General features: G+C 53.8%; 5 protein-coding genes and 1 non-coding gene across 10 annotated transcripts in view; 3 read left to right on the top strand and 3 right to left on the bottom strand.

Annotated features, from left to right (window-relative positions):
* Positions 1 to 5724, top strand: part of PIP4K2B (phosphatidylinositol-5-phosphate 4-kinase type 2 beta) — a 26712-nt gene extending 20988 nt beyond the window's left edge. The window contains exons 8-10 of the mRNA XM_061143879.1: positions 232 to 490; positions 985 to 1088; positions 1606 to 5724. Coding sequence (XP_060999862.1) covers positions 232 to 490; positions 985 to 1088; positions 1606 to 1686 — 444 coding nt within the window. The 3' untranslated portion in view covers positions 1687 to 5724. The remainder of the gene's footprint in view (positions 1 to 231; positions 491 to 984; positions 1089 to 1605) is intronic.
* A 1304-nt stretch (positions 5725 to 7028) lies between these two features.
* On the bottom strand, positions 7029 to 15992 carry PSMB3 (proteasome 20S subunit beta 3). The gene is made up of 6 exons (XM_061143876.1): positions 15835 to 15992; positions 15321 to 15505; positions 12743 to 12850; positions 9820 to 9997; positions 8040 to 8134; positions 7029 to 7128 (listed from the first exon to the last, which is right to left on the bottom strand). The coding sequence occupies exons 1-6, from the start codon at positions 15835 to 15837 to the stop codon at positions 7080 to 7082; spliced, it is 618 nt and encodes a 205-aa protein (XP_060999859.1). The 5' UTR covers positions 15838 to 15992; the 3' UTR covers positions 7029 to 7079.
* A 754-nt stretch (positions 15993 to 16746) lies between these two features.
* TRNAN-GUU (transfer RNA asparagine (anticodon GUU)) lies at positions 16747 to 16820 on the top strand. The gene has a single exon. It is a non-coding gene; the product is annotated as a tRNA-Asn (tRNA).
* A 3096-nt stretch (positions 16821 to 19916) lies between these two features.
* PCGF2 (polycomb group ring finger 2) lies at positions 19917 to 31598 on the top strand. 5 transcript variants are annotated; one of them, XM_061143870.1, is made up of 11 exons: positions 19917 to 20185; positions 20343 to 20455; positions 26502 to 26636; positions 27199 to 27295; positions 27588 to 27643; positions 27725 to 27775; positions 27955 to 28093; positions 28268 to 28322; positions 28411 to 28509; positions 29391 to 29471; positions 29905 to 31598. In XM_061143870.1, the coding sequence occupies exons 3-11, from the start codon at positions 26525 to 26527 to the stop codon at positions 30280 to 30282; spliced, it is 1068 nt and encodes a 355-aa protein (XP_060999853.1). In that variant the 5' UTR covers positions 19917 to 20185; positions 20343 to 20455; positions 26502 to 26524; the 3' UTR covers positions 30283 to 31598. The 5 variants fall into 5 exon arrangements, with proteins under 5 accessions (XP_060999853.1, XP_060999857.1, XP_060999856.1 ...); XM_061143874.1 differs by having other exon boundaries at positions 19924 to 20185; positions 27985 to 28093; XM_061143873.1 differs by having other exon boundaries at positions 19924 to 20185; positions 28414 to 28509.
* Positions 31599 to 32087: 489 nt separating this feature from the next.
* On the bottom strand, positions 32088 to 35154 carry CISD3 (CDGSH iron sulfur domain 3). The gene is made up of 4 exons (XM_061143877.1): positions 34953 to 35154; positions 34587 to 34622; positions 33894 to 34013; positions 32088 to 32421 (listed from the first exon to the last, which is right to left on the bottom strand). The coding sequence occupies exons 1-4, from the start codon at positions 34998 to 35000 to the stop codon at positions 32242 to 32244; spliced, it is 384 nt and encodes a 127-aa protein (XP_060999860.1). The 5' UTR covers positions 35001 to 35154; the 3' UTR covers positions 32088 to 32241.
* A 547-nt stretch (positions 35155 to 35701) lies between these two features.
* MLLT6 (MLLT6, PHD finger containing) lies at positions 35702 to 58403 on the bottom strand. The gene is made up of 20 exons (XM_061143868.1): positions 58066 to 58403; positions 56766 to 56845; positions 56232 to 56286; positions 55869 to 55978; positions 54789 to 54892; positions 54439 to 54532; positions 51739 to 51912; positions 50731 to 50826; positions 48044 to 48263; positions 46888 to 47502; positions 46264 to 46445; positions 45922 to 46030; positions 44666 to 44732; positions 44308 to 44453; positions 43632 to 43829; positions 43440 to 43528; positions 41965 to 42314; positions 41496 to 41586; positions 39974 to 40330; positions 35702 to 39558 (listed from the first exon to the last, which is right to left on the bottom strand). The coding sequence occupies exons 1-20, from the start codon at positions 58172 to 58174 to the stop codon at positions 39517 to 39519; spliced, it is 3288 nt and encodes a 1095-aa protein (XP_060999851.1). The 5' UTR covers positions 58175 to 58403; the 3' UTR covers positions 35702 to 39516.
* Between the last annotated feature and the right edge of the window lie 8460 nt (positions 58404 to 66863).

Here is a 66863-nt window from a genome sequence, read left to right as displayed (position 1 = left end):
CTTCCTACTGCTGGACTCACACAGCTTCTCGCCCTGGTGGAGTGACTGTCTTCACCATTAGACATCGAACTTGTCCAGGGCAGAGACTCTGATGTCTTATTCTCTGCTGTTTCAGAGTGGGAGAATTAAGTTGAAGGAATGCCTTTTCTCCCCTTTCCAGATGCCAGTCTGCAACGCCAGATGTCCCATGTTAACCTCTGCCTTCCGCCTTTCCTTTCTCCACCTCCCTAGTTCCTGGCCCAGCTGAAGATCATGGACTACAGCCTGCTGGTGGGCATCCACGACGTGGACCGGGCAGAGCAGGAGGAGATGGAGGTGGAGGAGCGGGCCGAGGATGAGGAGTGTGAGAACGATGGGATGGGCGGCGGCCTGCTCTGCTCCTACGGCACGCCTCCAGACAGCCCGGGCAACCTCCTCAGCTTTCCCCGGTTCTTTGGACCTGGGGAATTTGACCCCTCTGTTGACGTCTATGCCATGAAGAGCCATGAAAGTAAGTAGGAGCCTGTGCCTGCCAGGCCCCTCCAGCCCTCATCCCACCCCCCACTTCAGGCCTGCTGTTCAGATGTGCTGTGGGTGCCTGGGCCTCCACCTTATTAACTGCTGACTCTGGCCTCTTTTTGCCTTCGGCTGCCATCCAGGGTCACCACCAATAACTCTGTCTTCTGGGGCCCTGGGGTCCTTCTCTGTCAGGCCTTTCTTCACCTCTTTGCATGTCCTGGATAGCTGAGGCCTGGTTTGGCTCAGGTTCGTGGGAGGGACAGAACCTCCTAAGTAGTGTCACATCAACCCTCCAAGGTAGCTGTGAAGATCAAATAAGATAAGAGCTATGAAAGCTTCCAAGAAGGACTCCATGGATCATTTCTTTTCTCAGATTCAAAATGACAGGGATGAATCTGTATGTCGTATCTGAAGGGTTAAGGACCCAGCTGCTGTTTGCCCTCGTCCCTGCCTCTTCCTCCTTCCCTGCTTCCTCTCCCCCTTCAGGTGCCCCCAAGAAGGAGGTGTATTTCATGGCCATCATTGATATCCTCACGCCATATGACGCTAAGAAGAAAGCTGCACACGCTGCCAAAACAGTGAAACATGGGGTGAGTTCTCCCTGTCTCCATCGAGGCCCAGGTGCTGGGCCCTCCGGCCCCCAGGGGGGCTCCTGCTCAGAGGAGACACTCTACTGCCCCCTTGTCCCTGCCCAGTTGCCTTGTGTTCCCTCTTTGCCATCTGCACCCCATCCCCACACTGCTGCTGGCTGAAATGCCCAACTTGTTATTCCCCAAGTTCTCTGGCTCCTTTCCCCAGGGCTGCTGGGCATGTTGTGCATCTTGTTGACTGCCAGTAATAGCTTTGTTTACATGCCATGCTGCTCCCCAGAGGCCTGTTTCCCCATGGGCTTCAAACTACTGTTCTCCAGACTGGCCCCCACAGAGCTCTGGAGCCTCTCTGCCGCCTCCCCACTGCCTTGTTCCTGCTCCAGTGGGTGCAGCCCTGGGATTGTGAATCAGCAAAGCAGGGCCAAGGCACTTCTGAGACGTGGGAATGGTTTCCCCAGGTGGCCCAGCTGGGGGCGGGGCAGTGCCACCTCCTGACTAGGGCCTCTGTGTATTACAGGCGGGGGCCGAGATCTCGACTGTGAACCCTGAGCAGTACTCCAAGCGCTTCAATGAGTTCATGTCCAACATCCTGACGTAGTTATCTTCTACCTTCAGCCAGAGCCAGAGTGCTGGATGTGGGGTCGGGGACTGGAAGAGAGAGACGGTGTTATTTGGGCTAGATGGGAGGGCGGGGAGCAGAGTGGGGGTCAGGGAGGGCTTTAGCAACGTGACTGCAGCCTGTGACTGAGAGAGACTCTAGCAGGAGGGGAGGGGATGTACCATGCATGCGTGTGCTCACAGGATGTAGCCTCATCTGCTTACCCTTGATTTCCCCCCATTTGACCTAGGTTAAAAAGGTGTTTCCTTTTTGTTACCTTGTAACGTTTTAGGATACCTTGGAGCTAGAGATGATTTTCTGGGTTTCTTTGGGTTTTGTTTCTGAAATTTCATTGCTTCAGATTTGCTATTTATAATGATTTATGTCATCACCCTACCCACCATCCCCGTCCCTGCTCTGCTCTCAGTTCCCTCAATTAAAGAAGCACCCACAGGCCCAGCGAAGGGTCCTCTCAGAGCAAAATGCTCTGGTGCCAGAGGAGAAGAGGTTAAACACCTCGGCCCTGCTGCATTTGATCTTGTCTGGTTAACTTTTAATTTCATGGAGTATTGTGCACAGCTTACTCTACCTTTTTGGCCTCAGCTCCAAGTGAAATGTTACATAGTTCCTCCATCTAAATGCTCTCCCTCCCAAAGGCATGCTCCAGGTCAACATCAAGCATCTTGGAGCAGAATCAAAGATCTCAGAGGGGAATGAGTTCATCCTCACGGGATGGTCAGGGGTGGGGGACCACTGGTTCTCAGAGAACCCCATGATCATCATCCAAGCCCCGGGCTTTTCACAGCTCCTGGAGTGTAGACATCATCTCTATGAATGAAGCCTGTCTCCCACTGAGTCAAGAGGAACTAGAAAGCACCTCTGGATATAACAGGACCCTCATGCTTACATGGTTATTTCCCCTTGAGAAAACTCCAGAAAAGCTGATGAGTATCAAATGAGGTCTTGTGCCCTCCATCCATTTACTTTCTTCCTTCAGATCTTCTCCCAGGCATTCTCATTTGTAGGTGAGCTTTTAGCTGGGGACAGGTCTCCATGTGCCTGGGGCGCTCCTTCCAGAGATACCTCTTCAAGCCCCAGGGCTTCCATGCAGTAATGTGTCACCCGGATGGTTGTGGCCAGCAGGAATGGTGTACCCCACCCTCCCCTTTGGAGTGTGCCACCCAAGCCTGAGGTTGCTTCTGAGTCACTTGAGGATCTGGCCTGGGAAATACAATTTGGAGGCCTGATGTGCAATTCAACCTGGCCCAACCTTGGAACTGTTTTTCCTTGATGCACCCTCTAGACTTTTTGCATATCTGCCACCACAGGCCTCAGGAGTGGCATCTGGCTGCTTCCTTTCAGGATCTCTACCACCTTCTGAGCCTGCTACTGAGGCCTCAGAACTGCGTCCTTTTATGAGGCCATCAGAGCAGTCTGGCCTGGTCAGGAGAGAAAACAACCCTGTGCTGGGGGAGGTACATTCCTGAGTCTTCTCACCTCCTCACCAGGAACTGGGGACTTGGGATGAGATGTGGTAAAACTTGTAGATAACTCTGCAAATGGAAAGAAAGTTTGTGGAACCATTTTGAATGGATGGATTGGTTTCTTTGGCTTTCTTCAACCTGGCCAAGCTCAGCTTCTGAAGCAGGAACCAGCAACATCTCTATGCCCGATGCACAGCATTTAGGTCAGGGGGGAATAGAGACCACATTCTTGGACTACTGGGCTATCAGAACCCTTCCAGAGAGGAAAACGAGCCAGACAACTGCCCTGGCCCCCCGAAAGGGGCTGTAGGTATCTCTGGATGTCAGCGGCAAGACTGCGAGGTGACTTGGGGAAGAACTTGTACCAAGTGGCTCATGGAGAAAACAGATTTGACTTAGGGAGAGATTAGTAGGAATAATGTTTGGACTTGATTTCCCCACCTTCTAATCAAGAATGAAAATTTGAATCTGCTCCGGGTCGGGCCCAGCAACTCCTGAGCTTGGCAGGCTGTCCTCTCGGGGCCTCCACAGCCCTGGGTTGTCTCCAGCTTCCTGCCATTTGGTCTGCTGATCATGTCCCCGGTAATGTGTATGAAAAGTGTAACCAATTGTTCCCAGTTAAAGGTGAGCTATGAGATATCTAACTTCTTTAACATTGAGTTTTTGTGGGGTGTGTGGTTTTGTTTTTTTTTTTTTTTTTGTATATTGTTTACATTTTGAGAGGTAGCATTCTGTTTTAAATGCTCTTTTTGTTTTTCTGACAGTATTGTTGACTGGGTCAAAACATTTAAGCTGTGGTTTGGTGGATTTTAAATTTTTTTTAAAGGTCATTCTCTGTGCTATCTTCAAAACCTTGGGTTTGGTCCTTTAATTCCTTTGGCATTCAAATGTTTAAAAGCCGTTTATCTTGGTTTATACAAGGTTTTTCTCTTCTTTTTGTAAGGAAGAAGATGTTAAATTTGGTTTGCAGTTTGAATGTAGAGAAAGTGAAGTGATCCCCAAATTTTTGTCTGCCCCCGCTTTTTTCCCAGTCCTACCATGCCTTGTCTGGGCAGTAGAAGGCATCCAGGGGCAAGTGACTACCCTCATCATCACTCTGGAGCCAAGAAGAAAAGCTGAATGGTCTTATGGCATCCCAGAATAATTTGGGGTCTCCCAGGAACAAAGGCATAAGAATAGGACACAGCTGACTGGATGAGGCCTGGATGGGGATAAGGGAGGATTCCCCTCCATTCTCTCCCTCTACCACTTAACCAGTCACAGCTTCTCCCATCCTGCCCCTCTTCTTCTGAAAGTCTGTGCTGAGAAAACTCTCATCTCCCAGGTCTCCCCACCAAAGCGAGAGTTCCCCTGAAAACTCCACCTCAACCACTAGAAGAAGGCCTCTGGCCCTTGTTCCTGTTAATGAACCACTGAGTCTTCATCCCCCAGTACGAGCTCCTTCCCTGTGCCTTCCAGCGTGGGGGCTGCGGGGCAGGCTAGGAAGCCAGCAGTTCCAGGGGCACAGCCCGAGGCAGTGCTCGATGTCTCATTATTTAGCTCAGGGGTAACTGGTCTGTGGCACGTGCTACAAGTCACCCCTGTGGCTGAGTGGCACTCCCTAGGTCCCCACTACAGGCAGCTTTTCCTCCCTGCTCCCTCTCCTGTTTCTCTTGCCTGTGTTTTAGGCCTCACACAGGTTCCCTGGTAGTGCTCAGGGCTTGGGACTATGCTCCTGCCCTGCTTTCTCTTCACAGTCTGCCAGGGTCTGCCCAGAGAGGTGGACCAAAGACCCAGGACTTTTTCTCAGTAGCCAATCCCACCCTCCTCTGTCTTTTTATCAAGTTGAAGAGAGAAAATTTCAGCAATCCCCAGCATTTGAGCTACTCAAATGTTAGGGTCTAGAAGGGACGGTGTGTTTAAAACCACCCTCAGAAGGCTCTGGCCTTAGACCTGTGGCTCCCCCAGTTCCAGGGACCCCACTTCTTTCTGGCAGAAATGTGGGGAGGGGACTCCAACCTGAGCACAGGAATCAAAGGGAAAACACATTCAAACTGCCCCCAAATCTACCAGCCATCTGCAGGGGCTCTGTGACACAGCCCTGGCACCTTCTGAAACGTGACACTTACAAAGAGTGTCTCCAAAGGGAAGAGGAGACTTGGCTGTCCCTGGCAATCGTTTGGAGGCTGGGGGAGGAAACTTCAGAGGAGTCCCTTCTCCTTGCTCAGAGCTATTTTGGGAGGAAGTGGGGAACCAACAGCCTTTGGGGGTAAGGCCTGGTGCCACTCAGCACACCCAAGCATCAGGTCAGGTCATTGTAGTAAAAAAAATGTGAAGTTTAGATACAGCTTTTGGGGGAGCAGGATAAACTACCACCCCACCACATGTGTGTGACTTCTCAATTTCCCATTGCGGTTTCCATTTTTTTAAATAGGAATTTTCAAACCCCTGTGCTTGTCTAATGTCTGCTCGGAACAATTCGAGACCCTGTTACTGTTTTAAGATGCATGCATGTTAAAAGATGAATCTCCAACCCGAGGGAAAAAATAAAACTCAAAAAAGCTTTGTGTACACACCTGTCATATGTGAGTCCTTTGGAAATAAGCCTTTTATCTTTTTCCTAATTAGGTTTTGGTCTCAGTTTCAGGGACTGCTTGGGCTAAATCTGGGCTTGAGTCTGAGTAAGAGTCAGGACCTTTGGTCACTCAATTTCAGATACCGTTAATAAGCAATGACTAAGGTGGTGCTTAAGAGATGTGGGTTCAGTCCATGGGTTTGGAAGATCCCCTGGAGGTGGCAATGGCAACCACTTCAGTATCCTTGCCTGGAGAATCCCAAGGACAGAGCTTCCAGGCGGGCTACAGTCCGTAGGGTCACAGAATCAGACATGACTGAAGCGACTTAGCATGTACACATGTAGGGGCACAGACCCCAGAGGGTCCACCTGTCTGCTACCTCTACCGTCACCCCTGCCCTCTCAGAGGAATGGACAAACCGCCCACACTTCCCCAGTGCGCAGAACCAGCACTGGTGGAAGCCACACATCTGTCCCAGCTCTCCCTTGACTAGCTATGTTGTTGACATAGCTTTAACAAGTCACTTCTACGTGCCTCCAGTTCTCCACCTAGTTTTAGCTTATAATCTAGTGGTTCTCAAGAGTGTGGTCCAGGACCACACCTAGGAACTTATAAATCCTCAGGACCCTCTGCAGCTTGGGACTAGAAACTGCTTTATCAAGCCCTCCTGATGATTATAATGGAGGCTAGAGTTTAGGAACTACTTGCTTATTAGGGGATCTGAAACAGGTTGCAAGCTGGAATCATTTGGGGAACTTTTGGGGTAAAGAGGTGTCCAGGCCCCTTTAAAAGGCCAAATAAATCAGGGATCAAAATAGCTTGTGTTTTGGAAGCACCCTAGGTGACTTAACGTGTAGCCAAGATTAAGAAACACTAATGTGTAAGGATATTACTTACGGATACATGGCCAAATTTCTACCTGAAACAGAGAATATTTAAGGGTTTTCCAAGAGTTGAGTATGAAGGATTCTAGGCTTCGGAGTCAAATGGAACATTGGCTTACACCTTTGCTCTACCACAAAGTGGCCTTGAGCAAGGTACTTAACTGTCATTAAACAAGGAAAAAAACTATTACCTTGTCAATACGATGATTAAATTCTAGAACATATAAAGCACCTTGTGCAGGGTCCAGCACATAGCAGGTGCCCCAAAAGGGATCTGTAGATACCATTCCCACTGGTGGACCAGTGGAGCACGCTGCAAGTCAAGAAAACCTGAGGGCTGAGCTGTGCCCCAAGTAGCTGTTTGTAACTGCCCAGCTGGGGGACAGAGATCTGTGGTAAAATACTCAGAGAAGCAGGAGTGAAAGAAAATCTTTTATTAAAAAAAAAAACAAAGTGGGCTCTGAGAAGAGTTAGTCCATGCGGGCCTTCAGTGTCCTCGTGGTGATTTTGTCTTTCTCACTGCAACGGGAGAAAGTCACAGAACATTTAAATCCATGAGACTGCAGAACAAACTACAGCAAACAGCTGTCCTAACTCTGGGGTTAACTGTTGCCCATGTTACACTAACGTCAACTTGTTTCCCTGGCCTGTGGTGAGGAAGGGGAAAATGGAGACATTTCTGGAGGTGAAGCCATCAGGAGCTGGGATGACTCAGGCTGGAGTGTGAAGCACTCCGGAGCAGGGCGAGAGCTCCCCAGGCCGAGAACAAGCAATTGAGGAAGCAGGTGGGAGGGGGAGGTGTTTCACTCCAGTGACTAAATTCTCAGTATCAGCCCCAATCTGTTTTTCACAGTAATTAAGCAGGTCATCCCGTAACAAAAGGGTCCAAATGGGACCCTTATTCTGGGACAGTTTCCAAGGAAAGTTGCCGGGAGGGTACCTTTGACTTTAGCCAGTCAGATTCCCAGTGACAGCCCCAAACAAGAGGGAAAGGGTGGCAGTTAGGAATCTGGCTAGGGGGTTGGAAGGTGTTCACAGAGCTCAGTACGCCACACAGGTGTGGCTTCCATGCTGGTGTGACCTGGGAGAGGAGAGGAGGGACCCAGGATTTATTCTGATCAATCTGCAGGAGCTCTGCACCGGTCCCTGAGATTCTGGGAACATTGTTTAGGAAGGAAAGAAATGTCTACTGTGAGCAAGAGGAGGTGACTCGGGGCCAGGGAGCCTCACTGGACACAGGTTGGGGAAATCCAGGTAGGCTCCCAGCTACCACCCTTAGGAAGAATGGATTATTTCTGCTATCTGGTGCCTACTGCAAGAATCTTTCTTATTTCACACCTGACTCAGGGGCTAGGAAGATGGGCTATTTGTGCAGGAGGGGAGAGGCACGTGTCTGCAAAGCTCCTAGACTTCTCCCAACGCATACTCACATGATGTGGACAATGACTCCCATGCCTGACACTGCATCCCTGTCCACAGCATTCAGCATGGCTTGTGAGATGGTTTCAAACAGGTGTTCTGGATCCTGCCAACAGAGCAGCAGCCTTTCAATCCCCAGAACCTCAGACCTTCACTTGGTCTGGCTCCTTAATTCTTTTCTTTAGGCTCAAGGTACCCAGCTCTGACACCTCCTGTGTCTGGAGGGATAGTTTCCTGGGTGCGAGAAACCCCCTCAGCTCCTTCTCAGAAGGAAGCAGGGTTATGTAAAATAAAGTTGAACCCTGAACTCCTTTATTTATTTTGAAATAAAGCCCTGAACCTCCTCCATTAATCAGCAGCGTGACTTTGAGCAAGTCAGTGTCCCTTCACAAAGCCTCAGTCTCTCTTCTGTGAAATGGGGAGAACAGTCCGCACCGCTTCTCTTGTGCCTCACCAGCTGTCTGATGATCTCTCCTCCCACATGGCTCAGAAGTGCCGCAGAACCTAGCCTGTCCAACCGTGGAACCATTTCCCGCCAAACCTCTTCCGTCCTCTACATCCTTTATCTTGGTTGGCTTAGCTAGGAAAGTCAAGTATCCTCAGCATCTCCACCATTCTCATTTCTGTTTTAAGGAACCAAGTCCTCTAGACTCTGGCTGCCCTGCTCCCTCAATGCCACTTTCTTGCTCAGGACCTTAGCACCTCCTGCAGCTGACAACAGCCCACCACACCAACCTGCAGGCCTCCAGTTCCTAGGGTCTCTTACTATCTTAGACACCATGTCAAAGGAAAAAAGTGCCAGTTCCTTGACATGGCATCCAAGGCATTCGCAAGTCTCATTCTGACCCCAGGCTCCACCTTTCTCTAGCCCACATTCTGCCCACACTCCAGCAACCACAGCAAGCTCTCTCCAGTCACTCAACTCCCCAGGCCCCTCCTGAACCTCTGACCTTTGTACAGGCTGTTCCTTCTACCAACCAGGCCCTTTCTTTCCTCCTCTTTCCAGTCAACTTCATTTTAACAGATAACTGGGTGTCTGTCTGGCTTCACTGGCTGCAATGGGCCCTTGAGGATGGACTACCTGGTTTCCCTAGAGCCTGGCAGAACTGGCACACCAGTTAACCCTCCCTGGCAGGCACTGTTCCCGTCTTTCCAGGCCATTTTCTCACACCACCACTCGTAAGACAGGTTCTACTATCATCCCTGCTTCACCGCTGAGGAAGTGGAGGCACAGAGGAGTAAAGGGACTTAGCAAAGAACATAACTAATTGAGACGGGAGGTGGATCTGGGTTCCCAGCCCAGACAACCTGGCTCCACAGCCCATTCTGCTGAGCTGCCCCTAAATAATCCTACACCCTGTTAAATGTTTATTCAACGAATGGATGTGAGAACCCCATAAACCCCACATGAGCAATTATTTGTCACTGTAGCAAATATCTGACTGAGGTCTCCTCACAGAAGGTGCCCTAACTAGGAGCCAAGGCTCTGGCAGATGAAGTTCCTGGACACCCTTCCAAGGCTCAACAGCTGTGGCTTTCTCTCCTACCCACACCATTCTCCCCATTATTGTTGTTTACTTGCTAAGTCGTGTCCGACTCTTTTGCGACCCCATGGACTGTAGCCCGTCAGGCTGATCTGTCCACGAGATTTCAAAGGCAAGAATGCTGGAGTGGGTTACCATTTCCTTCTCCAGGGATTCTCCTCATTACCAGTCAGGTAAACACATTTTCCCCTGATGGTCATGGAGTGGGCACCTCAGAACTCAGCCCCGCTCCATGCCAACAACTCACCATGTTGGGCTCCCAGAGGGACTCGCACATCCCGTACATTTGTTCAGTGCAGGTACCACTGACTACAAAGTCATCGGTCACCATGGGGCAGCCAATAAGGTCTAGAGAGCAAATGAAAGGCTTAAAGGTCTTCGGGTCCAATCCGGCAATGACCGGCTCCGTGTAGTAGGGCCCAAACCTGTGGGACCAGGAGCAGAGAGAGAAAATGGCACTCAAAAACATTTCCTTTCCTGTTTAGTCTATCCAGACAAGGCCCTGGCCCAGATCCAAATCCCCTTTCCCCTCTTCTCCTGGCATCTATAAATGCCCTAAGACTTTTTCTTCTTTTCTCTGACTCTTACCTTCATATTCCCTCACCACTGACCCTCTCTTCCTCTTTCTTTCTTTGGGAATTCTGTTTTTTTTTTTTTTTTACCTACTCTTCCCTATCCTCATCCAGGTCCTGTCACCATTCAGTCTTCTATTTATACAGCTATACCTTTACTCCTTTCAAAAAAGATTTCAAGCAGTTTGTAGAAAAACACTGAAAATAAAACTGAGCCACTAAAACATAAGCCATTTGCAATAACATGGATGGACCTAGAGATTATCATACTAAGCGAAGTAAGAAATACCATATGGTATCACTTATGTGGAACCTAAAATATGACACAAATTTATTTATGAGACAGAACCAGACTCATAGACAGAAAATAAACTTAAGAGTTACCAAAGGGGAGAGGGAGTGGAGAGGGATAAATTAAGAGTTCGGGATTAGCAGATACAAACTACTATATATGAAATAGTTAAACACGGTCCTACTCTACAGCATTATGTTCAATATCTTGTAATTATAATGGTTACTCAATATCCTGTAAAAAAAAAAAAAAACCATGTGAAGTGAAGTGAAAGTTGCTCAGTCATGTCTGACTCTTTGCGACCCCATGGACTACACAGTCCATGGAATTCTCCAGGCCAGAATACTGGAGTGGGTAGCCTTTCCCTTCTCCAGGGGATTTTCCCAACCCAGGGATCGAACCCAGGTCTCCTGCTTTGCAGGCGGATTCTTTACCAGCTGAGCCACAAGGGAAGCCGAAGAATACTGGAGTGGGTAGCCTATCCCTTCTCCAGCAGATCTTTCTAACCCAGGAATCAAACTGGGGTCTCCTGCATTGCAGACGGATTCTTTACCAACTGAGCTATCAGGGAAGCCCTTGTGAAAAAACCATAATGGAAAAGAATATGCATATATATATATATAAAACTAAATCACTTTGTGCTACTAGAAACCAGCAAAACATTGTAAATCAGTTCATTTAAAAAACGTCTTCCTATGCACCACCACCAACAAAAAAAACCCCTCCAAACAGAATACAAGACACTCAAACTAAACACAAAGTTTTGTTCTGAGTCTCCCAGCAGGCAAAGCAAAAAAACATACTCAGTGAGGTGGGTTATTGTCATTGTCTGCCATCAGGAAATAACAGCTCATCAGAAACTTGTTCTAGACCTTGAGATCTGAGAAGAATCTATCTTAAGAGATCTTCATTTATTTCTTTATTTTGAGAGGAAAATACAGATTAGGCAGGAGACGCTGTTAGAACACCGGGCCAGCTCAAGGGAGAGCTGACCCCTTTTGTGGGCTAGTAGCCAATTTTTATAGTCTCAAAGACAAAGAAACTTCCTGCCGGAAGGGTGGCATTAGGTGATTGGTTAGGGTGCTATACAGTGGGTATTTTACCTAATATGGAGTCAGGGAGTTGGCTGGTTTAGGTCAGGGGGTCTCAAGGCAACAGCTGTTACGAGGATTAGTCAGTTCCAGAGATGCCCTTGGTACACGGCTCCACATCTGTGACCTTGATTATAGGGCTCCATAATCCCCACTCTTTTTATTTATGGGTCAAATCTTTGGTCCCTTAACACCCTGCTTGTGACTAACTGACTATCTACCCCATCTCAGGCCATGGGGACTCAGGTCACTGAGGAAAGGGGTAATGACTGCTCCGACTTCTTTAGGCTGAACAGGGATGTCATAGGGTCCTGGGTCATCATAGGGATCTTTATATAGAAAATACTTTATATATATAAATACTTTATATAGGAAATTTAATTTAACATCTCAATTAAATTTAAAAAACAAAACAAAAGAAACACCTCTCCCTGCCTGCCCCCATAAAATAGTTTAAAAAATCTTTTGTTAAGTCTTTCTCAATTTTGGATTTTGATAAACATGGTTATTACATATGTCAGACAATTCACAGCTAAGACTATTAACATAAACCAAAAACAGTAACTCTATTTTTCAATAGTAAAAAGGCAACAATATTGCTCCACATATGGAAATGGCAAAAATTTAGTTTTAAAGCTAAAGAGTACTTTTGTAACTTTTCTATAGAGTCAAAAATTATAAATTATTTCAAAATAAAAAGTTTAAAAAAATAAATAAGGAAAGAAAAAAAGAGCTCAACTCGTCTTCTTACCACCCAGTTTTGCCCAGAGATGGATGGGGAAAGTATCTACAGGCTTCTCCCTTCAATTTCATCACAACTTCTGGACTGAATTCTACAATTAGGGGCCCCTTCTTGTCTCACCATAAAGTTCTCCAATATCAAAAATTAACATACCCAATTCCTAGATTCCATGTATTCCAGAGAATCTAATGATCATGACAGAATGAACTCTGGGGTAAGGGTGGCTCCTGGCCGGGAGACTCCTGGGCACACTTTGGTAGCATTAATTTTGTTGCCTGGGAGCAAGTTTATTTGCTGTTTGCATTCCTTGCCTTCTTCTGAAGTAGCCCTTTTTCTTTCTTAATTAATTGTTAGGCCCAGAGAAAACATACCCAAAAAATAAGGATACTGTCCTACAAATAAGACATGCGTCAGCCAGGGGGAATCTCCTTCCTAGGTACGTTCCCCAAGTCCCAGGCTACACTTCTACTCACCGTTTCTCGTACAAGAGGTTGGCCACCATGCTCATGAGCGTGTAAGGTTTGATCTGCCGGCCTTCCTTCAGCTCATACAGGTTCAGCCGGAACTTGAGGCGCTGGGCACTGTGGTAGAAGGAGAAAGTGTGTTAGTAAGTAATTGCTGAATGTCCCCTGGTGTCCACCTCATGGAGGTCAGGAGGTGCCTAAGGAGACACACAATCCCAAACCTGCCAAGGGACTCCTCCCCATCTCCTAGTGATTTTCTTACCAGAAGTCCAGCCTCATGCCCACTTTGAGGTTTTGTCCAACACTTCTGCCTGTAAACATGCCACTCTGCTAACCTTTTTCCTCATACTTTTTTTGAGGTGAGAAAAGGGGAGTAAAGAAGTGGATTCCCACTCCACCCCCCCCCCCTCCCCGGCCCACACACTTTTTTGAGGAAGAGTTTATACAGCACACTCTGGACAGGAGCCTGAAGGCAGAAATACTGATGGCAGCTTACAGTAGAAAGAGCAATAAACTGAGAGAGCTGACTTGGGCTAAGTCTTCCTCTTACCGCTTAATTTTTCCATTCCTAAGATGGGGACAAAATAAGTCATTTGGCAGTGAGATAATGTATGAGTGTTAATAAACAGCAGCAGCGGCACTAATGGACTGAAAGACACCTAAGAAAATAGGCCACGCCCCCTCCAGGGCAGTCTGAGCCCAGGGGTAGGCCCTGCAGGGTGCAGGCCAGTGACAAGACTGTTGCAAGCAGAGCACTGAGTCACAGGACACCAGAGGAGACACAACCCTGAGCTTTCATCATATAGTGAGGAAAATGAGGCCTGGCAAAATTAGCAATGACGGCCCACAAACATGCAAACTTGGTGAGAGAAGCCTCCTGAAGAAAAGAAAATAGTGTGAGGGGAACAGCTGTGATTGGAGACAGGAAGACTAATGGGGGCCTTCACAGTGACAGGAACACTAAGCCATCATTCTCTGATTCCACCAGCACTGGGATAAAAGGGCTGGTTGGTTCAGATCTTAGGAAGAATATCCACGTTATATACATTCTTGAGACTTTAGGAAGGTTTGACGGAAATGAGAGAAAAAAATTCCTGACAAGCTTCCATCCACATATGTTTTTGTTGTTCAGTCGCTAAGTTGTGTCCAACTCTTTGCAACCCCATGGACTGCAGCACGCCAGGCTTCCCTGTCCTTCACTATCCCCTGGAGTGTGCTCAAATTCATGTCCATAGAGTCAGTGACGCTATCTAACCATCTCATCCTCTGTTGTCCCCTTCTCCTCCTGCCCTCAATCTTTCCCAGCATCAGAGTCTTTTCTAATGAGTCAGCCCTTCGCATCAGGTGGCCAAAGTATTGGAGTTTCAGCTTTAGTATCAGTCCTTCTAATGAATATTCAGGGTTGATTTCCTTTAGGATGAACTGGTTTGATCTCCTTGAAGTCCAAGGGACTCTAAAGAGTCTTCTCTAGCACCACAGTTCAAAAATATCACATCAGGAACTATCAATCTTCTAAGAACTATGTCCAAGAAGTGCTGCTTCTTAGGCCACCTGTAACCACACCTCCCCTTTGAAACTTTGACCCTGACTCTTTTCCTCTTGTCTCTCTTCTTATCCCACTACTGAATATACAGTTCAGCTCTTGAGCTGTCACTTATTTTTTTCCCTCTATACACTTTGTCTCTCTGTAATCTGTTCCCATAGATTAAACAGATCACCAATGCCTATCCAGCCCTGAGATATAATCTCAAAACCTCAACTGTTCACATAATGTTTCTACTTGACTTGCCTTGTCACTTCAAAATTGGTATCAAAATCAAAGTCATCCCCTTTCCCCTAAAACTAGTCTTCTCAATTTCAGTCAACATGCTCAAAACAAAAATCATCTTTGAAACATTTCTGAATTGCCTACATGTCAAGTACCAAACTAGACACTTAACAGATAAAAAAGACATGAATCCCAACCTCAATATCCAAGTAGCCACTGAGGTAAGTCAGCAACAACTCTCAGAAATGCCTTCTTTTCCTTTCCCACCACACCACCCCATTATGACCACAACCCTCAAACCTCACAGAATCACTTATTTCATCTCCCCAATTCTCCCTTCTCTCACAAAATCACTGTCAACTAAGTAGCTACTCTAGCAGTTAATATGCAACAGCTCATTATGGATTAGTTATCTTTCTATATGCCTGCCTTGTCTCCCAACTAGACCACTTGTAGTTCTTTAGGGACTGAGCATGAGTTTTGGCCTCAGAAATTGGGATCCTGGGAGTCATTCATTAGCTTACAACTTGAGCAGTAAGACTCTCTGATACCTTGTTTCCTCATCTGCAAAATGGGAGAGTAACATGGTGATGCATGTCCTTAAGAGGATTAAAGTCCATGAAGATAAGGTGCTTTCCACAGTATCTGGCTCAGAGTAAATGCTAAGCTGGTTAGGATCCACTCTATCGTTTACACCGTTCGACAAAGTCTCAGAATCACTGGTGTTGTTCCGTAGAAGACTGACACCCAGGCCACTCATCCCGCTAGGTAAGGCTAGTCCAAGAAGCGTGGGTGTGTGTGGTAACCCCCGACACTTACACTGTCTGGACGTCGGTGGCAAGACCCGCCAGGCCGATGTACAGTCGGTCGCCCATGGGAAAGATCTTCTGGAAGTCCGTGGTCACCATCTGGGCCTGGATCCCGAAGCGCCTGTCAGCAGCGATGGCCACACAGTTCTTCCCCTTCATGGCCATGACGGCCCCTCCGTTATAGGACATAATAGACTGAAGCAAACAGAGCGGAGAGGCTCAGCGCGAGGGGCAAACGAGGCCATAGCACCCGGCGCAGCCCTGATTCGCAGGCTCCTGTACGCACCGTCCTCCACTCTGGAGGCGCCTGGATACCCTGAACTCCAGCTCTGAGATTAGCGCTGTGAGGCTGCGAGGAGCCCCATTCCCCGCCGCGGTCCTCACCGAGGTTCGCTCCCCCTTCAAACTGAAGTGGCTTCCTTCAATCGACCACCAGGCCTCTCGACCTCCCAAACTTCCCATGACCTCCCCTACCCATTCCTCTATCCCTACCCCATGTCCCTTTTCTTTGCTCCCTGTCTCACCATGATTGCGGTGTGTTAAGACCTCCAATCGCCACAATTCCAGCAAACCTGCTAAGGGCCTCACTACGCAACCACCCTCGCTGCTTTCTCTCTATTGGCTGAGAGGCCGACCCTTCCGGAACACTTTGATTTTCTATTGGCTGTGCGTCTTTGTCAGTCATCAGTACAGGAGTTTGGTTGAGAAGCCAAAACCTAGGTAAGGAAAGCGCAAAGTGAAAAGTCACCGTGAGTGCGGAAGAGCTCGGCGTCGCGGTGCACGCTGGGATAGTGGTGGACCCAGTCTCTGGAATCCAGAGACGCTGGCCGGAACCTCCGTCCACGTGGGCTGGTGAAACCCGAAATAAAGGGCTTTGGCTCCAGTGAAGGGCCACCGGGTTGGTTAAGGGCACGCTGTGCGGTCGGGGATACTACTCATGAAGCTTGTTTCATTTATTCATTCCAGAAATCCTTACATCTGTTGTATGCCAGGCACCATGCTAGGCTCTGGACATGCACTGGACTAGAACAGTGTCCGGTATTTGGGAGGCGCCAGTAAAGTGCCTATTTACCGTTAAGAGGGAGAGGGGCGCTGGGAGGGCGTCGCAGATATTCTGCGGCTGCAGGGGTTGAGCTGCAAAGGGGGCATTTGGAAGCTGCAGATCGACTTCACGTAGACTCAGTATCACATCACCCTAAAGAAGAACGTTCCGGACTTCCCCAAGTCTAAGATCCAGAGGAAGCAGGCGACAATTTCGCCAGCCCCAGCCACACCGGCTTGCACGTCCCGCCTGCTCCCATCCCTTGATCGAGACCCTTCCCTTTCTCCCTTAGGTCTGACTTCTTTCGCCCCGCTATGGAATTTGTTCTGAGTCTTCCGCTGTCGCAGGCTCACTCCCATTGACTCGGCTCACCGCCACCGGAGTAGTTATCACAGTCTCTGTGGCGCAATCGGTTAGCGCGTTCGGCTGTTAACCGAAAGGTTGGTGGTTCGAGCCCACCCAGGGACGTTCACTTTTTCCCACCATAAAAAAGGAAAATCTGAAGGCATTATTCACTCAACCGCTGTAAAGCCAAATTTTGTATTGAAATAGCAGAGACAACGCTTTTTCTATAGGTAATCAGAGGGTCATTGTGATTGAAAATTCTTTGTTGTTCAGTTAATGACAGGATTTCTCCAGCACTTCCCTCCGCCACCTACCTCCAACCCCGCCCCCAAATTGGATTGCCGGAAAAGCAAAGACAGGTTTTTGTCTCACCGTGCAATGCGTTTCAGGTTGCTTTTTCCGTAAGATTAAGAATGAATTTGCAGTGGATATCTGTCAGTTTTCCACAGTCTGTCTCTATTGATGTTACAATCTCGAAATGTTACATTTGGAAAGGAAGAAAATAGCGCGAGAGACAAAGGCAGTGACAAATTGAGGGATGAAGAGAAAGGTGAGAAAAGAACACAGTTGTGATATACGGAGAGAGAAAGACATGACAAACAGGCGTAGAGGAAGGAAGACCTGGAGAAAATGGAAAGAGGGAAAAAGAGCATGAGAAAAAGGAGTTGGACAACAACAAAACAGGTTGTTTTTCTAGAAATAAAGAGATGTGGGGAAGATGATGGGGAAATAGAAGCAGAATCTAAGGACATTGTTTTGGGGAGAGAGGAGTCAAAGAGCACAGAGGTAAAGGTAGTCATAAAATGTCTAGAGGAGCTGCTCTCTCCTAACATTGTCATCCTCTTCCAGGAGATCTTACCACCACAGTATCTCTTAGTATATGTGCTGGAAATAATTACCTAGATTCCCGAGTTCCTGCCCTCTGGAAGCTTTTGGTCTAGGACAGACAGTGACTCTTCTAATGAAGAGTCTGTCAGCTAGGTGACCTCCTGAGATACTACAACTAACACAATCGAGGAGAAGCTTTGGCACCTCATGTCTGCCAGAGATGCATCACTGGGCTGGGAGTGGCAGACTCAGCTTGCTTTTAGGAGACGCTCTCTCAAGCAGTTCCCTTCCACGTTTGATCTCTCCTCCAAGGATGGGCTCAGAGGAGGCCTCTTCTGAATGCCTTCTTCAGTGCTCATCCACCCTTACAGGGGGAGGGAAGGAATGGGAGTAGTAGGTGGTAGCAGCAAACCCGAGGGATACACAGTGCCCATAGAAGCTAACGGGACAGGCTATGTAACCCTCCAGCTTGCCCCCACTGGTCTGTGAGTGCCCTGTGGGCATAAGCCCGGCTTTACGTCCCCTGTGTTTAGTGCAATATTTGACAATGGCATGTGACAGATGCTTCTTGGTTGGGAAACCAGAGAACTTCAGAATTGAGAAGGGTTTGGTCAGAAGGTTCCCCCGATAAGCCAGAGAGGCCAGGGATGTGGGGACTGGAAAGTGACTGAAATGATTAAGATGAAGTTGCAGTAGTAGTGGGGGCTTCAGCATGCTCCCCTGCTTTGTGGTTTGTTTGTGACTGATGCTTAAATAACTATCTGAGGAACCAGTGAAGGGATTCCCAGTGAGCACAGTGGCACCCTCTGGCAGCACTCCAGGATTAAAGGACCGCAGTGGGGACTCAGAGGGACATCAGCCTACTTCCCCTTAGCTGATAGCCTCCCACCCTCATCCAGGCAGCCCCTGAGTGCCCCCTGTGGATCATGGATGAGACCCAGACCTTCGCGAAGCCCCTACAGGTTTCTCTCTTGGGGATCTTCTAGCTTGAAAGGAGTCGCAGATCAGGAGTCCCAGCTGCTCTCCCCTCCGGCAGGGTGACTGGGGGACCGAAGAGGATTCCCGAGTCTTCCCGGGCAGAATCCACGATGCCCGCAACACACCTGCCCAGGGACAGTGGGCGTGTCCACGCCAAGAGCCCCCTTTCAGTGAAGGGCGGGAACTCTTGGTCTCCCTGCACAAGGAGGGAGAGCACAGCAGGTGATCGAGTCCCCTGGCCCTGCTCCCAAGGGTTCTCAGACCACCCCCCTGGGCGGAAATCTCTCCAGCCCTTCCTCTTCCCCCCGCCCCCGCCCCCACTCGTGGGTGTGGGCCAAAGGCTAAAGCTGGGGTCACTTGGAGGCCAGTGTCCACAGGTCTCCTGGGCACTAGCCAAAGGGTGGAAGCATTCAGTCTGGGGGCCTCAGCTTCCGATCTGCCAGGACTGCCAAAGAGGAGGGAAGGAGGAAGAGGCAGGCGGATCCGATCCTTGATGAAGATTTCGTTTCCTAATTTCCTAACTTGAGCCACCCACCGCCAGTGCGCTTAATGGCGCTTCTGGCCGAGTAACTGAGCTCTTTGGAGCGACTGACATAATGACCACCCCTAATAAATCCTGAATAACGAATACGCAAATCGACCATCCTAATGAGGCGGGCCCACCGTAGTCTCCATAATGTAATATCGATCGGCTTCCCCGGCTCCGGCCTCAGCGGCTGCTCCAAGCTAGTTCTCTCCTCCCGGCAGGAGCCACTGGAGACCGAAGCCCGGAACGACGGTCGGAGTTGGCGGGCACCAGCGGCCTTTGCGCTCGCCAGGGCGAGCGAAGCGCACCAACAGTGCAGAGCTCAGAGCGCGATCGGCGTGCGGGCGAAAAATGCGGGAATCAGTGCCCCGCAGAGAAAAAGCGCGGGCCCACTTCCGAGCCCCGGTGCCCCGTTTTCGAATGCATTCGGGTCTCTCGCCTTCAGCCAGATTATTGTGTCCCGGGCCCGGAGCCTGAGCTGCTGTCCTCAGCTTGCCTCCCGGCCCAGGTTGCGCCCCGTTCTTCGCCCAAGCACACCTAGGCGCCAGCCTCCACCACAGCAAACGAGCCCCGGCCGCGAGACGTCCCCCCAGGCCTCTGCCTTCGTCCTCCCGGCAGCTGGCGCCCCCGAAGCGGCCGGGTTGGGTCCCAGACGCAGCGTTTTAGAACTGGTGATCGGGTGGCTGAGGGGGTCAGGGGGTGGGAAGGAGTCGCTCGTTCTCACTCATGCAGTTATTAATTTCAAGGGAGTGTCACTTAGAGTGAAAGAAAATAACCCGGACGCGTGGCCAGAGGCGTCGCGTCCCCCGCCCGAGCACAGCGCCCTTTGGTCGAGGCCGAGACGTGGAGGACTGCAGAGCGAGTCACATTTCAGCCGAGTCCTCATCTCACCAGTTTCCAGGCGCCCCAGCTAGGGGCGAGGACCGCAGGGTCTGGGGGAAAGCGGGGCGCACACATATTTTGGGGGCAGAGGTTACTTGAGGAGGGTTAACAGGGAAGAGGATTCATCCTCCAGGGTCAGGGGCTGGTGGGAAGAGTGAGATCGTAGTCTAGTTTTGGGGGGCCCGGCACCGCGCTGGGGGGGCAGCCGCGTTAGCCTCTCCCCCACCTCCTCTTCCCCTCTCCGCAAACACCCTGAAGGAATGAGGTCACGTGGGTGAGTAGTGGGCGGGACCTACTCTTGTCTGGAGGAAAAAAGCCATTTTGTCCCCCCCCCCCCGAGTCCCGGTCCCTCCCCTCCCCCCTCCGTCCCCTCCCCTCCCCTCTCTCCCTCCCACCCCAAACCGCTTTCACAAACTCCTTTCTTACCATAGGTTTCTCCCCTCCCGCCGCCCGAGCGAGCGACACGGCTGCGGCCCCCCTCCCCTCCCTTCCCTCCCTCCCTCCCATCCCCCCCTCCCCGAGACCCACCGGACCCCGAACCCAGGTAAGCGGACGCAGTCTCCCCTCCTTCTCCAACCCTGTAACCATCTGGGGACTGGGACGCGGGCCGGCACATCCTTCTTTACAAACCCCTGCCCGGGGAGGCTCTGAGTCCGGCCTGGTCTCGCGTCGCCGCCCCACCCCCGCCGGCCGTTCTCCTAGCTCGCCCCGTCCGCCTTTCTTTCTCCCTTTTTTCTCTCCCCTTTTCCTTTTCCTCCCTTCCAAGATGGCCGAAGTGGGTTCCCCCTTTTAACGGTTTGGCGTCTCCTCGACCACCACCTCTTTGTGCTGCAGCCCCCCTAGACCCTGCTCCCGAGGTAGCGAGGGGGAGGGTCCGAGGCCACCGCAGGGCTTTGGGGCTCCGCGCCGGGGCGGATCTCTGCCCCCCTAGCCCTCCCCACGAGCCAGAGCTGCCCCTGGCTCTCCCCCCGTACTCCTTTCGGTCTGGGGAGGGGTCGCTCTCGGTTTCTTCCGTGGGCACCGAGGCGTCGTGGACGCGCGAGGACTCGAAGCCGGGAGGAAGGGGACCAGCTTTTCGATCGCTGCGGGGCCGGAGGAGGGCGCTCTTCCCTGCCGGGCCCCGTCGTCTCGGGCACCTCCCCCCGTCGCTCCCTTTTTCCCCCCCATCCCGGGACTGGGCGCCCCGCCCCCTCCCCGAACCACCTCAGCGGAGCCTCTTTCTCCGGAACACCCCTCCTTGGGGCCCCGCCGAAAGTTTGGCTCCAGGGAAGGTAGGAGCGGCCACCCGTAACTGGGGCCTCTGATCGTCTGACCCAGGCTCCTGGGGAAGCCGGGGTGGAGGGGGTAGAAGGAAGAGGGGGAAGATTTATCGCGATATTTCCTGTCGCCCGCAGAGGCAGGAGGGGTTTGGCCGACTGGCCCCACTTGCACTGGGTAGCCCGGCTGCCCCTCCCTCCCTAGGTCCTCTTGCTTCTAGTTCTAAGGGGGTGGGACCCCTCAACTAGCAGACAGCCCTGCCCCCCCCCCGGCTCCACAGGGGGCCCAGGCTTGCCTCTCTCCCTCCCCCACTGCCCCCATCTGCCCAGAATTGCTCCGGATGGCTTGAGGTAGGGGAGGAGGCCTGGGGGTGGCGAATTTTTCTGTAAATATTGTGGAGGCGTTGCCCCGCGCTTCCCCCTGGTCTTTGTCTCTGAGACCCCCCGCATCTCCCGCCCCGCTGCCTTAGTCTCCAGGGCTCCCTGAGGCTGGGGTGGGGTGGGGAGGTGGTCTCCTGGTTGTCCTTCACTCTGTTCTTAAGCCTCCTTCTCTGGGCTTCTTGCAGTTTGTTCCTGAAACTCTCGTTTCTCTTCTCCCCCACCCCCCCGCCCCCACTCTGTTCCAAGGTGTTAGTACTTGGAGAAGGAGCATAAAGAAAGCTCTGTTACAGCTTTCTGGTGGGGAGGTTTTCCCAGGGGTTTCTTGGCTTGGAGTTGGGGGTTGAGGTCTTGGAGCTGTCTTTGGAATAATGCAGGGAACAGGCCCGAGATAAGACTCAAGACTTGGGATCCAGAGAGAGTGTAGCTGGGTGGGGTTCAAGTTGAAGTCTTTTGGGGGGGTGCTCTCTGCTGCTCCTGGTCTTCCCTGGAAGATCTTGGTTGATGGAGCTGTTGCCATGGGAATGGAGAGTGCCTGAACACGAAAAGGTGACATCTTTGTGCAGGTTGGATGCCCACCCCACTCCTCCAGCCTCTGGCCCCCCGAGTGGAGGTTGGGAGCTGTACTGCCTTTGTTGCCGGAAGAGTTATGTTATAATTTACCCTGGGTAGACCAGGGATGCACAAAAGGTTAGTGTGTGTTTGCAGCTCTGGTTTCAGGCAGGGATGTCAGACTGTGTGCTTCTTGGGGTGGGTGGGAGTGGTTTGTACATCTGGCAAGCGTGGGCCTGGCTCTGGTCTGGCTCTATGTGTGATGGGGTGTGTCTGTATGTATGTCTGGCCAAGTGTCTGGCCGTGTGTGTTGTGAGTGGGAGAGAAAAATGGAGGGGGTGTGTCTGGCTGTGTGTGCATATGTGTGTGTGTGTGTGTGTGGCAGTGTGTAACTGTATATATTTTGGATATTTGTCTTTGTTTGATCTTAGGATGCTGAGAGGTGGGAAGGGGAGGGAGGGTAGAGTGAGCCCGGCTTCAGAGACTAGAGGACTCTTTCGATGCTTCTGGCAGGAGGAGCACTCAGGGTCAGGGATCAGGGAACACTGAGAGTTTGAGTGTCCCAGGCAGACCTCCACCCCTGGCTCGCTCTGCACACACGCAAATCCGCAGACTTCCAAAGCTGAACCTGCACAGCTGGGAGAGGGATGGACTTCTGGAATCCAGTACATTCTGGCTCTCTGAGCTTCCATAGCGCCTGTTTCACTACCTGTCTGAGGGAAGTTGGGTGAGGCCATTAGCCTCTGCCCGCTCTTCCTACTTCAAAGAGAGACTATGTCCGCATGGTTATGTTTTGACCCTGACGGCTCACTGAATGGTCTTCTGATGGAACCTGGAGTCCTTCTGCCTTCTGCCTGCCTGGATGGAGTCAGACCAGGCTTATTGACTCCTTAAATGAGTGGGAAGCCTAGCATGGGTGCCAGTCTGTAAAGAGCACTGGAATAGGAGTCAGGCTGTGTCTAGTCCTAGGACTGCCACTGGGTGACCACTTGACCTGAGACAAGTCACCTCTTTCTGAGCTTCTTCATCTGTAAAGTGAAGGGACTGGACAAGATGCTTTCTAAGTTCCCTTCCACTTCTGTGATTTTAGATGTCTGGATGTGACCTCTAGTGACTCTTCCCAAGACTTGGAGATTTTCTAGTACGGGAGTTGGGTGGATTTCATATGGGGGGAAAGCAGAGCAAAGAATCCTATAGCTGAGAATCTGAAGGAGCAGAAGGCGATCTCTGGGTTATCAAAGATTGGCTATTTCTCAGGGGAAAAAGAAAAAAAAACCGACAAAGAAGTCTGAATTAGGCGGGAGCTTCCAGAAAAAGCCTAGTTAGAATGGAGATATGGGGGGTTGGTTCAGTGAGTAGGAGGCTTTGAGAAAGGGTAAAGACTCATGCCAGACTTGGATGACACGGAGGAGTTGGGGTTGAGTCCTGGGTGCTGATCAAGCTCCTTTGCTGCCACTGTAGCTGAAACCCGGGGGCCAGGAGCAAGGACTGTTCCATCATCATGGGGACAGACGGTATTGAAGGACTTGGCCCCCAGTTGAGGGTGGGAGACGGTGCTCAGGTTCACTGTGGGGATGTGGTTGGAACTGGCCCCCAAAGCTCCAAAGCTCCGCAGGGCCACTTCCAAATGGCACGGTCTCCCTTTTCTGCTTCCTGGGACTTGTCTCTTCCTCTCTTTCTCCCTTAGGCTCTGCCCTAAGCTGATGGGAGCCGGAGGTCCAGCCAGTTGTAGCTGGGGAGGAGCTAGGTGTCAGGTGTGAGGCCCTGAGGCCTCATGGGGGGAGAAAGACAAGGAGGATGAGGGAACGGAGCTCCTGTTTACTGTTGTTCTTGGCACCTGCTGCCAGGGCCCTGCAGGTAACCATGGCAATCAGGTGAGGAGCCAATCAGTGCTTCTCCCCACCCCCAGCCCCAGAGGTAACAGTCTGAGGCCCCTGGAGATGGGAGAGGGGAGCCGGGAGTGTGGCAAGGGGGCTCATTTCTTAAAGCGAGAGGGAGGAACATTTCACTCAATAAGCACCACAGCTCTTGCCTTCACCCATGCATCCCAAACAGAGCTCGACGGGTCGTCTTGGTCTGAATTCTCACGAGCGCTTGCAGAAATAAAGAGGGTGAGCGTCACCGAGCTCCTGCATGTTGAGGCCACAGTTGGCCTGGCAGGACCTGGATGAATGGGAGGATGGGAACTCTTTTTGTTTTGGCTGTGCCTTGCAGCAGGCGATTAGTTCCCCCATCAGAGATGGAGCTCACGCCCCCTGCAGTAGAAGCGCGGTCTTAACCACTGGACCACCAGGGAAGTCCCTGGAAGGGAGTTCTTAAGCGCCAAGTGTCTGTTTTGGAAACACAATAAATATGTGAATGAGGTGGCTAAGGCAGTGTGAAGCGCCCACATGTGTGTGTGTGAAAGAGGGAGAGAGAAGAGGGCATGAGATTTGCCAGTAGCAATCTAGACCCTTGGGCTTCCCTGGTGGCTGAGACGGTAAAGAATCCGCCTGCAATGCAGAAGACCTGGGTTTAATTCCTGGGTTGGGAAGATCCCCTGGAGGAGGGCATGGCAATCCACTCTAGTATTCTTGCTTGGAGAATCTCCGTGGACAGAGGAGCCTGGTGGGCTATAGTCCATGGGGTCACAAAGAGTCAGACACAACTGAGCGACTAAGTACACACAGTCTGGACCCTCAGCATTAGCAGATCCCCAAAGTTTTCTTCCTGGCTGTGTACACACACACACACACACACACACACACACACACACACACACACGTAGTCACATGAAGTACCTTTGGAGGCCCAGCAGCATGTACACACCGCATGGATATTATACACACTCAGCGAGTTAGCCACTTGGAGTCTGTTCCCTCCTCTGGATGGTTGTAATAATATTTGGGCATCTTGCCAGGGGTTACTATGGGAACAACCAAACAGTATAGTAGCCAGCAAGGTTTCTACATAATTATGAAGGGGGGGACCCATGCAGGGAGGGCTGGCTGAGGGGGCGGAGACCCCTTTCCTTCCTCAGGCAGGTCTGGGCCGCTGCATGCATGCCGGCTCTGGGCTTGCATGTTCCCTTCTGTCTGCCCTGCAGCTTGGTGTCTCTCCCACATGTGGTCTTTGTGTCTCTCCCTCTCTTTTGGTCTCTGGACAGCCTCTGTTGGCTGTTTGGGTCCTGGCCAAACTCATCCTGGGGTCTCTATAGTAACTGCTGATTCCCAGCTGTGAATTTCGGGTCCTAGAAAACCCAATGTGTTGGCTTTAGAAATCTTTCTGGAAAGGAGAGAAGGATGTATGTTGTAAAAGAGCTCTGGGGGGTTGGCTGCCCTCCCAGGCCCCGCCCCATGGGCTTTTCTCTGGGAAAGGGGAGGGAGGTACCGTGGCTGCTGGGTACAGGTTGGATTTCTAAACTAAGAAGCAAGCACATCAGTCCAGACCTGGGCTTTGCCTGTCCTCCCTGGACTCAGGGCCTGGCTGGGCACTTGGTGGGCTGTGGACAGAACTTTCTGCCCGGCTTCGGCAGGCCTCTCTGAGAGCCTGTGGCCTATCACTGGGCAGCTTGTGGCCAGGTCGTAGATGGGAGAAGATGGGCGGGTGGCAGTGCCCACGTGTGGAGATTCCCAAGTGTGCCTGGGAGGGGCGCCATGCAGCAGGCCATCCATCGGGGCACGTGGTGGCCTCCCTATAGAAGCCGCAGTAGCAGTCGTTTTGCCCAGACTCTTTGCAGTTACCTGCAGAGTCCAGGGCTGGGCCAGGGGTCAGGCTGGAGCTGTGTGTTCTCAATTTTGGGAGCCTAAGGACCATCCTCAGTATTTCCTGCTTGAGCTCCAGGCCTAGAACCTGTGTGGTCAGCATGTGGTGTGTTTCAAAGGACCTGCTCCGGGGCCGGGCCGGAGCCCACGGACGATTGGTTGGGATGCCCCCTTCAGACTTAGGGTGTTCATTCCCCCAGTGTTTCCACGGAAGGAGGCTTCCTGGAGCAGTGATGGGAGGAAGGAAGGTAGGATGGAGTAGAAAGACCCAATCAGGAGGCTGAGTTTCCTCATAGCTCCCAGGGAGTTCACTTGTATGTATATGGATTGGGATCGGGGAGATTTTTAAAAACTCTGTTCTCTTCCATTTTCCCGCATCCCCACATCCTCTGGAGAGTTGAGTGGTACTTCCTGTGGTCTAACTTCAGTCTTTCTGCTGCTCCTGAGATAGAACCTGAGCTTGTTGCTCAAGGTCATAGGAACCTCTAGAGCCCTCAGTGAACATGCAGAGGGGGTCAGAAAGAACCACCCCAGTCTGGCTTTGGAGGGAGAGGAGGGGGCCATGGGCCCAGGGAGAGATGTCGCCTGTGGGGCAGGTAGAGTACAGTGTGGGAGGAGCTCTTGGATCCCGGGGGTCCTGATTCCATGTTTTATTTCCCAGGGTGACGCCCCCACCCCAGCATCATGCATCGGACCACACGGATCAAAATTACCGAGCTGAACCCTCACCTCATGTGCGCCCTCTGTGGGGGGTACTTCATAGATGCCACTACCATCGTGGAGTGCTTGCATTCCTGTGAGTTGGGGTCAAGGGCTGCTCCTGGGGTAGGTGGCCTCTGCCTTGAAGAGCAAACGTGTCCATGTGTCTGGTGAGGGTCCCAGGTCAAAGAGAGACTGCCTGGGAGGAGACGGCAGGGTTCAGCCCAGGAGTTCGTTTGGGAGACTTTTACCTGAAATCTCCATTCCCTCCTTGAGTCTCTGTGGATGGCACTGCACCCCATGAATACAAGGTGCCCTGGTGTGCACCACGGGCTTGCGACTAGCAGTCAGGGAACTGGGAGGTATCTAGTAGGTTAGCTGTTGATTTGTTCTACAAGGGGGTTTGGAACTTGGGACTTACCTTCTGCGTGGTACTCAACACTGGCTTCATGCACACACACACATCTTTTCTCCCCCAAGGATGGATAAGGGGCAGTTGCCATCTGCAGAGCAGGGCTGCATTGGGTCCTTGAAAGGGCCTGAGCTGCGGGAACATGGTGGAGAAGAGGGGATACCTGAACCTGGGCAGGGAGTGGGGGGGCTGATCCTGGGTTACAGAGGGGACTCTGACTCTTCCTCCTCTCTCCACACCCCCCAAGTCTGCAAAACCTGCATCGTGCGCTACCTGGAGACCAACAAGTACTGCCCCATGTGCGATGTGCAGGTCCATAAAACCCGGCCGCTGCTGAGCATCAGGTGGGCCCAGCACTTCCTCCTGCTCCCGCCCATCCTCTGGGGCAGCTGCCCTCTGTCCCCTCCCTCCTTGCTTCCTGAAGTAAGGGTGGCAGGTGAGGGAGGAGCATCAGGCATGGACTGTCCCTTGGGGATGATGTATCCAGCTGAGAAATTCTAGAGAGGTAGAGACGGGGCCTACAGGGACCCTCATGCCTGGGCCCTGGATCTCAGAAAGAGAGGTGGGAAGAAGGGGCCTAGGCTGGAGAGGCAGGGTGAGATGGTTGCCGACCGGCTCCTATGTGCTTTTTTTCAGATCTGACAAAACCCTTCAAGACATTGTCTACAAATTGGTCCCTGGGCTTTTTAAAGGTACCTCACCCTTTGTCCCCCTGCCACCAGCCCTCACGGCCCAGCCTGTTGCTTCCTCTGAGCCAGCTCCCTCTCTTCCAGATGAGATGAAACGGCGGCGGGATTTCTATGCAGCTTACCCCCTGACAGAAGGTGAGTGTGTTCACGTGTGTGTGCACACGCGGCCCTCCCCTGGCACCAGGGCCAGAGGCATGGAAGGCCAGTGGGCAGCACTGCGCTGCCTCCCAGCCCAGGGTTGGGGGAGGCTGGGCTCACTGCACTGAGCTCTGAGATCCCTGGGCTGATGGAGGGTTCCTCTCCCTGCTCCTAAGCTAAGCCTTCCCAGCTCCCTCCTTCCGTAGTCCCCAACGGCTCCAACGAGGACCGTGGTGAGGTTCTGGAGCAGGAGAAGGGAGCTCTGAGCGATGACGAGATCGTCAGCCTCTCCATCGAGTTCTACGAAGGTGTCAGGCAAGTCTGGCCCACACCTGGCCCTTTCAGGGTCCTAGGCAGGTCTCTTCTCCCATGCCGTCCCCATTCCCTGGGAGGAAAGGGCACTTCCAGGAGGGCCTTCCAGATGTTTGTGTGCCGTTAGGTCCTGCCTGCTGCAGGCTTTCCCTTGCTTCATTCCTTCTCCTTCTGCAGAGACCGGGAAGAGAAGAAGGGCCCCTTGGAGAATGGGGATGGCGACAAGGAGAAGGTGAGTACTCGGGTCTGCCCGGGCGCAGAGTATGGGCTGGGAGAGAGTGCCTGGGGGGGACCCCAGCCCTTGAGTGCCTCTTCCCCAGCAGACAGGCGTGCGCTTCCTGCGATGCCCAGCAGCCATGACTGTCATGCATCTTGCCAAGTTTCTCCGTAACAAGATGGACGTGCCCAGTAAGTACAAGGTGAGTCCCTGGCCCCTTTGAAACATGTGTCTTGTTTGTGGATGTGTTTGACAGTCTCTGCATCCTAGTCATGGTTCATGGCTGGTTTGGTGTCACCAAGGGCTTGCATATTGTGTAACAGCCTGTGTAGAATGATCACTGAAAACAAGATTGAGGTGGGGCAGTCTGCTTCTGCTGAGACCAGTGTGCAGAGGTGCATGGGACCAAGATAAGTGTGTGTGTGTACATGCTGGCATGCTTAGAACTATGGTAGAGCTGTGTGTGTAAAAATTTAGGGCCATATCTAGGGCCAGCTGGCTAGTCTGAAATTTCCAAGGAGCTTTAGATATAGCTTCTCAAATCTGAACGTGTGTATGATCCCCTAGAGGTCTTGTTAAAATGTAATTCTGACTGAGTAGACATTGCATTTCCAGCAAGCTCCCAGGTGCTTCTGGTGCTGCTGGTCCATGGACTATTGAGGCCCTAGGACAGTAGATCCCAAACTTTGCCACATGTCAGAATCACACGAGGAGTAACTTCTCAGGATTAAAACTCAATTCACATCATAGCAGTGAAAACAATCTGTGGAGCAGGATCCAGGCACTGGTGTGATTCCACCTTGTGCCTTCTCCCTGGGGCCGTTTTTGTGCCTGTTAGCTCCTCTGGAGAACATGCCAGAGATAGACATGGACCCAGAGCACTGTGTGGATGGCCGGGGATGGCTTGATGATGTGGGCATCTTCTCTGGATCCCTTCCCACCTGCTGGTCAGGAGTTAGGTTGAGACAACTCTGAGAGGAAGTCAGATGCACCGGGCGACCTCAGAGGGATGAGGGATCACCTGCCCAGAGCCTCTTTGCCAAACAGCTGGAGCCTTGAGCCGTCTGCCCTTTCCTCCTCCAGGTTGAGGTTCTCTATGAGGATGAGCCGCTGAAGGAATACTACACCCTCATGGACATCGCCTACATCTACCCCTGGCGGCGGGTGAGTGTGTGGGGTGGTATAAGACAGGGGACAGGGCTGGAGGGACCCTGGGCCATCACGTGGGCCACCCTGCTCTAATCAGAGAGAGTTCATCCCTCGTCTCATGGGCTGGGCATGTCCAGGGTGGCCCTCCAGACCATCTCTCACTGATGACCTTCCATACTCAGGAGGAAAAATGGATCCTTGGGCAGACCGCATGTGCTGGTTTGGGTGGCCGTGGGGAGTAAACTTCGCCTTCTGCTCTCTGGCCTCCCTCTTGCCTTTTTTCTCTGTCTCTGGTCTGACACTCTCCTCCTCTCCCGCCTTGGTTGGTCAGTCCCACCTGTGTGTCTCGTCCTCCCTTTCTCCCTGTTTGGGCGCTATGGGGTGAAGGTGGGTGGCTGCCCCATTAGCCTCTTTCTCCTGACACCCTTCCCTCCCCTTCTCCCTGCAGAACGGCCCTCTCCCCCTCAAGTATCGCGTCCAGCCAGCCTGCAAGCGACTCACCTTGCCCACAGCACCCACCCCCTCCGAGGGCACCAATACCAGCGGGGCATCCGAGTGTGAGTCAGTCAGTGACAAGGCTCCCAGCCCTGCCACCCTGCCGGCCACCTCCTCTTCCCTGCCCAGCCCAGCCACCCCCTCCCATGGCTCTCCCAGCTCCCATGGCCCCTCAGCCCCCCACCCCACCTCCCCCACTCCCCCTGTGACAGCCGGTGGGGCCGCTGCAGCTGCCAATGGGGGCACCTCAAACTGCCTGCAGACACCATCCTCCACCAGCAGGGGGCGCAAGATGACTGTCAATGGAGCTCCTGTGCCCCCCTTAACTTGAGGAAAGGGACCCTCGCCCTCCTTTTCCAGCCTTGCCTCTCCACCCCTCCACTTTTTCTGGGCCCCCTTTTCCACCTCTTCTATTTTCCCCAGCTCCTCCCACCTTAGGGGTGGGGGATGGGTTTTATAAATAAATCTATATATATATGTACATAGGAAAAACCAAATATACATACTTATTTTTTATGGACCAACCAGATTAATTTAAATGCCACAGGAAACAAACTTTATGTGTGTGTGTATGTGTGGGGGGTGGGGTGTTCATTTTTAGGGGGTCTTGTGGAATTCTCCCTGCTCTTTTTGGGGGTGCCTAGAGGTGGAATTGTAGGGGCCACTTGAGGCCCAGTATCACTCTGCCCCATCCTCCTCCTGTTTCCCAAGACATATGGGGTGCTGAGAGGCCCCCACCAACCCCCAAAGCTTTAGGCACAACTCTATCTGGCTGTGTATGGGGTCCTCTCTGTTTCTTGCCCCATCTTGGCTGCTGTCCTACCGGTACCCTGACCAGTGCCCTTCCCCACCATTGTTGAATGTTCAGAGAATTGCAAAGACAGTGCCTTTTACAAATGCAGCCTATCCCCTGGTTTTGAGGAGCAAGTGGGCAGTGGAGAGGGCATCTCCCTTACCTCCTCCTCTTGCAGTGGAAACTTTGTATAAAGAATAGAATAGTTTTGCCTCCCCCCTCCCCTCGCCCCCAGTGCCCCCATGTGTGTGGCCTTTGCATCATTTATCTTGTGGAAAAGAAGATTTAGGCCACAGGAGGCCTTGGCCCTTGAACTTCCCCTGTGGTGTTAACATTGTGAACCGCTTCACTCCTTCTCCCCCACCCCCACCCAGGAGCTCGCACTACCAAGGCTGGTGGGGCAGTCTCGCTGGGGGCTGGCATGGAGAGGTGGAGGCAGGGTAACCTCAGATAAGCACAGACCCCAGATTTGGCCAAAGGCAAACAGTCCTCTAGTCCCCTCCCCACCCGCAGCTGAGGCCAAGTCAGAAAAGAGCAACAGAGACATCTAAAAGCACAAGAAGGCAGAAACCTGTAGGTCTGACCTCAGCTCCATCCTGAGAAGTCAAGTGGTCACCCCCATGAGGGGTAGGTCCCAAGAGACCCCTGTCCACCTGTTTTTCCTCCAATGTACATAGATCGGATTGGGAGGGGAGGAGGCAGTACTCTATCACAACTGCGTGTTTGGGGCCGGGCATCCCCCAATGGGTTTGTCTGTGTTCACACCCTGTCCTATGTCTGAGGTGCTGTGGCTGTACCCTTCTGCCCTGGGATGTTTGTATCTCCTGGCTTTGTAATAAATGCTGCATACTCTCCGGAGCCTGTAGTTCTTTGGGACACAAGGGACAGGAAGGGTGGGCGGGGTCCTCTGGCCTCCTCTAGTCTCTGGGCTCATCCTGCTTTGCTGCTGCTGCTGCTGCTAAGTCGCTTCAGTCGTGTCCAACTCTGTGCGACCCCATAGACGGCAGCCCACCGGCCTCCGTCGTCCCTGGGATTCTCCAGGCAAGAACACTGGAGTGGGCTGCCATTTCCTTCTCCAGTGCATGAAAGTGAAAAGTGAAAGTGAAGTCGCTCAGTCGTGTCCGACTCTTCCCGACCCCATGGACTGCAGCTTACCAGGCTCCTCCGTCCATGGGATTTTCCAGGCAAGAGTACTGGAGTGGGTCATCCTGCTTTGGGGGACCCCGTATGGAATGAACCTGAATTGTTTCCTCCCTGCAGCCAGTCTGGTGTCCCCAGCCCAGGTTAAGACCCTAAAGGGGGATAGGTCTTGTCCCTCACACCTGTGACCACAGGAACATCACTCTGGGCTAGCACGTCTATTTAATGCCATCTTCACCAGCAGGCATCAAAGCCAGGGCCTGTTCCCATCTGCCCCAGATTGGAGACCTTGGGTTATCGGAGCAAGCCCTTCACCAACCAGCTATGGGTGCTGGGATCCCTGGGGTGAGCCACCCCTCAGAGTGGGGAGCCCAGTTCCGCCTTCTGCACCTGCTCACTCTTGTGGGTACCATCGCAGTATGGGGGCTTCTGGGTTGCCTTGCAGGTACAGAGCGCCACCATGCGGGTCTCCTGGGCCTTGAACTTCAGTGGGGACAGGCCAGTGCGTTTGAAGAAGTGGGAGCCATCACAGAAGGGCTATTGAAGAAAAGAAAGAAGTCAGAGAGACCCAACCCCACCTGCTGGGGCAGGACAGCACTGGTAGGGGGACAGGTATCTGAGTGACACTGACCAACTTTTTTCATCTGTAATGTGACAGTAATCAGAATAATCGCAAGGAATAAAATGCATAAAGGTTTATCATGCACTCTGCCAGTAGAAAAGTGTTCAGTAAGTATGTCCTTACAGGAATAGTTTCTGGGGGACCCAAGAAGACAATTTTCAAAGCAAAATGGGCCCTTAAGGATCAGCAACTTTTATACTGATAATGGTTTTTGGGGTTTTTTTAATGGCTCTGAGTCTCCATTGGTTCATGACATTCATTTCCTTTCCCATGTTCTTAAGGTACAAACTTCTCTGAGTGGGCTTTAAGACTGGGGTATCAATTTTGTTTGGCTCCAAGAAACAACTGGGCGTATTCTGGGGAGTGGATGTTGCAGGGAGGGGAGTGGAAGGAAGGGGAGACGGTGAGGTCCTACAGCAAACTGACTGCCTGGTGTGAGCATCTATGCCCTTTCACCCCAGAAGGTGTTCCTACACAGCCTGAGTAATGGAAACAGGCCCAGACAGGTGGTTTGCTACTGAGTGGCAGAGCTGAAGCCAAGGCCTCTTGCCCTTTGAGTGAGGGTAGGGTAGGAAGGTGGATGGGAGAAGTGTGCAGATGAAAGTCAGCAAACTGGTCCCAGAGGGCAAGAGGCAGAGAGACACAAAGGGCCAGTCGGTGCCAGGCCTCACGGGCAGGCAGCAGAGCGCCATGTTCATGAGGACCTGCTCAAAGTCCACAGCAAATCGGTGGCAAAGCAGGACTTTGGGCCCTGGGCTGCTGGCACCACATCATGCAGTTTGGAGGAACACAGTTCTGAGCCAGCTCAGAAAGGAAAGGGGCCCAGAGGCTAAGAATGTGGGGCAGGTTCCTGAGGGATGGAAGGCTCCTGGGGCAGGAGAGAGGGGAGCGGGCAGCCAGGATGACAAGACAGCAAGAAACCAGGGAAGTCACAGAAACTGAAAAAGGGAGAGTTTTCGGGAGCAGACGCCAGGAAGGGCACACTCGGGACAGAGAGGCTGCTCAGACTCTTCCTAATGTTGGGGGCTGAGGCCTGGGAACCCAGATATTTCCCAGGAAGAAGAAGGAAAGAGGGGAGAGAGAGAGACAGGCAAGCCTTTCTGGGCAGAGCCTGCAGCCTCTGAAGAGTAAGGAGCACCAGAAGAGGACAGAACTCTGGTTCCACCGGCCTGGCCCTAGGACTGTTTCTATGTCTGTCTCCATCTTGAAGGGTGGAGAGAACTGGGAGCTGAGGGCTGGCCTGAGGATATCCCCACCCCCACCCTCGTGGTCCCTCAGGTATATGTGGGAAAAAGGAATGTCTTGAATGGGAGTTCCTGGGCCACACGTGGTGTCCCCAAACCACAGGTGTGATATATCAACGGGGAGGGGGATACAGGTCTCTCACCTGCTTTTTGCTGCGGCCACACACACACCACCTGTAGGTTTTCCCAGCCACCAGCTCCACCTTGATGGGTGTTTTTAGGGCCACCACGGGCTTGGCTGGGGTTTTGGGGAACCATTGGGCCTGTGGCAGGGAAGATGAAAGGTCAGCTCATGCCTTGGAAGCACTTTCTCGCCTGTGGCTATGTCCAGCTTTCCCAGGGCCCTGGCCGGTGACAGGCATTCTCTGCATGAGGCTGATCTGACTCCACCCTGCAAGGACCCCCCCCCCCCCCACTCCCCACCGTGAGGCCCCCCGAGCTCAGGATAGAGAAGAGATTTCAATACCATGAAACCACATAGGTTTCAGGGTCCAGGCTTTCCCTTCAAGCCCTGGCTCTCACCCTGGTGCCAGGGGTGGAGGGCCAGGATCCTGCCAGCCTTGGCGGAGCCAACGGCACCTGGGACTCGGTTTATCAGGCACCGGGGTTGCTCATGCAGAAGCCTGCTCCCCGTCCTCTGCCGCCGGCCCTCACCCCATTTCCCCGGAGCCAGGGCGAGGTGGCTATAGACAAGGGCGTCTCAGGCTGGAGTTTACAAAGAAGGGCTGACCCATTCTGGTTTCCTCCTCTGGTCTCTACCTCGGTGGTCTCTCTGGGCCTGGGGGACTCGGGTAGCGGGAAGGGGAAACAGGGTGGAGTTGGGGGGTAGGGCTTACCAGCCAGGAGGTGATGTCCCGTCTCTGGTTCAGCGTCTGCAAGGCAAGCAGGCATCCGCGGGGCGGTGATTTGGAAACAGAAAAATAAAATCAATGGAAAGCGGAAGACTTCAGAGGGAGGGAAGAGACCGCAGGGCTTAGGCGCGCGTTAGAAATACGAAGGTAATAAGCGCTCCCGAGAGAGGAACGGGAGTTGCTGGGGGAGGTGCTGGCACCCAACGGGCGCTCAGGGACGGCTGCAAAGCACCAGGCGACGCAGGGGTTTGGGGGAAGCTCAGCCGAGGGACAGGCTCGGAGAGGCGGGGCGATGAGCGGAGGATGGTGGAGCGGAGGACAGGGGAGGGCCCCAGCCGCGCGGGTGCTCACCCAGGCCGCCGGCCGCACGAGCGTCCCCACGCCGCGCACCGAGCCCATGGCAGCCCCGCGCCGCGCCGGCTCCGCCTCGCGCCCCGGTCACCTTCCCGCTTCCCCGCCTTTCTCCGGCCCAGCCCCGCCTCGGCCCGGAAGACGCCGCGGGGTTCGCGCGGTGCGGGCCGCGGGCCTGCGCGGGCCGACCAGCCCCAGCTGCCGGAAGTCGGCCCGAGGAGCCGGCCCGGCAGTCCCCTCGGAGCCCCCAGGGTGTGGAGGGCTCTCCGGCGCCCCCTTTGGTACTCGCGTGACTGCGAAGGACCTGCGCGGAGCATCGCCGCTCGTTTCATTGCCTCCCGGCGACCCCCTCCCGGCTTGTGGGCAGGGACCCTGCCCGGACCGGGACCGTTTTTTCTTGCCGAGCCTTAAGGCAGTGCTTCTAGAATTGCGGTGTGGATGTATCTCATCACTTATGGGGTTCTGTGGGTTTTTTTTTTTTTTTTTTTAATCAGATTCTGCCTGGCCCAGACCTACCCATTACATTCTTATGCGTGGAGCAAAGGTATCTGATTTTCAATATGCAACCTGGGTATTTTGTGCATTTTGGTCTGTGAAGTACTATTCCAAGTACTTAAAGAAATGTTAGTAGACCATCTGCCCACCCCCACCTCCATGCCCTCCCAAGGCTCCCACAGTTGACCCTCCACCTCTCTTTCCCTTCAGTAAAGCCAGACAAACCAAGGTCTCTTTGGTTTTTTTTTTTTTTTTTTTGTAAAACATTCTTTTATTAAAAGAACAAGTGCTGTTTACGAACTGCCCTTCGTACAAATAACATCCGTTATACAAAGATACAAGATCCGGGTTATGCACAATTCCAGGCTTGGAGGTGGCAGGGGAGGGGCATTGCCTTTTGGGTTGAGGATATAAAGGAGGCTTTACAAAGAATGTAAAAGGAGCTCCTGGGTTTGCAAACTGTGGCTTCCCCTCCCTGCTCCCCTAGGAAGGGTCTGCTACATTGAGAAAGGCTGGGGTGCAAAGAGGGGGACAGGCTGGGAGCCAGGGTTTGGGTCTCTAGTCCCGCCACCTAAGTCCCAAGTTGGGCTGGAGGACGTGAACAAAGGGCGATGAAGGCACCCCTCAGTCACCAGCTTTTCAGTAGATCAAGTCAAAGGGACTGGGAGCCAGACACACTTTTAATCTGGACTGATGTGATTGGAGGAAGCCAGGGTACTGTGCCCCATTTTCCTACAGATTCCCAATTGAAGTGACCACAAGCCCTCCAGGAAACTGGGCTAAGAAGAGCTGGGAGCAAGCTGCCTACCCTTAACTCTGCTGACCACACACCAAGGAAGATGCTGGCAGGCAGAGCCCGTGTCTTTGAAAACTCTGCATTTCCAGTTTGGGAAAAGGCAGCATGGAGGTCACCCTTTCTCAGAACTGGCGCTCTCTCTTTCCCAGACTCTGGCTCCCCTCACTGTCGAGGCCCTTCCTAGGAGTACTTCCCTAGAACTCAGCACAGGAATGGGCAGGCGTGCTCTCATCAGCCTCAAGGTAAGGGCACCTGGAGGCAGCAATAGACCTAGGAATCTGAAGGGAAAACACACACACATCGGAAAAACTTAGACAAGAAAAGGCAACCTTTAAAGTGTCATTGTCTCTGGAGAGGATCCATCAGCTCTGAGCTAAGACAGTCAGTGCTTCACAGATACCCCCCACCCTGGGCACAGCCCTGCACTCACACCGCACACCACACACACAGGGACAGACGGACAGCCACACGGAGGCAGTGCAGTGGGGCAGGAGAGCCAGGACCAGGAGGCCAGGGTCCTGAGGACTGGTCGCAGCTCTGCCCCTGAGCCCCTGCCCCCCCTTCCTAGGCTTGGAGCTATCACCTCCCGTGGGGCAAGGAGCTGGCTCACAGGATCCTAAAGACAGGTCCCTTCCAGCTCTAACATTCATGCACTCATTGTGAGGCCAGACAGCGGCTCTGCACACACACCGCACTCACACCTCCACACTGAAGGGGATGACATACTGAGCCCCACTCTGCAGTTTCAAACTCCACTTCCGCCCTGCAAACCACATCCTTCCCTTCCCCTAGACAGAGCCACCTATAAATCTGCATCCTTTCCTATTCCCCATCCAAATTCATCCTAGAAAAAGGGACTGAGGCTGGGAGCAGACAGCTCGAGAGCCATGCCCTTTGCACTGGGACCCTGCTCTGTCCAGAAGCCCTCCAGACCTTTATTATTATAAAGCCCGCTCCCCTCCACCCCAAAAGAGGAGACACACCACCTCTCTCTTGTCCCCCTGCCCCAAATTGAGGGACAGTGCCAATCCATACGCAGCCTGGGGCCTTTCTTCAAATCTAACCTGCCTACCCGCCACTGCACCCCAGCCTGGGGAAAATCAGAAAACAGAGACTCTTGGAGATGAGAACCCCAGACTTTAGGGTGCTGGAGGGAAGAGGAGGTCTTGGTTCCAGGACCTCTCACTCTCTGCCATGGCAGCCTTGGGGTAAATCGACTTCCTTCACTGTCCAGAACAGAAGCTGACTTTGGTTCTAAGTAGGTCGGCCTTGGGCAAGAGCGTGGGTGTGAATGAGCAACTCTTCTAAGAATCTCTGAAGGTTATTTTTCTTTTCAGTGGTTTGGGGGCAGGGAGTTAGAGAGCTTAATAGATGAAGATGAATAAAATGCTGACTTCTATCATTCCTTTCTAACTGATATTTAGCATTAATAAAAAGTGAGTATTTCTGAGGTCATCACAACTGCCTCCCCCCTCCCCCCAAGCCCTTGCAAGTGCCTAAGAAATTGCCTCTGAAGGATTCCCACCCACCCCCTCCATTATCAGCTCCCTAACATCTTACAAAGTCTTATCAACAGGAATATTAATATTATTTTCAGTATCAGAAAAAAACCAGTTGAGCAGCACAGGCAAAAATATATCTGCACTACGTTTCTGTCATTGCCAAAAATATACACATCTTTTCTTTATTAAAAAAAAAAAAAAAAACAAAAAGAAACAAAACCAACAACAACAGAAACCCAAACAGAAACCCACACTCGCACACGAATCCACACATGCAAAGAGACTGACTAAACGCGGGCATCAGGAAGCTGGCCACGCTCCGCCCAGCTCCGAGCCCAGGGCACCGACACAGACACGCGCTTCAACCTCGCCCCTCTCCTGGCTGCCCCCGCAGCCCTTAGCCTCAGCCACCAGAGGCTCTGGGCAGGTGGGGACTCTAAGGTGAGACTTGCCCACTGCACCCCGGGGAAATAGCTGGTGGGTGAAGGGACAGTTGTTAGGTCAATTTAAGCTTAAGTTTCTCCTGGTTGGTGGGGGTGAGGAAGGGTAGGGTGCAGGGAGGCAGGCTGGCTGATTCTGGGAGGCAGTTTTCACTATAAGAAGTGGTACTTTACCCCCCTCGCCTTGTCCCCTGGTCCCTAGAGGACCCCTTGTGCCAGGGAAGCAGGACCAACTATCAGTGGTGGAAGGGGAGCGCTGGGGGGGGCGGGGGGGCACGGAGACCATGTGGAGTCTGGGGGAGGAAAGGCAGGATATTACCCTGATTTAAAGCCCCCCAGCCCCCAGTTACTCTCCAATATTGGAGTACGGTTCTGGTTTTTGTTAACCATTTGGGCCCCAGAAAGGGACCAAAGTTGGTGAGGTGAGAGGGTGCAAACAAGAGCTAACAGCGCCCCTCTGGTACTGCCTCATCAGAGCACTACTCCTGTCCCTGCCTTCGGCTGCCTGGGGACCAGGGGGAGACAGACAGACAGACAGACAGACACACACACACACAGTGCACAGGCACACCTACACACGCTCTCTGAGTCAGGCAGCTCTATCTCCCCACCCTCGGCACTCCGAAATCCAATAGTGCAAACAAGGGGCAGGATGCCAGGGGGCTGGGCCGCCCACCCCTGCCCTCCCCCAGCCCATCACAGGGACCCACCCCCCGGGAGGCAGGGAGGCCTGGGCCAAGTTTGATGCCATCCTGCCCCTTCTTCGGCCCCCCAGTCTGTGGGCTTTTACAAGCACAGCTTGTGACCCTTGTGGGGGGCAGGGGAAGGAGCCCAGCAAGAAACAGTCCAAGGGAGCCCTCCTACCATCTGCCCAAGTTGGGTAGAAACTGGTCAAGTGGGGTCACCCCTTCTTCCATAAAAGACTTCCATGCAGGGGCAGGCCCAGGGCCTAGTCCCCACTTATCCCACTCAAGTGCTGATCCATTTTATGTGGGGGGTTTAACCAACCCCCCACTTATGCCATGGCCCACTTTGCTCTCTAGGGAACCCTGAAACATTCGCTGAGAGTGGGGGCTCCTAGGCGGGCTTGGAGCCTGTCCTCCTGAGCCCCTCACAAAGGGGCCAGTGCAGAGGCGGGGTGGGGGGGCCAGATGGAAAGGGCTCCCCTCTGGGTCTCAGTCCGCAGCATTGGGAGCACCCCCCACTCCCCAGGCCTCAGCACGTGCTCTGGGGCTCTCCAGTGTTGGGGTGCAGGTGCCCGCTGTAGGCTGGGACCCCTCAGACCAGGATCTGCCCCTCCGCTTGTGGGGTCTAAAGGAGTGTGGGTGGATTTAGCCTTTTTCCTGGTTGGCTGAGGCTCCTTTGTCAGCAGTCTGGAAAAAGAGGAAGGGAGACTGGGGATTGGGGAGGTATCTGGTCCGATCACCCAGTTGAGAATAGCTTCCTGGGTCAAGAAAGCTGATGTTGGGTGCAATAAGGGGCTGGGCTTTGACGGCTGCACACCAGGGTCAACTTCCGTGTATGTATGTGTCTGTTGGGAGAGTTGCCCTGCATAAGGCGCCCAGTTAAGCAGGCATGTGCCGGCCAAGGGCCCCCCAGGCTCTGGCTCTTTGCCCTCAGAAGGAGGGATGCCTTTGTTGAAATGGCTCACCCAGAGCATCATCTTTTTCTAAATGGTCCAATCAGAGAGGAAATAGCCTTTTCTAATGAGTCTCTCCAGGAGAAAGGAGACAGGACATCCCTCTGCCCCACTCCCAGCCCCTCCCCTAAGCCAGACCCCTTACTCACCCCTCCTTTGGGGCCACTGGCACTGCCGTCTGCCCCTGACAGGCTGAGGAAAGGGTTAGTTTGGGCAGTGAGGACTGGAGGCCCGCCTGCTGCTGCTACTGCTGCGGCTGCAGCTGCTGCGGCCATGAGACTTGTGTTGTTGCCGAGCGAGGGCGCCACCAGGGCTCCGGCGGGCAGCAGAGGTGGGGCAGATGCTGTGGGCAGCAGGCCAGGGGTGCCCGCGGACAACAGCGGGGTGGAGCTTCCGGCCAGCAGGCTGGCCATGGGCAGCTGGGAGCCCCCGGCCATCTGCAGCCGCTGCAGCTCCCGCTTCTGCTGGATCTGCTGGATCATCTGGTAGACAACAGTCTGGTGTTCCTGCGAGGGGGCCAGATGGCTTACTGGCCAGTGGTCCCCAGGGTCATCCTACCCTGATTGGCCTGGGCCCCATCCCATCTCACTAGTACCATGAGGCAAGAGACCCAGGAGACAGTCAAGGTCCCATCTCTAACTCCCCACTCTGGGCCTCAATCTCCCCATCTGGACAAGAAAGTGGTTGCACACCATCAGTGTTTGTCAGCTGGGGTACAACCAGTCAAGTGCAGGAGGCTTATCATTCCTCCCCCACCCCCACTAAGTCAATTCCTCAGTCGTTATGACAAACACAAATGTCCCCAGGGGTGGCATGACCCCAAGTTGAGGAACACTGAATGAGGTTAATAGTTTTCAACTTCTCTATTTTTTTCCCACTCATTTATTTTTGCTTTGAATAGACAAAGCGTTCTCAGTGTTCCAAAACCCAAAACAATCTCAAGGCTTAAGAAATCTTGCTATCTTATTCCTGCTACCATCTGGCCTCTGTAGGTAACCAGTCGAGCTAGTATACTGTATATCTTTCTCATGTTCCTCTATATAAAAATGAGTGCTTTTCTATTTTTTTTCACCTCTCTCCTTTTTATTTTTATGTTTTTATCTTTTGGCTACATCGCATGGCATGTGGGATCTTAGTTCCCTGACCAGGAATTGAACCTGCACCTTCTGCATTGGCAGCAAAGAGTCTTAACCACTGGACCACCAGCGAAGTCCCAACAACCCTCTTCTTTCTAGAAGGAAGAATTCCTTTTCTCCTAGGAACTCTTAGTAGAACTCAACAAACAAGAAAGACCTAAAGGGGCTGCTCTGGTTGAGGACGTGTCTGTCACCTGCTCAGCCACCTCTCTGTGCAGACCCTGAAGTTCCCCACTGAAGAGCCTTGGGGCTGCGACTGGAAATGCTCAGTAACTGAGGGCTCACCTCCCTCCAGATCCTCTTGCTGGGATGTGATCTAGGGCCACTATAGCATTCCTTCCCCAGCGCCCAGGGGCCCCCAAGAGGAACCCTTATGCCCTTTGTCCTCACATGATCCATAGGGGCCCGGCCCCACTCCCACTGGGGCAGTCTCACCTTCCCAGCCTGGGGCTCCCTTCCCAGCTGGGGGCCGCCCTCCCCAGGCCGGCCCAGACCCTCTGAGACCTTTCTGGCAGAGCTGGGGGAGGGGCATTACCGGGGTCAGCTGAGGGGAGGCCAGGAGCTGCTGGAGCTGCTGCAGCTGCTGTTCCTGCTGCTGCAGGAGGTGTCGCTGCTGCTCGGTGAGGCTGAGGCAGGGGACAAACGCAGACCATGGGCAGGGCCAGGGCAGCACTCCTCCCTGCCCCTGAAGTCCCCACTCCCCCTCAGGCCCAGGTGGAGAGAGAACAGACTGAGCTCAGAGAGGACGGCGGGAGGAGACACGTGAGCTGGGAAAACGTCCCCAGAGGGAGAACGTCAGCTAGGGCACAAGGAGTAAACAGACGACTTTTGTCCCTGAAGAGCTGCCATCCAGAGGGCTCTCACGTCTGCGTCCAAGGAGAAGCTGGGGCTGAGCCCAGGAGGACAGGAGGACAGCTCCCTTCTGAGGGACTGTGGGTGTTGGTGGGGGAGTCCCTCCCAGAGCCGGCCTCCCCATCCCCTTCCCCAGCTGCGCTCTCCCTCACCTGTTGAGACAACCTGGCAGCTGTAGCGTAGGGGCGCCGCCAGCCTGGCTCAAGCCTGCAGGGTTGGGGGCGGCAGCCCCATTCAACCCCCCCAGGAGCCCATTGAGCGGCAGGGCCCCGCTGCCCGCCAGCCCCCCAAGCAGCCCCTCAGCCATGGGCATGGCCCCCAGCCCCGCTGCCCCGGGTGCCCGGCCTAGCCCATTCTGTGGCTGAGGCGGGAGCGGGGCAGGGCCCCCAGGCAGGGCCAGGGGCAGAGTAGCAGGGCTCTGCTGGAGCAGGGGCAGCGGTGGGGGCGTGCTGTGGAAGGACAGCGACGAGCTGCTGCGGCTCGGGCAGCCTGAGTGTGGGTCCTGGGGAGGGAGGGGGAAGGGAGGGGTCAGAGGGGCAGGGGGCCAGCGTGACCTTTCTGGCCCCCGGCCCAGCACCCACCAGCATTCTCACATGGTCACCCCCACTTTACTCCCAAGCAAAGCCACCCAGGAGGAAGAAGCAATGCCCAGGGATAAAGGCTAAGAATCCAAACAGTCTTCACAAATCACTTCCTGGGGCCCCAGCACCCACCATGATGCCCGTTTAACACTGAAGAGTGAAGTTGGCATAGTGACCACCTAGTGAATCAGACCCAAGGTTCAGTGCTTGACCTGTACTAACTTGCTACTGCTGTTTATGGGTCAAACCACTGGGTCTTAGACAGGCTCAGTAACTCTGCAGGCAGTTGAACTGAAAGATGGGCTCAAATCCCATGCCCACAATTTAATGGTTTTGGTGGCTCTTCCGTTTCAGTTTCCTTATTCATAACACGGGGCTAATAGGAGAACCTATTCCATAAACGTCTTGTGAGGACTAAACACACCAACGCTTGAAAAGTCTCAGGCCAGGACATGACAAAGGGCAAGGATGCAATTAATGTTTGCTGTTATTATGATTATTATTGCCCAAGTCACACAGTAAGTGGTAGGGAGAACAAGAACCCACTTTGTTTAATTTCAATAATAACCACAGCATAATAATAGCAACTGCTACCCCAACCACCACCAATTACACAGGGATTGTTTTCTGTGTGGCTAAAATAAATTGTAATAAACTCTTCACACTTTTCAGAGCTGCCTTTCCTAACCACCTTACATCCAGAGAAAAATCCCACCCTCCATTCTTTCTCATACCCCTCAAATGATTTCCATCTTAGCACTTATCTCATTTGCAATTATTGATTTTCTTGAATTGAGCCTGTCTCCAAGAGCAGGACTCTGTTCAATTTGCTCACTGCTTGCTTAGCCAATGACTGGACTTAAGTAGGCACCTCCTAATTATCACTCATTTAGTAAAGGAATGAATGGGTCAGTCGACCAAATTACTCCGCCAATCACTTCACTGCCCAGCCTCCAACAGCCCAGCAAGGTGGAAATGCGACTAGGAGGCCCTCGAACCTCCCCGCTCCAGCCCCCGCGCCCCGTGCCCCTCCCCATGGCGCTCACCTCGGAAGACGTGGACAGCGAGTTGTCCAGGCCCAGACTGTTCTTCCCCGGAGGGCTTTTGCTGGTGCTCAAGGAATCGCTGCTGCCGGCTGAGGAAGAGGGATCAGAGAAGGAGCTCAGCGGCGGGAGTCCGGGCCAGTTCCGACTGCAGAGCGGAGGCCCCCATTCCCGGCCTGGGTGGGGGTCCCCTACCTTGGGGAGGCAGGCCATAGGGCCCAGGGACAGGGCCGTTGGTGGCAGGCAGAGCGGCAGGCAGGGCGGCGAAGGGCACAGAGAGTTGCACGTTGAGAATCTGCAGTCGCTCCTTCTTGGCCGTAAGGCTCAGGATCTGCTCCTGAAGCCGCTGGTTTTCCTTCTGCAGCGCGTGCAGCGCCTTCAGCATCTCCACGACTGCAGACAGAGGGCGAGAGCGCCTGAGCCCCGCGGGCCTGGGAAGGAGGGGCGAAGGCTGGGGCGGGGCCAGGTGACCAGGGGCGGGGCCTGGCAATGGAACCAGGACCGAGACCTAGCAGAGAAGGCCCCGGCTAGCCAGGGACTCAGGTGAGTCCTGGGGAGCCAGAGGTGTGAGGACCACAGGTGGGGCCTAAGGCTTGGGGTGGAAGCCCAGTGCTTGGAAGGAAGGGGCGGTCGGAAGTTGGGGCTTAAGTTAGATCAGGGCCACGAGGTCGTGAGGGCCAACAGCCGGGCGTAGAGGGGGCGGGGCCTGGAGCAGGTCCCAGCGAGGGTTAAAGGCTAGGCCTGGGGTGGGTCACAGTTAAAGCAGGGCCGCAGGAGGAACCTTAAAAGACCTCTGGGGGCCTCGGGGAGAAAGGTGACCGAGTTTGGGGGTCCTAGGACAGTCACCCGGCCCGCTATCACCCCTTCTCACTGTTGACGCCGGCCTCGCCGTCGCCCTGCTTCTCCAGCAGCTGCTCCATGTTAGTCGTTCCGGGGGCCGCTGGGTCTAACTGGCCGCCCCCGCAGGGTGCGGACGCCGTCTGGTCGAAGAGTGCCGGGAGGCTGCTGATGGGGGACCTGGGGTCAGAAGGGAAAACGGGCTCAGACTAACCTCACTCCCCCACTCCCGTCTCCCTGCCCTTCTCCCGCCTCGCGGGTTTCAGTTATCCGCTCTGGATCCCACCCTCTCCGCGTGCCTGCCTCTTCGCACCGCCCCCCCCTCCCCCCGGATTCCTGCGCCCGGCTCCCAGCTCCCCCTCTGCCCCCCAAGCTGCCCCCCTCTCCCTCACATGGAAGACAGACTCTCCTGGGGTGAGGTCCCCCGACATCGGAAGCTGCAGTCCTCCAGGTCTGGCTCTTGGAAGGAGAAGGGAGGCAGGGATCAGCGAGGAAGAAGTGCAGTCGGCCCCAAAGTCCCCGCCTGGGAAGTGGGTGCAGATCTGGGACCTTACCGCCGACCTCTTTCCCCAGGATCTCCCAACCCCCCGACAGGCAGTTCTAGTTCTTGGGAGCCCTGGTTTGAAAACCCAGCCCCTGGGGAGGCAAAATCATGAAATCTCTTCCTCCTCCTCTCGGCATAAAGGCTCCTGCGTCCTTGCTACTTTCAGCTTCTCCTCCCAACTTTTTTTTCCTGGAAAATTTATAACTTCATAGTCATAGAAACTTGGGGCCTAGACAGTCCTGAGTTGAACTTGGATACTTGCTATGTGACCGCGGGCTTAAAACTAACTTCTCCGAAGTGATTGTTATGAAGTAATAAGGTAATAAATGTGAAGTGTTAAGCTGAACAGTTTAGCTGCCAGGTAGCAAGCCCTTAATTACTGTAGCTATTATAATCAGTTTTATATGACTTTTATATTAATAAACTCACAATTAGACCGCAAAACCCTATGTTGAGCCACAAAATTCCAATTTGGGTTTTGGAAAATACAGTCATCTACTCTGTACGTTCTTAATTTTGGAGTCAGATTCGCCCCCTTTAAGGCTTACCTGAAGTGATAAGCCCCGCCCCTCAACCAGCCAGGTGGTACTTCTGCACCAATCAGCTCTCTAGGGCTGTGTTCACTCTACTCGGAGAGGGAGGAGTGCTTGCGATCCGCCCCCTTAACTCCTGAATACCCAGAGAGCCGGTTGCCAAACTAGTGGGATCTCTATAATCGCCATTCCCGAGAACTCACTAAGCGGCCAGCAGGGAGCTTTGCTACAGTGGTAGAACTAGTCTTGGAGCCAGGGAGTCAGAATTACAGCTGCTGCTCTGCCTTTGCCTACTTCAACTGCCTTGAGCAAGTCATTCATCTCTCTTGCCTTTTGCTTTTGTGAGATGGAGTAGTAGAAATTCTTCCAGGTCATGCCCCAACGCCTAAGAGGGTTTTGATGTGAAAGTGATGTACCCTGGTTTGTTGTATGTGGAATGTTTTTTTGCAGGGTCAGCAATGGCCAGAGGGTGGGGGATAGCCAGAAAGCCCTCTAGTCCTTTCTGGGTTGACAAGCCAGTGACGGGTGCCCCTTTGGGAAGAAAGGGGAACAGGGTCAGAGACTCACGTACCTGTGTGGCTGCTTTCGGCTTGGGTGAGGAGGGGGTTAACGGCACCCATGGGGGTTCCAAAGATGTGGGTAGAAGGGAGGCTAAAGGTAGAGCCAGCCAGAGAAAACACCTGAGGGAAAGGAGGTAGAGTCCAGCCTGGTGGTTATTCCTGGATCTAGAGCACAACTGTGGGCACCGGGGTGGAGGGGACCAGGTGTGCTGGGGAGGAGAGAGGACCAGAAAGAGGGAGAAGTTCTGGTGGTGATCAGGCCCAATCTCTCAAGTTCCCATGGAAAGCTGGGGTCCTCGGCAGGCTGTCCCCCACCTGCCCAGGGATGGAGGAGCCCAGGAATAAGGCCTCACCTGAGTGGTGGAGATAGAAGCAGAGGAGGAAGGGAGGGTGCTGGTGAATGGGGAGCGACTGAGGCGGGGCAGGGCCGAGGTCCCTGGGGGCCCCAGGAGGCTGGAGGAGAGGGGGGTGCTGCAGACAGCCCGCAGCATTCCACCACCGTGAGAGATGGGGTCCTTATTACTGGTGTAGATGCCTACAGGCACAAGAAGGACACAGAGGGAAGCTTAGAGTCACCTCTCCCCTGCCCCCTCCTCAGTCAGTTCTGGAGCAGCCAGTCCCCAAGGCCAACACTCCCCTGGATCTTGCCACACACCAGTCTCATCTCCTGCTGCAAAGATGTCACTTCTTGCCTGAGTGACATCTGCTTGCCAAGCCTGCTTATTCTACTTCCCTGCTCAAGCCTGAAGAATTCCCAGTTTTTCTAATTCCCCAACCCAAACTTGGTTAAGTCCTGTTGGCAGTGTCTCCCACCACAACCATGCAGGAGATGGGTATGGGGGAGTGTCTCAAAGGTGACTGTCACCTCCATCCTTTGTCTTCTGGAGCAGTTTCCTTCTAACTGCATGTTTATGCCTCTGTCCCCTCACTAGACTGGCTGGGCCCTAAGACACCCTTGGTCCCCAAGGGTCACTAACCTGCCCCCAGCAGGGGGGACTCCAGGCTCAGGCTGGGCAGGCTCCCGGAAGGCCCAAAGGTACGGGAAGCCAGACCACCCAGACCAGAGCTGACAAGGGAACCTCCGGAGAAGGGTGAGGCAGCAGTGGCGGTGAAGCCAGCCAGCTGGGCACTGGGCAGGGAGGGAAGGGCTGGGCCCCCAGTGCCCTCCTTGTTGCGGCTGCCCTTGGGACGGCCTGGCCCGTGTCGGCTCCTCTTGCTGGCTTTGTGCTTCTTCTCCTTCAGGCCTGTCTCAGGGGTCTCCTCAGCAGGCACAGGGGTGGCACTCAGTGTGGGCATCCGCTTGTGGGTGCCTGCCGAGGCCCCGGATCCCGAGACATGGGGAGACTTATAGTCCCCAGGGGATGGGGCCCGGGCCCGGCCTGAGCTGGAAGTGGTGGTGGAGAAGCGCATGATGGGCCCAAAGCCAGAGAAGACCACTTTCTGTTCAAAGAGGTCAGCCTTGGGGGGCTCGGGGGCTGAGGGAGAGGGAGGGGCTGAAGGGGGGGGTGCAGTGGGCTTGGAGTACTTGTCTTCTTCTGGCTGTTCCAGCTTGGGGAATGCGGAGAAGTCAGGGGAGCTCTGCAGGGACGAAACTGCAGAGAGGGACACGGAATTACAGCTGGACCCCAGAACCCCTGCCTCCCTCCTGCGCCCAGTGTATACTAGAGGAGAGAGCTTTGGTCGGGGGTGGGGAAGCTGGGTTTCCTGTCCCAGCTCTGCCACTGTCTCTGTGTCCTGGGACCAGTGTATCCCCACCTTCCAGCTTTTCCCACCTGTGACAAAGTAGAAGAATAGCTCCCACCCTACTGACCTCACTGGATGACTACAGAGATTACAGGAGATTAGTGTCAGTGCTTTAAAAATGGTACTTGACAGCATCAGCCAGGGAATAATGAATACATTATAGGGGTTGGAGAGGTGGGCCCTGAGGGAGATGGGAGGGGAGTTCCACCCTGAGAGAGGAGGGAGTGTTGAGGAGTCACTGGCTGGGGATTCCTGCCCCACCAGGCAATTTAAGAAGCAAATGAGATGCAAACCAATATGCAAAGGGCCTTGCTAGAAAAGCTCACGGCCAAAGACTGACCCATTCCCACCTCCTCCCCGGCTCCCACATCCTGGGGTGCCCATACTCACCTGCAGGCTGGAAGGGTCCCCCAGACGAGGAGGAAGAGGAAGAGGAAGAAGAGGAGGAAGCGGAGGTGAAGCAGCTCACACCTTTCCCACTGCTCAGCTTCTTCCCCTTGTGACTCAGGCTATGGCTGGAAGACTTTTTCCCCTTGGAGTCCCTGCTGCCTTCAGAAGTCTCTTGAGTGCTGGCCTCGTGGTGGGAGGAGGAGGAAGCCGAGGAGGAGACCTGAGGGAGGGAGGAGGGGAAGGCTGGAGCCAGTTCTGGGGGTCTGGGCTCACCCTTGACTTGGGAGTGGAGCCCCGAGGACACAGGACCTAGGGCTCTATTGGGAGAGCTCAGAGTTAGCTTCAGGAAAGACTGCGGGGCAAGGAGATAGATGGTGGTGGGAGCTCCTAGACCAGGGAGATGGAGAGGCAGCTCTGTAACTTCTAGAGGTGAAGAGTTGGGAGCTCTGAGCCCAAGAAGCTGTCTGTCCTTCATCTCATGCAAAGGAGAGATGAAAACAGTCCCAGAGTCTGTTCACAAGTATGCATCTGCTCAGTCATTCAGTTTAGAAACACTCAGGCCTAAGAGGGCTGGACTTGTGCTGGGAAGTGGTGCGTGCAGGGAAGAGGGACTCCAGGGAGAATGGGCCACCCTGGCCCCATTCTTGGGCCCTCCAGTCCCCGCCATGCCCTCCCTGCTCACCCCCCAGCTGCAGCCACCTGGCTAACACTCTGCTCCCTGGCTGCTCCCTGGCCTTTCCAGACAACCTAGCCTCCATGCCAAGCCCTCTGCCCAGACAACCTAGCCTCTCTCTTCCTGGGAAACATCTCCTTCTTCAAAATCTGGCTCAAAAGCCCCCTCTTCCGTGAAGTCACCCGATAGCTACCTGTGGTGGAACAAATCATTCTGTCCTCTATTTCCTGGGTGCCCTGTAGCCACCCACATCAGCCATGTCAATAGTTGCCACATTGTATTGAGAGATTGTCCCCCATGTCTGTGGCTGGAAGAGTAGTGGCTCTGGGGTCTGTGAACCTGGTGTTTCCCACCATGTATGTATGTTCTCCACCTCACCGAGCTTCAGTGTCCTTCTGGGGCTAATTATCCCTCTCTGGAGAGTATGAGGAACATAATGGCAGATACATAGTATGGGGTTGACAATGATGGTTCTGATGGTGCGGCTCTAGCAATACACTGCAGAGAGTGTCCTGTGGTAGTTGAGAACAGGTCTTCAAGCCAGACTGCCTGGGTGCAACTCTTGACTCCACCATTCCCTAACAGTTTGCTTTTAGGCAAATTATTTAACTTCTCTGTGCCTCAGTGTCTTTATTTATTAAATGGGGTTAATAAAATACCTACTTCATTGGATTATTTTGAGGCTTAAATGAGCAAATCCGCACACATCCCCTCCATCCCCCTGTTCCAGAAGGGAACCTGGCATGTGGTGAGTGAGTCAGGGCTTTGTAGTAACAGTCAGGGACGGCTTTTCCTCCTGGTGGAGACCAGGTATCCAGTACATGAACAAATGCCAGAGGGAGGATGGAGAGGAGGATGAGCCACCCTGTGCTGCCCCTTCCTGGGCGGAGCCCTCGCTCTGTCTTTTTCTTTGTTCTTTTCAACAGCTGGAGTTCTGAAGGGAGCCAGATGTGGTTCTGAGAGCAAAGGAGGAGAGGGCCCGGGGGAGGAGTGGCTGAAATGCTGGGGTGGGTGGAGGGGGATGGGCAGAAGCCTCCAACATGTCCAAAGGGAAGTCCAACCACTGGGGTCACTCCTAGATCTCTGGCCCACTCCTTCCCCATGCCTGCAGACCCCAGGGAGAGATCAGAGGGCAAGGACAAGCTTTTCCAGGTGAGCCCTGGGCAGCAGGGAAGGGAGAGGGTTACTGGGACAGTTGCCACAGCAACATCACCCTGGAAACCTGATACCTGAGTCTCCTGCTAAGATGCCCAGAGCCCTGGCAACCTCCTGAGGCTGGTGGAGGTGAACGGGCAATAATGGCGACAGGAGGAAGCCGTGTCTCCAGGCCCCTGTTCTTCCGGGGGTGAGGGGAGAACTGGCTGGAAGGAGGGGCAGGGAGGGCTGCTGTGGCTTGGATTAGCAACTCCCTGGCCTCGGGTAAGGCCTGCCAGTTGTTTATCCAGATGGTGCCCATTTCTGGAGTCAGGCCTGCCATGCCATGCCCCTGCTGGGAAGGTGGGATGCCCAGGGGTCTCAGGGTATGGTCCATGGGTCTGCCCTGCAAGCCGCCATGGGCCACACTTTCAGTCCCTCCAACCTGCATGGAGTGGGCTTTTGGTTAGGTGACCAGGCTCTGAGCAGCCTCCTGATGTGTGTGCGGGGGTGGAGAGTGAGGGGGTCCTCTGCCTCTCTCTGGAGAAATGGGCCCCAGAAACTCGGAGAACCGCCATTAAGCACTGCATCTGCAGACAGGAACCCAGAGCCGAGGCCCTCTGTCTGGACAGAGGCAGATGTGAACATCTGGCAGCCTGCAGGAGGGCTGGTGCCCCCCACCCCCACCCCTCCTGGTTGGTCAGTGACTAGCGGGGCTGAGGGGCAGAGGCCCCTCCTGGTCTAGAACAGGAGTAGTGTGGGGTGTGCAGCAGTCATGAACGTGAAATTGCAAGAGTTGCCAGGGCTGCACGCCCCAACCCCTCACACGGCGCCTCCCTCCCGCTGCCGTGGCTGCCCCTCCTGGGTGTAAGCAGGGTACCTTGTCAGCAGTGGGGACCACAGGTGGGGTGAGGATGCTGGGTGACTCAGGCCGCTTCTTGTGCTTCTGTTTAAGGCGTTCTTTGTCCTTTCGGCTCTGGGGAGGAAGAAGGGACCAGACGCTGATGCTGGGAAACAGTCTTGGTGAGGATAAACATGACACATGCATGACGGGAGGGGGGTCCTCTCAGGGACAAGGCTCTGTGGATGCCATCTCCCCTCCATGGAGGGACTGGGGGACTTTGGCTGGACAGGAGTGGCCCCAGCAGGTTCCTCTGAGAGCTGACAGCCCCTCTCTACCCCCATCCTCCGGTGTGTTGTGCTGTGCTAAGCTCAGGTCGTGTCTGACTCTATGCGACCCCATGGATTGTAGCCTGCCAGGCTCCTCTGTCTTTGGGGATTCCCCAGGCAAGAATACTGGAGTGGGTTGCCATGCCCTCCTCCAGGGGATCTTCCCAATCCAGGGATCGAACCCAGGTCTCCCGCACTGCGGGCGGATTCTTTACCATCTGAGCCACCAGGGAAGCCCATCCTCACTGCCTGCTAAAAAGAGCCTATCCCATTATCATGCCAGTGACACAGGACACCTCACACAGGGGCACACACCTGTAAGGGTGTCCCCTTGGGACACGGAGCCGTGCAGAGGGACAGAAGCCAGGCACACTGTGACGTGCAGCCCCTGGGGACGCAGGCATGTGCACCACAAACTGACACACGGCTAGACGTGTGCAAATGTACAGGGCCATGTGTTGGGGTCTCTGGGGAGACTGTCACATCGTAGGAACAACACAGAGGAACCACACAGATACAAACAGCCCCAGGGAAGCCAGGCCTTCTCCTCACCCTCTGTGACCCTCACAGGTCACTTCCTCAGCACCCCCTTGGCCCTCAATGGCCTCAGGAAGGAAGGGGGCAGGCACTATCGCCTCTGGGATACCTGTGGTGGCTTCACACAAGAAGCAGGTGTTTGTGAACGTGGGCAGGAGGGGCAGGGGGAGAAGATACTTACCTTCTTCTGGCCCCTCTCGTGGTGGGAAGGGTGCTTCTCCTGCTGGGCGGATGGGGAGGCCGACCTGCTCCTCCGGCCAGCAATAAAGCTGCTGCTGCCTCCCCCTGCGCCACCCCCTCCTCCTCCTGCTCCTCCGCTGCTGCCCCCGCCCCCGCTGGAGTGCCGGGATGTCTTCTGCAGAGAGAATTGAGAGGAACTACCACACCCTCTCCTCTGTAGCTCAGAGAAAGGTTCTTGAAGATTAGGTGATCCTGGGGGCCAGTAGCACCCACCCCCACCCTGCCCGTCACAAGAGGACCCTGTGTCCTTAATGATACTCTGCTCAACAGAGTGCATTCCCTGGCCTGAAACCCTAGAGTCTGTCTGCCCAGCTGGCTTACCCAGGGCACAGATTCAGCAACTGAGGCCCCAAAGAGGTGGGGAATCTCGGCCCCAGCCAGGTACGAGGCATAGATGGAGGTGGGCGTCGGGCCCGTGTCTCTCTCTCCACCACCTCTTTCCATGGTGCCCTCTTGGCCCCTCTCAGGTGCTCGACCTCGGCCCACCTCAACCTCCTTCCCTGGGGTGGAGGATGTGCAGTGTGGCCCTCATTGGGGCCCCTGCTCCCCATACCCTATCCTTCCCTCCAGACACTATGCTCTAGCCATCACCCCTTCTCTTCTTTTCCTGGCCCTCCACCAAACAGTGGTTCCTTTTGTCCCAAAGGATCTGCTGCCCTTAAAAATAGGGCAAGGAAATATCCATAAGGAACACCCAAACAACCCCTGTGCTATCATTCCTCCCAGCCAGGGCCTTGGACTCCCCAATGCCTGGTCTGATGGCTTCACCTGTCCTAGACTTAGAGCTGTTCTAAGATCACCCACAAACTCCCAACTCTTAAATTCAAGCACTAGTTTCAGGCCTCACCTGACCCAGTGGCTCCCCAGCAGTGGGCATCACTCCTACTCTGCTAAGCTCTAAACTCCCCATTTCATGGTTCTCTTCATACCTGAGCCCCCAACCCCTAGCCTTATACACCTGGGGCTGTCTGTTAAGCTCTAAACTCCCCATTTCATGGTTCTCTTCATACCTGAGCCCCCAACCCCTAGCCTTATACACCTGGGGCTGCCACACCAATGGGGGCCTGAAATCTGAACACAGCCACCAAATCTAAACACCTCCACTTTGACACCTGCTATATTCCAAACCAAGCTCGCTGCCTTGTCTTAATGCCCTGTGAGTCGTCCAGTCATGTCCGACTCTTTGCAACCCCACGGACTTTAGCCTGCCAGACTCCTCTGTCCATGGAATTCTCCAGGCAAGAATAATGGAGTGGGTTGCCATTCCCTTCTCCAGGGGATCTTCTTGACCCAGGGATCGAACCTGGATCTCCTGCATTGCAATGGGATTCTTTACCACCTGAGCCACGAGGGAAGCCCCCAAGTTGATGTCAAACCCTGAACCAAGGTGACCTTATGACTTATCCAAACCAGGACACTTTTGAAAATGAAAGGAGGAGCTATTAATAATTACACCAAGGCAACAGGCACAAACTGGGACTCTCTGGGGCAGACCAGGACGTATTCTGGAAGTCCACTCCACTGCCTGAGGAGCTTAATCCCCATCTATCCAACATCAAGAGCCAGGATCCTATGTGCCACCCTCAACTCCTCCTTCTCAGCCACCCCCACATGTAGGCAAGTCTATCTAGAAATAATTCTAGAATCCAGCCTCATCCCTCCATCCCCCCTCTCTTGCAGCTGTCTCCCAGTCACCAGCCTCAGCCCTTTGGATCTGGCTTCACAGTGGCTGCCAGGGTAATCTTCCTAAAAAACAAATCTGATCATGTTACCCTCTTGCTTACAAGCAGCCTCACAAGCCTGTGGCCTGGGGGTGAGGTCCAAGCTGCTGTCCCAGTCAGGCCACAGCATACCTAGCCAGGACACCCCACCACTTCTGAGACATGCAGGTCTCTCCACCAATATGGGTTAGCACTCCTTCTCCCACCTCTCCATGGGCCCCTGAACCTGAAGCAGAAGCAAGCCCAGCTCTGGCCCTGCCTGAACTTTTTCACCTCATCTCTTGCCTTGTCCCTACCAAACATCCTGTTCTGTTGCTTATGAATGGTCTTTCTTATCTTGGGACTTTGTCCATCTTTGTCCATGCCAATCCCTCTGCCTGGGATTCCTGTCTTTCTTGGCAGGCTCCTGAGGACCTTCAGACTGTTTTTTCTAAATCCCACATACCAACTGTGAGATAAGTCACATAACCTTAGTGGGTCTTGGCTTACTCATCCGTAAAATGGGTAAATGCAGTACACCTAGTTCTTAGGGAGGACTACAAGAGCATGCATACCCACGTGCACACGCACACACACAAACACACACACGTAAAGAGATTAGTACAGAGGCTGGGGCACGGTAAGCCCCACAAATGTTGGCTCTAATTGTTGGCTCAGCTTAAATGCTGCCTCTTTCTTGAAGCCTCCTGGACTCTGATAGGCAGGGTCTGAGCTCTGTCTTCTGGGATGGACTGCTTGGCTCAATTCTGATTCACACCCCTCAGGCTGTACTTAAATTTATTCCTCATCCAGTGGTGAGCTGCTCAAGGGCAGGGACACAGTTCCTTCCTCCCATGTCTTTCTTCCCAGCACCAGGCACCCTAGAGTCTACACCCTCTAAACCACGACTGACCAACCACTCACACCCAGATGAAACTCACCATCTTGCTGAAGTGGTATTTGCAATAGCCACAGTACTTGACATTGTCAACCTCCAGCACTTCTTCCTCACACAGCAGGCCTGCCATTTGGGCACTAATCGAGAGAGGTCAGCCTGAGAAGGATGTGGTCCCAAACCAGACCAGCCACCTCCCTTGCACCCACCAAGACCCCTCCTGGGGCAAAGCCAAGACCACCCAAGGAAAGTAGTGCCATCATCTCCAAAGAGACAGCAGTTAGGATGAACCCATTTGGCAGCCATCCATGGCAAATCTCAGGAGAAGGTTGGGACAGCTGGCCAGGGATCCCAAAGAACCCTAAGGAGTGGACGCAGGGAAGGCAGGGGTCTCACCAGGTGACATGGAAAGCTTGTCGACATCCATGGCGGTTACAGGTCATGCAGGCTCCTGAAGCCGCCTTGCTCTCCCGGCCCTGCTCTTCACAGATGTAACATGTCTGCAGGACACAGGGCAATCGTCCCCTCCTCCCTTCTACTTGAGGAATCCTTTGGCCTCCCTGCTCAATTCCATCCTTTCCCTACGATCCTACATCAGACTATCCAATAGCACTTTCTGTGATGATGGAAATGTTAGAGACTGCACAGTCCAATACAGGACCCATGAACTACATGGGTTATTGAGCCCTGAAAAAGTGGCTAGTGTGACTGAAGAACTGAATTTTAAGTTGTATTTAACTAACTTACATAGCCATATGTGGCAAGTAGCTGCTACACTGGTTAGTGCAGTCCTTGGATGGTGAGTCCTGTGAGGCCAGGGACTGTGTCTGCCTTCCTCCCCAGGGGGCTCAGCCCCGCCTCTGGGCCTTTGCACATACTATTCTTTCCACCTAGAACCTGGCCCTCTCCCCACTTCTCAAGGCTGGCTCCTTCTCATCCCCCAGGTCTCAACCAAAATGTCTTTCCGTGACTGCTTTATCTAAAATAAACTCCCCCCACCCTCTGCCACCCCCGTGCTGGTATTCTTTATTTTAGTACCTTCTTGTTTTCTTCACCGCACTTACCACACACTGCATTTACTTTGCCTGTTTACTGATATCTATAGTCGTCCCACACAGGAGTGGGAGTTCTGTGGGGCAGGGAACACATCTTTCTTGATCAATACTAAACACTGTGTGTCCAGCACCTTGCCCCAGTTTTTGCACATAGTAGACCCTCAGTAAAATGCGCTCAGTGAATGCATAAGTGAACTGCTCGCTCAGATCTCCCCTCAGGCAGGACCACAAAAGAGCCTGCTATTTCACCTGAGCACGAGCGTGAGTCTGTCAGTGAAAGGTGCCTAGCCACCTCCTGAGTTCCCTGAAAGTGTAGGTTGGAGAGAATCAAATTACGCTGGGTGAAGAGAGGGCTGGAGAGGGACCCAAGAATGGTTGGGGAGGAAGGGGCCTGGCATGGGGCACAGCAGGGGCCGCTGACCTTGTTGAAGCGATCATGAGGCACGTACTGCAGCACGATGGGTTCCATGGTGAGCACGTTAGCAAACTGCACCTCAGGGATGTAGAGGGCACACACCACGTGGGCCCAGCCTGGGGCGGTGTGGGGCCGGCCTCAGCTGCGATGGCCAGTCAGAGACCCTGACCCCTCACAACCCCATAATGCAGACGATCCCCTCCTCCATGGCCTTCCCATGAGACTCTCCACTGCCAGCCAGGGAAGGGAAGGGAAACCCAGCCTCTGCATTCCACCCCTGCCCACAGACTGCTCCTGCCTTCCCAGCCCCTGCTCAGGGGGTCTGTCTGACCTCAACAGATAAGCCCTAGGGCTCAGCAACCCCCTCACCTCCATTGTCCGTCCTCTTCAATGCCCCGTCTTTGTGTGGGCACAGCTCACACCTCTGCCAATACAAGGGGGCACAGGGATTTGGGCGATGGGCTTTTCCAAAAGGGGGGGGTCTGCTGGGCTGAGCCCTCCCTGAATACATTCAGAGGGCCCCAGGATGTAATGATTAGATGTCTAAGGGGGAACTGGTGGGGGAAGAGAGAAAACAGGTTGACCATGAGTGATAGTTGTCAAAGATGGGGGAGCCTCATCACCAGGAGGTGAATTATAGTATTCCCTCTACTTCTGTATAGGTTGGAAACTTTCCATGATAAAAAGCTCAAACAAATAAGAAAACAAAAACAAAAATGCCTGTGGTGGGGCAGAGTAAGGGTTAAGCAGAGGGAGAGATGGGGTTGGTGATAGAGGTGCGCAGGAAACAGGAAGTCCTGTGTGACACTCCCACCCCAGCCTCAGCCTCAGAGCCCCCTAGCTCATTGGGGAGGGAGGGGATGCTCAGGTGTATAAGAGAGAAGAGGGAAGTTTCAAACTCACCACCCTGGCTGCTCGCTCCTGAGATTCACATTTCCGGCAGAACCACGGTCCTGTTGGCACCTGGACGATGCCATAGCAAGCTGGAGGTGAGGGAGGAGAATCACCAAGTAAATCTGTCACCAGTGGTTTTTCCCGGAGTAACTGGGGTAGGGGGTGACTCTTAACAAACCAGAGCCAGTTCCAGCCAGGGGGCTGCTCCCTGCCTGGGGGTCACTCACAGACAGCAGGACCACAAGGAAGGCCCAACAGCACACGCCCAGCTTTCAACCACATAACCAAGCACTCCACGCAGAGGTGGGAAGTCTGAGACCTTGACTTTAAACTTCTATAAGATCCCACCCCGCCCCAGTGCCCTTTCTGTACCCAGCTTTCTGGTTCCCAGCTCTTGCCAGGACCAGTCCTTATCGTCAGTAACGGAGAATATTAGAGGAACAACATTTAGGATAGTCAAACACGTTTTGTTGTTATGGGGGGGGGGGGCATTTCTTAAAGGGCCAGTAATAGAAGAGGCGGGTAAGTGGAGGGTCTAAGGGACCTCATCTTCTGCTTCTAATAGAAACAGGTCAAAAGTCAAGGCCGAGGGCAGGTGCACTGCAGGTAACCAATAGGAGAGTGGCGGGAAGAGCCAACAGCGACAGGATTAAGGGCTGTCCCAGGAAGGGGGGGGCCCAGCTGGCTGAGCCAGACAGGCGGGAGATGCCAGCCTGCGCCCTCGGCAAGATTCCTCAAGGAGTTAACTCCCGAACCATGTGCTGCTGGGGGAAACTCCAAACCTCCCTCTTCTCGATTCCCGGCCCCCTGCGCAACCTCTCTATCTGCAGCTCTTCCCGGGAGGATTTTAGGAGTCCCCTCTCCCCTGGGACCCTTCTCTTCCCTTCCCAATTCCGCTCCTCCCAGTATCCGGAAGCAAGAGGGGAGGATGACCCCCCCTTGACCTCTCCCTCCCAGAGCCGGGACCAAAATAACCGGGCGGGAGGGGACACCTCGCAGGTAAACATTCTCCTGGCAGCCCCGACACCGCCGGTGTGGGGCGCGGAGAGTGCACTCATTGCCCTCTAGACTGTCCCCAAACTCCCTCAACTTGGGGTGGGGGGCGCGGGACTGGAACAATAGGCAAGAAAACAATGCCTGACCCGGTCCTCCAGGACTGGGCGGGGGGAGCCCCCCGACGCCTCCCTTCTCTTCAGGTGGGGTGGGGGAGGGGCGCCCGAGCCCCAGGAGGTCTCGGGAGGGCGCGGCCGGGGGCGCCCTGCGCACGCCGCCCCCAGGGTCCCGCCGCCCCCCACGGCCACCCCCGTACCTTGGTGGACAGCCACGCTGCACGCGTGCCCATCACAGTAGACCAGCGGGTTCTCGGCCCAGCCCCTCTCGTCCGAACATACGCAGCAGCCTCCTACCATCTCCTTCATACTCCCATGAGCTCCCTCCGGGGCTGGGGTGGGGGCCCGGCCGGCGGGGGTCGGGGGTCAGGGGGGGAGGGAGGGAGCGGGGGGCCGCGCGCCTCCTCGCTCCCTCCTCCTCCTCCTCCGCCGCCGCCGCCGCTTCTTTTCTTTGCCTCCTCCTTCCTCCTCCTCGGCGTCCTCCTCCTCCTCCTCCTCGCTCGCTCTGTCTGGCCGCCCCCCCCGCCGTGCTCTCGCCCTCATGCCCCGACGGGCCCCCCCCCCCCCCGCAACAATGAGACCCGCGCGCCGGGCTCGCCCCCTCCGCGCCGCGCGCCCAGCTACCAGGGCCGTCCGGCCTCCGCGCAGCCCGGGCCCGGCGGGGGAGGCGCCGAGTGGCACATCGCGGGCGCTCGCCCGCCCCGCGCCGCCCGCTCACGCGCCGCCCCCCCGGCCCCCCTGCCCGGCCGCGGCAGCCATGGCCGCGCGCCTCCGCTAGCTCGCTCCCGGCCCGCCCGCCGCCCGCCGCCGGGTAAAGTCTTAGGTTCAGGGAACAAAAGCCTGGCTTGGTAGGGAGCTTTTCGCTCGCTTGCTCCGCGCTCATTTTCCCTCTTTCTTTTTCTTCCTCTGGCTCTCGGCTGGCGCTCCTGAGCCCTCCATCTGCCTGCCCTTCGGTCTCGGCCCCGGGTCTCCGATTCGCCAGCCCCTTCTGCCCAGGTCTTCCTCTCTGCGACTGTTCAACCCCAAGGAAACTTGGAGATCAGGGGAAGGGGCGCTAGAAAGAGCGCGAGCGACGTCGGCTCCTCATCCCATGGTGTCCGGGGTAGGGGGGCTTTTTGGATGATCGTTCAATGGCAGTTTTCTCGGAAGCCTGTCTGGAGGGCAGACACTTACACGCAGACATCTGTTCATTTCATTCTACAAACTTTTATTGAATGCCTACTATGCGCAGTCGTTGAGACAGAACAAACGGGTATGCCTGCCCTCGGGGAGCTTCCGGTTCAGCTCACACACACACACACACACACACACACACACACGCCCTCGGAAGCACAGCGAGGCACCCGCAAATACACACACTCACTCAGCCTCATACAGCCACACTACCTGACCCTTCCAGAGGGGCACAGACCCCAGGTCCAAGCCCTCCGGCGCGCTTAGAGACCCAAGCGAGTTAGGGAGCCACTGCTGCGGAAGTGCTCGCGAACAACCCAGTTACACTTGAACTCCATGCGTGTACCAAAGACACAACATAAAGTCACACACAACGCCCCCAGAGGACTAAAGTCCCAGAAACTGGGTCTGGGAAAGAAGTGAGGGGGAGTCAGTCCGAAGGCTTCATCCCCAGGACCGCTGTGGGCAACGGGGAGGAAACTTGGCCCCCCTACTTCCTAAAGGGGGGCGGGTGGACGCCCGCAGGGACCAAAGGTCACACTCCCGCAGCGTGAGATGGGGTGGCGGAGGGGAGAAGGCAGTCCTGGTGGCTTCAGCGACACTTCAAAGACGTCGGGGCCGAGAACGCTTCCTGCGGGGGAGGGGCAGACGGAGAGGAGAGGGGGAAATCGGCAGGAGGACTAAGGGTGGAGGAGGCTGCCCCCGCTTCAGCGCAGGCCCCCCTGGCCGACTCTTCCGCCGGGACCGCCTCCTTTTCACCAGCACCTGTTCAACCGGAACATCAAGGGGCCGGGGCCCGCCATCACCCCTCCCTTCGCGTCTATTTAGTACTTTTCATCCGAGAAGGGGGGTGAATCCTCGCCCAGGAGTGGGGAGTAGGGCGGGGGAGAACTTGTCCTTGACCTGGTGTGTGGCGTCAGGGATTTAGTCCCTTAATCCCGACGAGGCTGGAGTTTGGGGAGGTCGGGGAAGCTGAGTTCTAGGCTGCAGTCCCCACCTCCCCTTGCTCCTGCAGGGACACAGGAATCCGGAGGGTGCCAGGACGTAGAGGCTCTGTCTAAATGGGCGGGGAGGGGGATTGGGGGAGGCCTGTCTCTGCCGCTTCCGTGTTTGGGGGAGGGGGCTAAGAATCAGGGTATTGTTGGGGACCGGTCCGAGGGTCGGGATCCCCGCGAGGACTGCTATGCGCCGATATCTTCATCTGCCTTGTGAACTTCGCTCATACGAAAAGTTAAGACACAGACAAGAAGTCTCACTTAGGAGTTTCTGACGAATTGCCTTTTCTGACAAGAGTAAAACATCAAGGAAATTAAACGCAAAAATATCAGCCCAAGCCATGTGCCAGTTTTTGGAATATTTGAGTAATTGCTTTCGGAACCGATTTTGGCCGAGGTGGCCAAAACCGAGGTGGCCGACCGTAGTTTCGGGTTTCGCTGGACGAGGGTCACTAGAAGAACCGTCGGTCCCTGCGTCTTAGGGATGGTCGACTTGGGGACTGGGGACAAGCAACCTTTCTTTGGTCGGGTCCTCACCGCTTGCGGGTGCACCGCCCGAAGCTTGTGGGATGGATGGGTTGTACGTTTAGTTTAGAGTACTAGGAACATGGTTTCGTTTAAGTCACCCACAACCCTTTGGGGTGTTAATACTCTCCATTTTATTGATGGAGTAACTGAGGTTCGTCACAAATGAAGTGACTTGCCCAAGTCACACTGTCTGAAAGCAGCAGAGCGGGGCTTTGAACCCAGTCTGTTCTCTGCTAGAGCTGGGGCTCCACCACCGTGTGTTCCCCGAATGCCAGGGTCGAACTGGGATGCCCGCCCGTCATAAATGTTCCCGTCTGAGGTCTGGGGAAACCCGGTGCCCCGCGGGCTGGGCGGGATTCGCAGGGGGTAATCCCAGGGCTGAGCTGTCAAGCTCCTTCTCCATCTTCCAACATCTTCAAGAGCACCTACTATGTGCCGATTCAGGGAAAAATGAGCAAGAACAGTACTCGGCCAACAAGTGGTTCAAGTTCATTGCGCTCTCCTTGGCGTCACGGAGCACTGACCTGGGATGTCAGGCTAATCCTGGCTGTGCAGTTTTTGGCGTGTGACTTCACCTTTCAGAGGCTCAACTTATCCCTCTCAAAAGGGGCGTTAACCCCCTCTGGCAAGGATTGCAGTGAAGATCTAACGAAAATCCTTTTGTAAAGCGCTAGGGCACACAGTAGGCGATCAGTCCTTGCTCTTCCCCCTCTCCACCCCTCTAAGGGTTCCAGGGCAGCGCGTTCCCGCTCTGGCTTCCCGCCTCCGGCACGCTCGCCCGCCTAGCGCGTCCCGCGGCTAAGGGACTGGGGCAGAGAGGACCAAACAGAAAATTATTTCCGCCCGCTCGGCCCGCCCCGCCCCGCCCCGCCCCGCCCGTCCCCGGAGCCAGAAGGGGATTGTGGGGCCGCCGCGGCCGCTGCCGGAGCGGAGCGGGGCGGAAGCGCGCATCGCGCTGCTGATCGGGCCCGACCGCGCCGGCCCCCGCACCTCCCGGCCCGGGACTGCGGGCTGTGGTCGGGGTGGTCCTGGGATCCGAGGCGGCTGCCGCCGATCGCATTTCCACGAAGCCTTGTTCGCTCGTTCCCGGAACCTAGCGGGGGAGGCTGAAGAGTGTTGAGGTTTCGCTTCTCCAAGCTGGCCGGGCGCTTGGTTTCGCCCGTCCCGGGGGCGCGCCCTCCCCACTAGAAAGCCCCGGGCTCCGGGAAGGGATTGCGCTGGCGCCCGCGGGTTTGCATTTTATTTGCGTCCCGTTTGCATATCATTTTATCCCCCGAAAGCAAAGCTTCTGACCTTGGGGGCGTTCAGAGAGGTTAGGTTACTTTTCCGAGATAACCCAGACAATAAGAGGCTTCAGGTGGTTTTCCTGCGGTCTGGGAGAGCCTGGCCTGGCCAAATAGAAAGATAGGACCCTAGAGTCGGAAAGACCTTGGTTTAATACCCAGCTTAGTCGTTTACTGACTTTGACCATGGATTAGTAATGCCTTATCTGGGACCCTCAATTTCCCCATCTCAGAATGGGGACACAGTACCTCAGGGTTGATGTGAGCAGTGACAATGTCAAGTGCCTGGCATAGGGAAGGGTGATTTCCCCGTCAAGGGTTATGACTGCCGCGGTCTCTACAGCAAGCTTGGTTGGGGTGCGAGGGTGGGTGAACAGGTTCTTTCCTAAGTTAGACATCCTGTGCAAGAGGAATAGAGGCTCGATTTAAAGAGGAACTGGTGGGAGTGAGGGGATTCCCCCAAGCATTAGGCGGCCAGTCGTCATGATTATTGTAATAAATAGTGACTCTACCCTGGTGGAATTTTTGGCTTTTCAGATCTTTCTACGGGAAGAACACAGTGCTTAGTGTCAAAGCCTACCTCTGCCATTAACTAGCAGTGTAACACAGATTCTCACTGCCTCTATCTGCCAATCTGGAAAATGGGGATAATTGGATCCTCTCCTCCAAAGTGCAGGGCTTTGACAACTCCAGCCAGCCAAGGTCTCTGCAGGTGTTTTAAGAGCTTTGAGCCCAGGAAGCTCCTTTGGTCTCTTAAGGCACAGGGGACTTCCTTTAGGGAGTTAAAATGGGTAGGAAGGGAAGAGGTTCATGGAATAAGGTAGCCATCTGCCCAGACTTTCCAGAGGTACTTGGAACCTAGTCCAGCCCTGCCCCTAACCAGCTAGGTGACCTTGGGCAGAGCAGTTGCCCTCTCTATCATTTGGTTGGGTGACTGGATCTTGAAAATCCCCTTGGAATTAACATTCTGTGGTTGATGAGTTTGCTCTTGGGGAAATTTCCAGGCTGAGGGGTGACAAATGAATAGCACATTTGCCCTCCTGTGTTCTTTTTCACCAGTTCCTACTGAAATCTAATCATTCCTCCTGTTATAGTTGCCATCAGGACAGAAGTGGAAAAAGTTGTATTATTCTGTCTTTCGGCAAATTCTTCATTGAATCATCATGGGCAGGCCATAGGAGATACACAGTACCTGGGATGGTGGGAATGACAGATATAGACAAACAACTTCAGTTCAAGATGATAATGGCTGTGATAGTGCTAAAAACAGTGCTAACACCGGCAGGAAGGAAGGAACTGTATTTATGGGGTTAGGGAAAGCCTGAGCTAGGACTAAGTGAGTGAGGGAGGGTTTGCAGGCAGATAAGGGACAGAAGAACTTTCCAGGCAGGAGGGGAACAGCATGTTTAAAAGCACAGAGGTGGGAGCCAGCAAATGTGGGAACCAGTACATTGGAGTTGTACATTGTGGATACCCCATGGTGGTATGTGCAGTAGAACAGGTGGGAGGGTTAGCGAGATGGCCAAAAACCAGATTAAGGGGACCTAGGTTATTTTGCTAAGGAGTTTGGACTTAATCCTGAGAGCAGTGGGGAGCCAGTAAGGGCTTTTAAGTAGAAGATGCTTAGCCTTATTTGCACGCTGGTTGTCAAGTCTGGGATTGGTTAGGGTGGTGGGGAGGTTAGATGGATTAGGACAGCAATTCTCAACCTTGAGTTCACATGGTTCCCCTGGGGGTCTTGTTAAAATGCAGAGTATGACTCAGTAGGTCTGAGGTGGGGGTTGAGACCCAATATTTTTAGCAAACTCCCAGGTGGTGCTACTCCAGAGAGCACAGTTGAATAGCACCTGGTAGGAGACTTCAAAGGATCCAGTTGAGAGATGAGGGTTTGACTCCGGCAGAAGCAGAGGGGATAAGCAAAGGGCAGCAGATGAGGATGTAAAGAAGTAGAATGTTAAGACTGTGACAGGAACTGTTTGGCAAGGCAAGACCAGGAGGATGACTCCCAGAGGTGCAATGTAGAGGACTTGCTGGTTGGAGCTCTCTGCACTCACTGTAGAATTCAGGAGTGGGGGTGGGGTGGTGGAGCTGACAAGGAACTGCTCTGGGCCTGCTGACATCAGGTGTCTGTGACATGTGGGGTGGTGATGCTTAGCAGGCAGTCGATTGTTTGGGTTTGGATCTGCAGTCTGGATTGCAGAGACCCAGAGTGAGAGGCACAGAAGGCTATCCTGAGGGGCAGGGAGCTCACGTCATGGAAGTCAGAGAGGAACTTTAAGAAAGAGGAAGTGATGCCAGGTCACATGCCACTGAGAGGTCAAGGGAGGAAAGGCTTCTTTGTGGAGGAGAGGAGGGGGTGCCTCCTTGATGACTTCCGCCTGGAAAGTTCCAGGCACTAGCGGGGGTGGAGGCTGACCACAGTGGGTCAGACATAGATTGAGGGGTGAGAAGGAGGAAATAGTGGATAACAGTGCTAGGGGGAGGGACGGGTCAGGAGGCAAGAGGGGACAGCTGTGGTGTAGTGATGGTGATGGCGGCAATAGCCATGATAACAGCAGCAGCTCACTTTTGACGAGAGCCAATGTGCCAGGCACTGTGCTAAGCATCTAACAATCTTCTTGCAACGACACTGAGATAGATTTGATTCCTGTTCTCATTTTATGGGGAAGGAAACAAGCTCAAGTGCACAGCCAGGAGGTGCAGAAGCAGGATTTGGACACTGCCTTTAACCATGTGGTCAGTCCAAATTATCAATATAGGGGGCTGCTCTGGGGACTAGCTAGCCCCTTCTCCCCAAGCCTCTCCCTGTCTGTCACCTCCTAGTAAATCACTGTCATTTCTTTAATCCACTACCATTTGTTGACCCCTACTATGTGCCAGGTAATGGACCAGGCAGTGGTGATGCAGAAAGGATCAAGGCAGGTTGCAGCCCTGCAGGTGCCCGGGCTGGAGGGGAAAGGCTGGCTGGTGGGCAGGCAAACATCACCGTGCAGTTCGATATGTGTTATGATGGGGAATGGACCTTTTACAGAGGGAGCCCAGGAGAAGAAGTTCCAGTTTCTGTCTGGGGAGGTCAGGCAAAGCTCCTTGGAGGAGGCAGGCTGGGCTATGACTTGAAGGTGACCAGAAGTTTTCTGGATAGCCAGGGGAGGAAGAACATCACAGGCCAAGGATGAGCGGTTGTACATACCCTGGTGCGTCCAAGGGGTACAAGTGTTTCACGAAAGGTGGGTGGGAGGGAAGGGGTCAAGACACTTTACCTGTGGCTCAGATTTGACCCCAGGAACATGAGGTCCCATGGAAGATGCTGAGCAGATGTACATGTTGCAAAGTTCAGTAGCTACAACACAGTTGGTGGTCAGAGGGGTAAAGGTGGAAAACAGAGTGACTTCTGAAATGAATGCAAGTTCTAGAATGTAAGTTCCACAGTGCAGTGATTTTCTTCTATTGAAGTAAGTTGATTTCCAACATTGTGTTAGTTTCAGGTATACAGCAAAGTGATAAATATTCTTTTCATATTATTTTGTCCCTTATTACAAGTAATGAATATTACCTGTGTTATACAGTAAAGCCCTGTTGATTACATATTTTATGTGTAGTAGTTTGTATCTGTTAATCCCATGCTCCTAATTTATCCCTCCCCACTCCTTTCCCATTTGGTAATTATAAGTTTGTTTTCTATGTCTGTGAGTCTGTGTCTGTTTTGTCAGTAAGTTCCTATGTGTCATATTTTATACTCCAGTTATAAGTGATATTGTAATATTTGTCTTCCCAGGTGGCGCTAGTGGTAAGGAACCCACCTGCCAGTGCAGGAGATGTAAGAGATACGGGTTCAATCCCTGGGTTGGGAAGATTCCCCTGGAGGAGGACATGGCAACCCACTCCAGTATTCTTGCCTGGAGAATCCCGTAGACAGAATCCACACCCTCTCCAGCATTTATTATTTGTAGACTTTTTGATGATAGTCTTCTGACTGGTGTGAGATGATACCTCATTGTGGTCTTTATTTTTTTAATAATTAAAAAATTATCTTTTGTTTATTTTTGGCTGTTTTTATTTATTATTTCATTGCTCCGTGGGTTTTTCTCTAGTTGTAGCACGCAGGGGCTACTCTTTATTGTTGCACAGGAGCTTATCATTGCCGTGGCTTCTCTTGTTGTGGATCACGGGCTCCAGGCACATGGGCTTCAGTAGTTCTGGATCCTGGGCTCTAGAACACAGGCTTAATAGGTATGGTGCACGGGCTTGGTTGCTCCATGGAATGTGGGATCTTCTCAGATCAGGGATTGAACTTGCATTGGCAAATTCTTACATTGGCAGGCGAGTTCTTTACCCCTGAGCCCCCAGAGAAGCCCTTCATTGTGGTTTTGATTTGCATTTCTCTAACAATTAGCGATGCTGAGCACTTGGTCACATGCCTGTTGGCACATCTGTATGTCTTCTTTGGAGAAATGTTTACTTGGGTCTATAGGGCAATGATTTTTACCTGTTGTGTTTACTGATGTAATCAAAACACCTGGATCAGTGTTGGGCACATAGTGGGTGCTCAGTTAATACTTGATGAATGAATGAATGGGTAAATGGATGAGTGCGGAAATATTTCTGGGAGTGAGGAAGAGGTCCTGGACTGGAGTGTTGGTGGGGATGGAGAGAGGGAATGTGTAGGGGGTGAAAATGAAAGAAGCTGGTTGTTGACAGTTGGCAGTCATGGAGTGGGAGGGTGACTCCCAGGTTTCTGCCTCAAACTACTGGACTGCTGAAGAAAGGAGGAAGAACAGAATTGGGAGGGAGTTGATGGATTCAGGTTGGGCTTGCTGCATTTGAGGTTTAGTGGACCATCCCAAAAGAGGATTGGATTTGTGTATCACTTTAAAAATTATAAAATGCTTTTGAAGCATATGTAATATTTTGCCTACCTCTTCTGCCATATCCTTGATACTCTGAAAAGTATTCAGAGATATCTTTGAGCATTGTCAGCAGTAGATAGTAACTGAAGTCCTGGTGAGGGTAAGGTCAAGC

This window comes from Dama dama, chromosome 5 (genome assembly GCF_033118175.1).
Source record: "Dama dama isolate Ldn47 chromosome 5, ASM3311817v1, whole genome shotgun sequence".
Lineage (NCBI taxonomy): Eukaryota > Metazoa > Chordata > Mammalia > Artiodactyla > Cervidae > Dama > Dama dama.
Note: the sequence above shows the minus strand (reverse complement) of the source record. Positions and strands in the feature narration are given on the sequence as shown.

What these genes read in the sequence shown, in the direction of transcription:
- MLLT6 (XM_061143868.1), bottom strand. Translation starts at nt 58,174, where the DNA reads ATGAAGGAGATGGTAGGAGGCTGCTGCGTATGTTCGGACGAGAGGGGC. An exon ending in AGGAGCGAGCAGCCAGGGTG is followed by an intron (nt 56,287 to 56,765) that starts GTGAGTTTGAAA and finishes TTGTATTGGCAG; the next exon opens with AGGTGTGAGCTGTGCCCACA. An exon ending in CAAGCTTTCCATGTCACCTG is followed by an intron (nt 54,533 to 54,788) that starts GTGAGACCCCTG and finishes TCTCTCGATTAG; the next exon opens with TGCCCAAATGGCAGGCCTGC.
- PSMB3 (XM_061143876.1), bottom strand. An exon ending in GCCACCGACGTCCAGACAGT is followed by an intron (nt 12,851 to 15,320) that starts GTAAGTGTCGGG and finishes CTTCTACCACAG; the next exon opens with TGCCCAGCGCCTCAAGTTCC. An exon ending in GGAGTCATTGTCCACATCAT is followed by an intron (nt 7,129 to 8,039) that starts GTGAGTATGCGT and finishes CTCCCGTTGCAG; the next exon opens with TGAGAAAGACAAAATCACCA.
- CISD3 (XM_061143877.1), bottom strand. Translation starts at nt 35,000, where the DNA reads ATGGGCTCGGTGCGCGGCGTGGGGACGCTCGTGCGGCCGGCGGCCTGG. An exon ending in TCGTGCGGCCGGCGGCCTGG is followed by an intron (nt 34,623 to 34,952) that starts GTGAGCACCCGC and finishes CTTGCCTTGCAG; the next exon opens with ACGCTGAACCAGAGACGGGA. An exon ending in GTGGCCGCAGCAAAAAGCAG is followed by an intron (nt 32,422 to 33,893) that starts GTGAGAGACCTG and finishes TTTCTTCAATAG; the next exon opens with CCCTTCTGTGATGGCTCCCA.
- PCGF2 (XM_061143870.1), top strand. Translation starts at nt 26,525, where the DNA reads ATGCATCGGACCACACGGATCAAAATTACCGAGCTGAACCCTCACCTC. An exon ending in GAGTTCTACGAAGGTGTCAG is followed by an intron (nt 28,094 to 28,267) that starts GCAAGTCTGGCC and finishes CTCCTTCTGCAG; the next exon opens with AGACCGGGAAGAGAAGAAGG. An exon ending in ACATCTACCCCTGGCGGCGG is followed by an intron (nt 29,472 to 29,904) that starts GTGAGTGTGTGG and finishes TTCTCCCTGCAG; the next exon opens with AACGGCCCTCTCCCCCTCAA.